At 51.0% G+C, this 72,089-nt stretch overlaps 1 long non-coding RNA gene across 1 annotated transcript; it reads left to right on the forward strand.

Moving 5' to 3' along the window:
• The first annotated feature begins 8,242 nt into the window (after positions 1-8,242).
• LOC140186169 (uncharacterized) lies at positions 8,243-57,209 on the forward strand. The gene is made up of 3 exons (XR_011882799.1): positions 8,243-8,353; positions 9,215-9,521; positions 56,570-57,209. It is a non-coding gene; the product is annotated as an uncharacterized lncRNA (long non-coding RNA).
• The last annotated feature ends 14,880 nt before the right edge of the window (positions 57,210-72,089 follow it).

The raw sequence follows: 72,089 nt of genomic DNA on the forward strand, positions 1-72,089 counted from the left end.
GTGGAACAGGGTGCTCCAGGTTGGGCTGATCGGCGGAAACACACCATCTGTCAGCTTAGATTGGCACCTGACTCTGGATCCGGGTGGCATCCAATTTGTGGCCAGTCCGACCAGTACCTGCCCCGGACAGGGCGGGTCACCCTGAGACCAGTTACCGGGGCAACGCAGTAACCCCCAGAACTCGTCAGTGCTGAAGTACCAGCGCCCAGATTAATCACTGGTGTAAATATGTTTATCCCCGCAGTCCCCCACGAATTAGCGTTTGTGTTTTAATTGCTCAAACCCCAGAGCCTCTGCTTTTCTTGGATTTCATCCCGCTCCTCCTTAGATGTTACACAAACAAAGAGAAGATCTGCAGAGCTGGAAACCCAAGCAATACACACACACACACACACAATTCTGGAGGGACACAGCAGGCCAGGTAGCAGCATCTATGGAAAAGTGTAAACGATGGACGTTTCGCTCCTGATGAAGGGTCTCGGCCCGAGACATCGACTGTGTACTCGTTTCCATAGATGCAGCCGCCTGCTGTGTTCCTCCTTGGGTGTTGATCTGTTACTGGAATCACAGCCTCCCTCGGCATGCCTGCCACGACTTACTTTTGCTTCAGCTCCTTTAACCCATGAGAGCCCTTTGTGTGTGGGGTGGGGGGGAACCCTCCCTTCCCTCATCCCCTTCCCCTCCTCCTCCTCATCACATCCCCCTCCCCTCCCTATCAATCCCCCTCTCCTCTCCATCGCCTCTCCCCTCTTCCCCGACCCTGGAATCATCCCCTTAGTGCCTCTGCTGACCATCACCCCCCCACACACGCACACAAACCCCGCTCTTCATTCGAATAGCTCCGACCAGCAGCTTTCTGAACTTCACTGTGTTGCCAGGAGACGCCTCAGCAAACAGCAGAACTCCTCAGCGCTTCCAAAGCGAGTGGCGAGACCGACAACCACGTGGACCACGCCCCGAAACTGCGGTCCTGGGCCGGCAGGGGCTGGGGAGGCTGTGGTGACGGCGTGGGGGGTGAGGAGCGACGCTGACCGGGCAGGGCGTGGCCGTGGACAGTCACGGTGGGGGTCCAGCTCAGCCACGCCGACGGCTGCCGTAACTTTCACGGTATCTTCTCGGCTGTGTCATTCAAATCTAAACTGCGCGTCTGTCAGCGTCGTGCGGTCTTTATTTCTACGGCTCAAGGGGGGCGCAGTCGCAGAGAGACGCGGCTCGGATACAGGCTGTTCGGCCCATCCAGTCCCTGCCGACCATCAATCACCCATTTGCACTAATCCCATATTAACCCAACTTTATTTTACCTAAATTCTCTTCTACTCCCCAGACTCCCTCACCTGCCCACGCAATTTACAGCGGCACACCCACCAAGCGCACGTGGGAGGAAACTGAAGCACCGGGGGGCACCCAGATAGTCACAGGGGGAATGTACTTATCTCTTTGTTGGCTAGTCCCAATAAATCCAATCTCCTTATTTCACTGTTGTTACCTCAAATATTAACACCCGCACCCAATTTCATTTGTAAAGCTCCCTCCACACTTCCAGGTGCTGTCTGGACACAGAGTGAAGCTCCGTCTATACTGTCCCATCACACACTCCTAGGGTACGAGTTGGACGCAGAGTGAAGCTTCCTCTATATTATCCTGTCACACAGTCGCAGGGTAGCGGGCAGAGCTTTAAACACTTTCCACGTATCAGATGTGCTCCCAATCAACTCTGCCTACTTCCTGCCTAACACGCTGAGAACTTACCATGCTCCAATTTGATACTCAAGGTCCATACTTACCCCTATCTACAGCTATCTTAAAACTTATAGAATTGTGATCACTGTACCCTCGCTGTTTTCCCACCGAGAGTTCAGTCACTGGGCCAGGCTCATTGCTCAACACCAGGTCGAGTATGACCCCTTCTCTTTTTGGACTGCCAACACGTTGATTTTAGAAATCATCCTGGATGCAGCTAACAAATTCTACCCCATCTAAACCCTGCACTAAGGAGGTCTCAATATTCATTCGGGAAATTCAGGACAACCCTGTTGTTTTTATAACTTCCCTAATCTGCTTGCATGCCTGTTCCTCAATGTCTCAGTGACTATCCGAGTGTCTGTAGTAGAATTCCGACAGTGTGATTGCACCTTCCTTATTTTTGAGTTGCCCCTATGCAGACAAGGTAGATAAGCCTTTGTCATAGTCCGGTCCATCAAGTCCATATTCCAGTTCACTGTCCGGTCCATCGACCCTTGCTCCAGGTTTTCCTATCTACCCTGTTTTTGTCTTGTTGAGCTCTAATTGAGGCAGCTGATGCTCGTTGGGGCTGGCTGCATAAATACCTCCAGAGACCAGGGCGTGGCCGCTGGATTGTTCTTGTCCTTACTCCTTGGATCCCTTCCTCTGCCTTCTGTTTCCTCACCTGAAGCCCTGCCTTGTCTTGCTGGCAACTCCAGCCTCGCCTCCCCTCGCCTCTCCTTAAGTCTCCAGCCTCCAGCCTCTCCTCACCTCAAGTCTCCAGCCTCCAGCCTCCAGCCTCACCTTGTCTCAAGCCTCCATCCTCCAGCCTCGCCTCTAGTCTCAGGTCTCCAGCCTCCTGCCAAGCCTCGCCTCGTCTCTTGCCTAGCCTCGAGCCTGTAGACTCCAGCCTCTAGGCTCTAGCCTCTTGCCAAGCCAAGTCAAGTCTCTAGCCTCTAGCCTCTTGCCAAGCCCAGCCAAGTCTCTAGTCTCTAGCCTCTTGCCAAGCCAAGTCAAGTCTCTAGACTCTAGCCTCTTGCCAAGCCAAGCCAAGCCAAGCCAAGCCAAGTCTCTAGCCTCTAGCCTCAAGCTTCAAGCCTGTAGATTTCTGCCTCGTCCTGCCTGCCTGCCAAGCCTCGTCGTTGCCTAAGTTCTGGGGTCCGTGCCAGAGGCAAGACCCAGGTACTGGGTCCTTGTCCAGTCTCTGGCTCAGAGTCCAAGCCCGGGCTCCTAGCTCTTTTGTCCAGTCCTGTTCTAGGTTCCTGGTTTTCCTGTCCATATCCTTGCCATCGCCCTGTATCCTAGTCCTGTCCCTAGTACTTCAGTGTCTGTGTCTTGCACTTGGGTCCGCTCACAGCCACTGCCCTTATGACAGCCTTCCATTGTGTCCTCTCTGAAGGCAGCTGTAATATCGTCCCTGATTAATAGCATAACTCCTGCCCCTCCTCTCAATCTTTTCTAAAACTAAGTCTACTTGTTGGCATGGCTAAAGTAGCCATTCATGGGTCCAGGCTGTGGACAGTTGAGGATTCTAACCCGGCTGACTACCAGCCTCTCTTCCAGGGTTACATCAATACCTGTGTGTACCTGGAGAGGGAGCCCTTGGTGTCCACGGGTACATTGAGGTCTCTCTGGGACTGATGGGGGCCATGAGGGCTAGAGTGTGTTCCCTGGATAGAAATGATCGTGTTATAATTTGAAACTGAAGTTAGTGTGAATCTTGGAATATGGTAAAGTTGCAATAATGTGATGCTGTTATCATTGATCTCTCCTGGAACCTGCACATACATTATTACAAAGAAGGCATGACAGTATCTCTAATTTCTTAGAAGTTTGTGTAGATTCCACATGTCACCAAAAACTTCGACAAACTTGTATTGATGTACAGTGGGGCATATCCCAACTGGTTGCATCGCTACCTGGCACAGAAAAGGCAATACCGGGAATGACAAAGTCTACAGACAGTGGGTAGAAGACCAAGGAGATCATTGTGGACTTCAGGCATGCCAGGAGTCACACTCACGTCCCCATCTACATCAACGGAACTGTAGTGGAGCGTGTTTCAAGCCTCAAATTCCTTGGTGTCCACATTTCTGAGGATCTCACCTGGTCTCTGAACTCCTCCATCCTGATCGAAAAGGCGCAACAGCACCTTTATTTCCTGCGGAGCATGAAGAAAGCTCACCTCTGCCCCAGGATACTGATGGACTTTTACCGCTGTACCATTGAGAGCATACTCACCAACTGCACCTCAGCGTGGTATGGCAATTGTCCCGTATCGGACCACAAAGCACTCCAGCATGTGGTGAAAACTGCCCAGCAGGTTATCGGCACCCAATTGCCCACCATTGAGAACATCTACCATAAATGCTGCCCGACCAGGGCGAAAAGCATGATCAGGCATGCATCTCATCCTAATCATGGACTTTTTACTCTTCTCCTATCCGGTAGGCATTACAGGAGCCTCTGCTCCCGCATCAGCAGACACAGGAAGAGCTTCTTCCCTGAGGCTGTGACCCTGCTGAACCTCACATCACAGCGCCAAGCAGTATTGCATCCATATTATACTGTCTCAGTACTTTTATATTTGTGTGCTGTAGCACTTTTTTTTATTCGCAGTTATTTTGTAAATAACACTATTCTTTGCATTTCTGGTCAGATGCTAAATGCATTTCATTGGCTTTGTATCTGTACTCGGCACAATGACAATAAAGTTGAATCTAATCTAATCTAGATACAGTCCATTACAGGCAAAACCTCTCCCACCAGTATGTACAGTTACATGGAGTGCTGCCACAAGAAAGCAGCGTCCGTCATCAAAGAGCCCCATCACCTGGACCATACCCTCTTCCTGCTCCTACCATTGGGCAGGAGGTACTTAGGTGCCACACCACCAGGTTGAAGAACAGCTACCACCCTACAGCCAGCTGGCTTCCGAGCCAGCGCGGGTAACCTCACTCACCTCGACACTGAACTGATTCTACGACCTACAGACTCAATCTCATTGGCTCTTGTGTTCAGTATTTTTTAAATTTGCAGTTTGACTTCTTTTGAACATTGATTATTTGTCAGACTTTTTATGAATTTTTGTTTTGTAAATACTATTGCATTATTTATTTTTCCTGTAGATTCCTGCACAAGAAAATAAATCTCAAGGTAGTATATACTGTACATACTCTGATCATAAATTTACTTAACATTGAATAAACTTCTTTTGAAAAAGGCAACAAAGGGCAGGACAGAGAGCTAGACACAATCCGTCACTATGAACCACAAGATAAATATTATGAACAATCAAAGACATCTATAAAGTCAATAAAACCTTTACGGAAGTACAAACAAAGGGTCTATAATTTATACAAAGACACAGCTTTAAAGTAAAGACCACTGATTCCCAGACCTCTCTGGACATAAATGCTACAACTCAACTGGCTCTCTTTCTGACACGCAGGAGCTGCTGTTGGCAGATTTAAACATGAAGTCTGCAGTGGATGATCAGGCTGGAGGAACAAAGAGAACGTTAATGTTAATGTCTCTCTTTTCTTTCACACAACAACCCTCTCAGCAGCTTGTTTTCTTCAGCCTGCAGATACACTGGAGAATGCCGTCACCTGCCCTAGGACACCACACTTGCCTTCTACAAATTCAGAATTGAAGACCTTTTCTGACTGAAGCAGAATTTTAGAAATCAATTCAGGAAATTACAAATAATTAGTACAAATTAAAAATTAAAATAATAAGTTAACAAATTTCATGATGCATGTGGGTGATAATAAACCTGATTCTGATTCTGACATCTAGTTGTACGTTTTTGTATGGAGTTGAACAAGGGGGAGATTTCAATGTTATTTTTGATCAAAAGGTTAGAGGTGGTAAATCTTCATCTGTATTCTTCTGTCACATATTACTACAGCCAGGAAAGAATAATGCTCGTTCTGCACTGTCCCATCAAATTGACTGAGTGGGTTGAAGCAAAGAAACACAATAGAGTAAATCTTCTGTCTTGTCATAGCCTCCAGGGCAGGGGCAGTAGGATAGACACAGAGTGAAGATCTCTCTACACTCACATCACACAACGGGGCAGGGACAGTAGGATAGACACAGAGTGAAGATCTCTCTACACTCACATCACACAACGGGGCAGGGACAGTAGGATAGACACAGAGTGAAGATCTCTCTACACTGTCACATCACACACCACCTGGGCAGGACAGTAGGATAGACACAGAGTGAAGATCTCTCTACACTCACATCACACAACGGGGCAGGGACAGTAGGATAGACACAGAGTGAAGATCTCTCTACACTGTCACATCACACACCACCGGGGCAGGACAGTAGGATAGACACAGAGTGAAGATCTCTCTACACTCACATCACACAACGGGGCAGGGACAGTAGGATAGACACAGAGTGAAGATCTCTCTACACTGTCACATCACACACCACCGGGGCAGGACAGTAGGATAGACACAGAGTGAAGATCTCTCTACACTCACATCACACAACGGGGCAGGGACAGTAGGATAGACACAGAGTGAAGATCTCTCTACACTGTCACATCACACACCACCTGGGCAGGACAGTAGATAGACACAAAGTGAAGATCTCTCTACACTCACATCACACAACGGGGCAGGGACAGTAGGATAGACACAGAGTGAAGATCTCTCTACACTGTCACATCACACACCACCGGGGCAGGACAGTAGGATAGACACAGAGTGAAGATCTCTCTACACTCACATCACACAACGGGGCAGGGACAGTAGGATAGACACAGAGTGAAGATCTCTCTACACTGTCACATCACACACCACCGGGGCAGGACAGTAGGATAGACACAGAGTGAAGATCTCTCTACACTCACATCACACAACGGGGCAGGACAGTAGGATAGACACAGAGTGAAGATCTCTCTACACTCACATCACACAATGGGGCAGGGATAGTAGGATAGACACAGGGTGAAGATCTCTCTACACTCACATCACACAACGGGGCAGGGACAGTAGGATAGACACAGAGTGAAGATCTCTCTACACTGTCACATCACACACCACCTGGGCAGGACAGTAGGATAGACACAGAGTGAAGATCTCTCTACACTCACATCACACAACGGGGCAGGGACAGTAGGATAGACACAGAGTGAAGATCTCTCTACACTGTCACATCACACACCACCGGGGCAGGACAGTAGGATAGACACAGAGTGAAGATCTCTCTACACTCACATCACACAACGGGGCAGGGACAGTAGGATAGACACAGAGTGAAGATCTCTCTACACTGTCACATCACACACCACCGGGGCAGGACAGTAGGATAGACACAGAGTGAAGATCTCTCTACACTCACATCACACAACGGGGCAGGGACAGTAGGATAGACACAGAGTGAAGATCTCTCTACACTGTCACATCACACACCACCTGGGCAGGACAGTAGATAGACACAAAGTGAAGATCTCTCTACACTCACATCACACAACGGGGCAGGGACAGTAGGATAGACACAGAGTGAAGATCTCTCTACACTGTCACATCACACACCACCGGGGCAGGACAGTAGGATAGACACAGAGTGAAGATCTCTCTACACTCACATCACACAACGGGGCAGGGACAGTAGGATAGACACAGAGTGAAGATCTCTCTACACTGTCACATCACACACCACCGGGGCAGGACAGTAGGATAGACACAGAGTGAAGATCTCTCTACACTCACATCACACAACGGGGCAGGACAGTAGGATAGACACAGAGTGAAGATCTCTCTACACTCACATCACACAATGGGGCAGGGATAGTAGGATAGACACAGGGTGAAGATCTCTCTACACTGTCACATCACACACCACCGGGGCAGGACAGTAGGATAAACACAGAGTGAAGATCTCTCTACACTCACATCACACAACGGGGCAGGGACAGTAGGATAGACACAGAGGGAAGCTCTCTCTACACTGTCACATTACACACCCCGGCCCTTTGAGCAGCATCCCCCAATTTAATCCTAGCCTAATCACAGGACAATTTACAATGACCAATTGACCTACCAACCGGTCCATCTTTGGACTGTGGGAGGAAACCGGAGCACTCAGAGGAAACCCACACGGTCACAGGGGAGAACGTACAAACTCGTCACAGGGCAGCAGTGGTTCTCAAAGGATTCGGCAGGATCTATCAGATGGAGTTTAGACTGGACAAGCGTGAGCTGTTGCACTTCGGAAGATTAAATGTAAGGGGAAAGTATTTGGTAAATCCAGAACTCTCTAACAGCAGCAACACAAGTAGGTAGGGTAAAAAAAGACACGTGGCATGCTTGCCTCCGTCGGTCAGGGAATTGAATATAAAAGTCCCGGTGGTCATGTTGCAGCTGCATAGAACTTCGGTTAAGCGACAGTTGGAGAACTGTGTGCAATTCTGGGCACCACATTACAGGAAGGATGTACAGGGTCCAGAGAACGTGCAGAGCAGGATATTGACTGGATTAGGCAGCATTAGTTATAAGGAAAACAGAACACAGAAGCAGAAATCAAATCTGTAACAAGAGACATGTGGAAAGGGAGACCTACAGATCGCCAGCCCAGATTTAAGGGCCAAATGCCAGGCTCCTGTGTTGTAGTAAGTACACATGTAAGCAACATGCGCCTCTGCAGCAAACTTGTGATCAAAAGCTCTTCTTAAAAGGAGGAGCTTGACTGCAGCGTCAGAGTCTGAGGGGTGACAATTGTGAGAGGCATTGATGAGGTAGAAAAAAACTTCCTTTCCCCAGAATAGAAATGTCAAATACCAAAGTGAAACGGGGGCACCTCTTTTTCCCTTATTAGGGAGAGAGAGAGAGCCTGTGGTATGTCGAATACCGGGTGAATGAGCAGTCTTTGGGGTACTGCAAGTCTGTGTCTTTATTGATGCTTTGCTGCATGCTTGAGTGCTCGGTGGGGGATGCCGATGCTGTTTTGCTGGTGGGGGGGGCGGCTTGTTGCTTTGCTGCTGCTTGTGTGTGTGTGTGGGGGGGGGGAGATGGGGGCTTTGAGATTCTAACATTTAACTGTCATTCATTCTTTGGGGCACCCCTCTGTTTTTGTGGATGTTTGCGAAGAAAAAGAATTTCATGATGTATATTGTATACATTTCTCTGACATTAAATGTACCCATTGAAACTTATTGAAACATGGGTTTAAGGTTGAAAGGGGAAAGTTGAAAAGAGATCTACATTAAGGGAGGCAAGTACTTTTACACAGGAAGTGGTGGGTATCTAGAAAATGTTTTCTGGAAAGAGGTATGATAGAAGTGTTTAAGAGGGAGTTAGGCAGGCAGAGAATGATCATACACGGACAGATGGGATTAGTTTAAATTGGCCTCTCAACAGCGTTCTACTCTTCTCAGTAAATTCAATTCCTTTTCACCTATTCCTACCTCCCATCATAGTGTATTTGGTTTCGTTTTGACCTACATTCCCACCTCGTTTGTTTTTGTCCGCAGTGATGCACACCAACTTCCCCTTAGGCTCCCTTACGATGGCCTGTTCCATGCTTTGGAATAGGGGAGAAAAGATTTTGATCATGGATACGAGGGGAAACCTGAACCTATTTTGGTGGATGGCCTTAAACCAGCCCACCCAGATTTGGAGGATTCCGCTGCAATGCCCCTGGCGTCTCGATGTCACCATGAGTGTGTCAACGCGCCTCTGGACAAGCCTGAGGCATCTGTTGTTCCTCCACCCTTGGAACACAGGACCCGAGCTGGGCAGCTCTCCTGAGCTCTGGACAGGCTTGCAATGCTGGTTGTGGTGAGTTGTTGGGGATCCTGTGTAGGGTAACGTAATTGGTGGAAACGTACCGATTTCACAACCCCCGACATTGAGTTGGGGTTTCACTTTAGGAGACTGGTCTGATGTGATGACACAATTACGTAAAGGGTTTTCGGCGCGCTTTGAGTTCAGGCATTTTGGTGTCAATAAAAGATTTGCTATGGCTTTTTTTGTAACATAAAATGCCTCCGCCGTCTTATTTGCGAAAAACTACACCAGAAATAAGAAGTCTGTACGTTCTCCTGTGACTGTGTGGGTTTCCTCAGGGTGCTCTGGTTTCCTCCCTCAATCCAGAGGCGTACCGGTTGGTGGTTAATCGGTCATTGTAAATTTTCCTGTGACGAGGCTCGGGTTAAATCGGGGGTTGGTGGGGAGCGAAGCTCTGGGGGTTGGAAGGGGTGCTCCGTGCTGTACCTCAACAAACAACCAAACAGGGCAAGATTATAACGAGGTAAATTATTGTACTAGAGAGCAGTTCAAGTGTCTGATGACAGTGGGGCAGAAGCTGTTCTTGAGCCTAGGAGGTACGTCATTTCGAGTTTTTGTACTCTCTGCCTGATGGAAGAGGGGAGAAGAGAGAAGGGTGGGAAGGGTAGGTAGGGTCTTTGCTTACACAGGCTGTTTTACTGAGGCAACAGGACGTATAGATGAAGTTCATAGAGGTAAGTCTGGTTCCTGTGAACCAAACTTACTGGGAAGGGCGGAGCAGAGTCTTCTCTGTCTCACCAGGAGGGAGATGGTTTCTCCAAATCATGGATCCCAAATCTCTCTCTGCCACTGTTAGTAAACCCCCACAACACCTCCCACCATAACCTCCACTCTTCCAATGCCAGGACTTCCCAAACCCTAAACATGGCAGCTGCCACCACGCTCTGCTCCCGTCCAAGTTACCCATCAGCTGGTCCAATCCTTGCCTCCTCTCCTCCTCAATTCATCTATTGCTTCCACTCCTTCCCCTTCCCTCCCTCACTGGAGACCTCCCAGGGACAGGGAGATTCACACAGGGAGTGGGCACTCGAGGGAGGTTCACACAGAGAGTGGGCACTCGAGGGAGGTTCATACAGAGAGTGGGCACTCGAGGGAGGTTCATACAGGGAGAGTGGGCACTCGAGGGAGGTTCACACAGAGAGTGGGCACTCGAGGGAGGTTCATACAGAGAGTGGGCACTCGAGGGAGATTTACGCAGGGAGTGGGCACTGGAGGGAGATTCACACAGGGAGTGGGTACTCGAGGGAGGTTCACACAGAGAGTGGGCACTCGAGGGAGGTTCACGCAGAGACTGGGGCACTCGAGGGAGGTTCATACAGAGAGAGTGGGCACTCGAGAGAGGTTCACACAGAGAGTGGGCACTCGAGGGAGGTTCATACAGAGAGTGGGCACTCGAGGGAGGTTCATGCAGAGAGTGGGCACTCGAGGGAGGTTCACACAGAGAGTGGGCACTCGAGGGAGGTTCATACAGAGAGAGTGGGCACTCGAGGGAGGTTCATGCAGAGAGTGGGTACTCGAGGGAGGTTCATACAGAGAGTGGGCACTCGAGGGAGGTTCATACAGAGAGTGGGCACTCAAGGGAGATTCACACAGAGAGTGGGCACTCGAGGGAGGTTCATACAGAGAGTGGGCACTCGAGGGAGGTTCATACAGAGAGTGGGCACTCGAGGGAGGTTCACACAGAGAGTGGGTACTCGAGGGAGGTTCATGCAGAGAGTGGGTACTCGAGGGAGGTTCATACAGAGAGTGGGCACTCGAGGGAGGTTCACACAGAGAGTGGGCACTCAAGGGAGATTCACACAGAGAGTGGGCACTCGAGGGAGATTCACACAGAGAGAGGGCACTCGAGAGAGGTTCATACAGAGAGTGAGCACTCAAGGGAGATTCACACAGAGAGTGGGCACTCGAGGGAGGTTCATACAGAGAGTGGGCACTCGAGGGAGATTCACACAGGGAGGGGGCACTCGAGGGAGGTTCATACAGAGAGTGGGCACTCGAGGGAGGTTCACGCAGGGAGGGGGCACTCGAGGGAGGTTCACGCAGAGACTGGGGCACTCGAGGGAGGTTCATGCAGAGAGTGGGCACTCGAGGGAGGTTCACACAGAGAGTGGGCACTCGAGGGAGGTTCACACAGAGAGTGGGAACTCGAGGGAGGTTCACGCAGAGACTGGGGCACTCGAGGGAGGTTCATACAGAGAGAGTGGGCACTCGAGGGAGGTTCACACAGAGAGTGGGCACTCGAGGGAGGTTCATACAGAGAGTGGGCACTCGAGGGAGGTTCATGCAGAGAGTGGGCACTCGAGGGAGGTTCACACAGAGAGTGGGCACTCGAGGGAGGTTCATACAGAGAGAGTGGGCACTCGAGGGAGATTCACACAGAGAGTGGGCACTCGAGGGAGGTTCATACAGAGAGTGGGCACTCGAGGGAGGTTCACACAGAGAGTGGGTACTCGAGGGAGGTTCATGCAGAGAGTGGGTACTCGAGGGAGGTTCATACAGAGAGTGGGCACTCGAGGGAGGTTCACACAGAGAGTGGGCACTCAAGGGAGATTCACACAGAGAGTGGGCACTCGAGGGAGATTCACACAGAGAGAGGGCACTCGAGGGAGGTTCATACAGAGAGTGGGCACTCGAGGGAGATTCACACAGAGAGTGGGCACTCGAGGGAGGTTCATACAGAGAGTGGGTACTCGAGGGAGGTTCATACAGAGAGTGGGCACTCGAGGGAGGTTCACACAGAGAGTGGGCACTCAAGGGAGATTCACACAGAGAGTGGGCACTCGAGGGAGATTCACACAGAGAGAGGGCACTCGAGGGAGGTTCATACAGAGAGTGAGCACTCAAGGGAGATTCACACAGAGAGTGGGCACTCGAGGGAGGTTCATACAGAGAGTGGGCACTCGAGGGAGATTCACGCAGGGAGGGGGCACTCGAGGGAGGTTCATACAGAGAGTGGGCACTCGAGGGAGGTTCACGCAGAGACTGGGGCACTCGAGGGAGGTTCATGCAGAGAGTGGGCACTCGAGGGAGGTTCACACAGAGAGTGGGCACTCGAGGGAGGTTCATACAGAGAGTGGGCACTCGAGGGAGGTTCACACAGAGAGTGGGCACTCGAGGGAGGTTCACACAGAGAGTGGGTACTCGAGGGAGGTTCACGCAGAGAGTGGGTACTCGAGGGAGGTTCATACAGAGAGTGGGCACTCGAGGGAGGTTCACACAGAGAGTGGGCACTCAAGGGAGATTCACACAGAGAGTGGGCACTCGAGGGAGATTCACACAGAGAGTGGGCACTCGAGGGAGGTTCATACAGAGAGTGAGCACTCAAGGGAGATTCACACAGAGACTGGGCACTCGAGGGAGGTTCATACAGAGAGTGGGCACTCGAGGGAGATTCACGCAGGGAGGGGGCACTCGAGGGAGGTTCATACAGAGAGTGGGCACTCGAGGGAGGTTCACGCAGGGAGGGGGCACTCGAGGGAAGTTCACGCAGAGACTGGGGCACTCGAGGGAGGTTCATGCAGAGAGTGGGCACTCGAGGGAGGTTCACACAGAGAGTGGGCACTCGAGGGAGGTTCATACAGAGAGAGTGGGCACTCGAGGGAGGTTCATGCAGAGAGTGGGTACTCGAGGGAGGTTCATACAGAGAGTGGGCACTCAAGGGAGGTTCATACAGAGAGTGGGCACTCAAGGGAGATTCACACAGAGAGTGGGCACTCGAGGGAGGTTCATACAGAGAGTGGGCACTCGAGGGAGGTTCATACAGAGAGTGGGCACTCGAGGGAGGTTCACACAGAGAGTGGGTACTCGACGGAGGTTCATGCAGAGAGTGGGTACTTGAGGGAGGTTCATACAGAGAGTGGGCACTCGAGGGAGGTTCACACAGAGAGTGGGCACTCAAGGGAGATTCACACAGAGAGTGGGCACTCGAGGGAGATTCACACAGAGAGAGGGCTCTCGAGGGAGGTTCATACAGAGAGTGGGCACTCGAGGGAGATTCACACAGAGAGTGGGCACTCGAGGGAGGTTCATACAGAGAGTGGGTACTCGAGGGAGGTTCATACAGAGAGTGGGCACTCGAGGGAGATTCACACAGAGAGTGGGCACTCAAGGGAGATTCACACAGAGAGTGGGCACTCGAGAGAGGTTCATACAGAGAGTGAGCACTCAAGGGAGATTCACACAGAGAGTGGGCACTCGAGGGAGGTTCATACAGAGAGTGGGCACTCGAGGGAGGTTCATGCAGAGAGTGGGCACTCGAGGGAGGTTCACACAGAGAGTGGGCACTCGAGGGAGGTTCATACAGAGAGAGTGGGCACTCGAGGGAGGTTCATGCAGAGAGTGGGTACTCGAGGGAGGTTCATACAGAGAGTGGGCACTCGAGGGAGGTTCATACAGAGAGTGGGCACTCAAGGGAGATTCACACAGAGAGTGGGCACTCGAGGGAGGTTCATACAGAGAGTGGGCACTCGAGGGAGGTTCATACAGAGAGTGGGCACTCGAGGGAGGTTCACACAGAGAGTGGGTACTCTAGGGAGGTTCATGCAGAGAGTGGGTACTCGAGGGAGGTTCATACAGAGAGTGGGCACTCGAGGGAGGTTCACACAGAGAGTGGGCACTCAAGGGAGATTCACACAGAGAGTGGGCACTCGAGGGAGATTCACACAGAGAGAGGGCACTCGAGGGAGGTTCATACAGAGAGTGAGCACTCAAAGGAGATTCACACAGAGAGTGGGCACTCGAGGGAGGTTCATACAGAGAGTGGGCACTCGAGGGAGATTCACGCAGGGAGGGGGCACTCGAGGGAGGTTCATACAGAGAGTGGGCACTCGAGGGAGGTTCACGCAGGGAGGGGGCACTCGAGGGAGGTTCACGCAGAGACTGGGGCACTCGAGGGAGGTTCATGCAGAGAGTGGGCACTCGAGGGAGGTTCACACAGAGATTGGGCACTCGAGGGAGGTTCACACAGAGAGTGGGCACTCGAGGGAGGTTCACGCAGAGACTGGGGCACTCGAGGGAGGTTCATACAGAGAGAGTGGGCACTCGAGGGAGGTTCACACAGAGAGTGGGCACTCGAGGGAGGTTCATACAGAGAGTGGGCACTCGAGGGAGGTTCATGCAGAGAGTAGGCACTCGAGGGAGGTTCACACAGAGAGTGGGCACTGGAGGGAGGTTCATACAGAGAGAGTGGGCACTCGAGGGAGGTTCACACAGAGAGTGGGCACTCGAGGGAGGTTCATACAGAGAGTGGGCACTCGAGGGAGGTTCACACAGAGAGTGGGTACTCGAGGGAGGTTCATGCAGAGAGTGGGTACTCGAGGGAGGTTCATACAGAGAGTGGGCACTCGAGGGAGGTTCACACAGAGAGTGGGCACTCAGGGGAGATTCACACAGAGAGTGGGCACTCGAGGGAGGTTCACACAGAGAGAGGGCACTCGAGGGAGGTTCATACAGAGAGTGGGCACTCGAGGGAGATTCACACAGAGAGTGGGCACTCGAGGGAGGTTCATACAGAGAGTGGGTACTCGAGGGAGGTTCATACAGAGAGTGGGCACTCGAGGGAGGTTCACACAGTGAGTGGGCACTCAAGGGAGATTCACACAGAGAGTGGGCACTCGAGGGAGATTCACACAGAGAGAGGGCACTCGAGGGAGGTTCATACAGAGAGTGAGCACTCAAGGGAGATTCACACAGAGAGTGGGCACTCGAGGGAGGTTCATACAGAGAGTGGGTACTCGAGGGAGGTTCATACAGAGAGTGGGCACTCGAGGGAGGTTCACACAGAGAGTGGGCACTCAAGGGAGATTCACACAGAGAGTGGGCACTCGACGGAGGTTCATACAGAGAGAGTGGGCACTCGAGGGAGGTTCATGCAGAGAGTGGGTACTCGAGGGAGGTTCATACAGAGAGTGGGCACTCGAGGGAGGTTCATACAGAGAGTGGGCACTCAAGGGAGATTCACACAGAGAGTGGGCACTCGAGGGAGGTTCATACAGAGAGTGGGCACTCGAGGGAGGTTCACACAGAGAGTGGGTACTCGAGGGAGGTTCATGCAGAGAGTGGGTACTCGAGGGAGGTTCATACAGAGAGTGGGCACTCGAGGGAGGTTCATACAGAGAGTGGGCACTCGAGGGAGGTTCATACAGAGAGTGGGCACTCAAGGGAGATTCACACAGAGAGTGGGCACTCGAGGGAGGTTCATACAGAGAGTGGGCACTCGAGGGAGGTTCACACAGAGAGTGGGTACTCGAGGGAGGTTCATGCAGAGAGTGGGTACTCGAGGGAGGTTCATACAGAGAGTGGGCACTCGAGGGAGGTTCACACAGAGAGTGGGCACTCAAGGGAGATTCACACAGAGAGTGGGCACTCGAGGGAGATTCACACAGAGAGAGGGCACTCGAGGGAGGTTCATACAGAGAGTGGGCACTCGAGGGAGATTCACACAGAGAGTGGGCACTCGAGGGAGGTTCATACAGAGAGTGGGTACTCGAGGGAGGTTCATACAGAGAGTGGGCACTCGAGGGAGGTTCACACAGAGAGTGGGCACTCAAGGGAGATTCACACAGAGAGTGGGCACTCGAGGGAGATTCACACAGAGAGAGGGCACTCGAGGGAGGTTCATACAGAGAGTGAGCACTCAAGGGAGATTCACACAGAGAGTGGGCACTCGAGGGAGGTTCATACAGAGAGTGGGCACTCGAGGGAGATTCACGCAGGGAGGGGGCACTCGAGGGAGGTTCATACAGAGAGTGGGCACTCGAGGGAGGTTCACGCAGAGACTGGGGCACTCGAGGGAGGTTCATGCAGAGAGTGGGCACTCGAGGGAGGTTCACACAGAGAGTGGGCACTCGAGGGAGGTTCATACAGAGAGTGGGCACTCGAGGGAGGTTCACACAGAGAGTGGGCACTCGAGGGAGGTTCACACAGAGAGTGGGTACTCGAGGGAGGTTCACGCAGAGAGTGGGTACTCGAGGGAGGTTCATACAGAGAGTGGGCACTCGAGGGAGGTTCACACAGAGAGTGGGCACTCAAGGGAGATTCACACAGAGAGTGGGCACTCGAGGGAGATTCACACAGAGAGTGGGCACTCGAGGGAGGTTCATACAGAGAGTGAGCACTCAAGGGAGATTCACACAGAGACTGGGCACTCGAGGGAGGTTCATACAGAGAGTGGGCACTCGAGGGAGATTCACGCAGGGAGGGGGCACTCGAGGGAGGTTCATACAGAGAGTGGGCACTCGAGGGAGGTTCACGCAGGGAGGGGGCACTCGAGGGAAGTTCACGCAGAGACTGGGGCACTCGAGGGAGGTTCATGCAGAGAGTGGGCACTCGAGGGAGGTTCACACAGAGAGTGGGCACTCGAGGGAGGTTCATACAGAGAGAGTGGGCACTCGAGGGAGGTTCATGCAGAGAGTGGGTACTCGAGGGAGGTTCATACAGAGAGTGGGCACTCAAGGGAGGTTCATACAGAGAGTGGGCACTCAAGGGAGATTCACACAGAGAGTGGGCACTCGAGGGAGGTTCATACAGAGAGTGGGCACTCGAGGGAGGTTCATACAGAGAGTGGGCACTCGAGGGAGGTTCACACAGAGAGTGGGTACTCGACGGAGGTTCATGCAGAGAGTGGGTACTTGAGGGAGGTTCATACAGAGAGTGGGCACTCGAGGGAGGTTCACACAGAGAGTGGGCACTCAAGGGAGATTCACACAGAGAGTGGGCACTCGAGGGAGATTCACACAGAGAGAGGGCACTCGAGGGAGGTTCATACAGAGAGTGGGCACTCGAGGGAGATTCACACAGAGAGTGGGCACTCGAGGGAGGTTCATACAGAGAGTGGGTACTCGAGGGAGGTTCATACAGAGAGTGGGCACTCGAGGGAGGTTCACACAGAGAGTGGGCACTCAAGGGAGATTCACACAGAGAGTGGGCACTCGAGAGAGGTTCATACAGAGAGTGAGCACTCAAGGGAGATTCACACAGAGAGTGGGCACTCGAGGGAGGTTCATACAGAGAGTGGGCACTCGAGGGAGGTTCATGCAGAGAGTGGGCACTCGAGGGAGGTTCACACAGAGAGTGGGCACTCGAGGGAGGTTCATACAGAGAGAGTGGGCATTCGAGGGAGGTTCATGCAGAGAGTGGGTACTCGAGGGAGGTTCATACAGAGAGTGGGCACTCGAGGGAGGTTCATACAGAGAGTGGGCACTCAAGGGAGATTCACACAGAGAGTGGGCACTCGAGGGAGGTTCATACAGAGAGTGGGCACTCGAGGGAGGTTCATACAGAGAGTGGGCACTCGAGGGAGGTTCACACAGAGAGTGGGTACTCTAGGGAGGTTCATGCAGAGAGTGGGTACTCGAGGGAGGTTCATACAGAGAGTGGGCACTCGAGGGAGGTTCACACAGAGAGTGGGCACTCAAGGGAGATTCACACAGAGAGTGGGCACTCGAGGGAGATTCACACAGAGAGAGGGCACTCGAGGGAGGTTCATACAGAGAGTGAGCACTCAAAGGAGATTCACACAGAGAGTGGGCACTCGAGGGAGGTTCATACAGAGAGTGGCCACTCGAGGGAGGTTCACGCAGGGAGGGGGCACTCGAGGGAGGTTCACGCAGAGACTGGGGCACTCGAGGGAGGTTCATGCAGAGAGTGGGCACTCGAGGGAGGTTCACACAGAGATTGGGCACTCGAGGGAGGTTCACACAGAGAGTGGGCACTCGAGGGAGGTTCACGCAGAGACTGGGGCACTCGAGGGAGGTTCATACAGAGAGAGTGGGCACTCGAGGGAGGTTCACACAGAGAGTGGGCACTCGAGGGAGGTTCATACAGAGAGTGGGCACTCGAGGGAGGTTCATGCAGAGAGTAGGCACTCGAGGGAGGTTCACACAGAGAGTGGGCACTGGAGGGAGGTTCATACAGAGAGAGTGGGCACTCGAGGGAGGTTCACACAGAGAGTGGGCACTCGAGGGAGGTTCATACAGAGAGTGGGCACTCGAGGGAGGTTCACACAGAGAGTGGGTACTCGAGGGAGGTTCATACAGAGAGTGGGTACTCGAGGGAGGTTCATACAGAGAGTGGGCACTCGAGGGAGGTTCACACAGAGAGTGGGCACTCAAGGGAGATTCACACAGAGAGTGGGCACTCGAGGGAGATTCACACAGAGAGAGGGCACTCGAGGGAGGTTCATACAGAGAGTGAGCACTCAAGGGAGATTCACACAGAGAGTGGGTACTCGAGGGAGGTTCATACAGAGAGTGGGCACTCGAGGGAGGTTCACACAGAGAGTGGGCACTCAAGGGAGATTCACACAGAGAGTGGGCACTCGAGGGAGGTTCATACAGAGAGAGTGGGCACTCGAGGGAGGTTCATGCAGAGAGTGGGTACTCGAGGGAGGTTCATACAGAGAGTGGGCACTCGAGGGAGGTTCATACAGAGAGTGGGCACTCAAGGGAGATTCACACAGAGAGTGGGCACTCGAGGGAGGTTCATACAGAGAGTGGGCACTCGAGGGAGGTTCATACAGAGAGTGGGCACTCGAGGGAGGTTCACACAGAGAGTGGGTACTCTAGGGAGGTTCATGCAGAGAGTGGGTACTCGAGGGAGGTTCATACAGAGAGTGGGCACTCGAGGGAGGTTCACACAGAGAGTGGGCACTCAAGGGAGATTCACACAGAGAGAGGGCACTCGAGGGAGGTTCATACAGAGAGTGAGCACTCAAGGGAGATTCACACAGAGAGTGGGCACTCGAGGGAGGTTCATACGGAGAGTGGGCACTCGAGGGAGATTCACGCAGGGAGGGGGCACTCGAGGGAGGTTCATACAGAGAGTGGGCACTCGAGGGAGGTTCACGCAGGGAGGGGGCACTCGAGGGAGGTTCACGCAGAGACTGGGGCACTCGAGGGAGGTTCATGCAGAGAGTGGGCACTCGAGGGAGGTTCACGCAGAGACTGGGGCACTCGAGGGAGGTTCATACAGAGAGTGGGCACTCGAGGGAGGTTCATGCAGAGAGAGTGGGCACTCGAGGGAGGTTCACACAGAGAGTGGGCACTCGAGGGAGGTTCATACAGAGAGTGGGCACTCGAGGGAGGTTCATGCAGAGAGTTGGCACTCGAGGGAGGTTCACACAGAGAGTGGGCACTCGAGGGAGGTTCATACAGAGAGAGTGGGCACTCGAGGGAGGTTCACACAGAGAGTGGGCACTCGAGGGAGGTTCATACAGAGAGTGGGCACTCGAGGGAAGTTCACACAGAGAGTGGGTACTCGAGGGAGGTTCATGCAGAGAGTGGGTACTCGAGGGAGGTTCATACAGAGAGTGGGCACTCGAGGGAGGTTCACACAGAGAGTGGGCACTCAAGGGAGATTCACACAGAGAGTGGGCACTCGAGGGAGGTTCACACAGAGAGAGGGCACTCGAGGGAGGTTCATACAGAGAGTGGGCACTCGAGGGAGATTCACACAGAGAGTGGGCACTCGAGGGAGGTTCATACAGAGAGTGGGTACTCGAGGGAGGTTCATACAGAGAGTGGGCACTCGAGGGAGGTTCATACAGAGAGTGGGCACTCGAGGGAGGTTCACACAGAGAGTGGGCACTCAAGGGAGATTCACACAGAGAGTGGGCACTCGAGGGAGATTCACACAGAGAGAGGGCACTCGAGGGAGGTTCATACAGAGAGTGAGCACTCAAGGGAGATTCACACAGAGAGTGGGCACTCGAGGGAGGTTCATACAGAGAGTGGGCACTCGAGGGAGATTCACGCAGGGAGGGGGCACTCGAGGGAGGTACATACAGAGAGTGGGCACTCGAGGGAGGTTCACGCAGGGAGGGGGCACTCGAGGGAGGTTCACGCAGAGACTGGGGCACTCGAGGGAGGTTCATGCAGAGAGTGGGCACTCGAGGGAGGTTCACACAGAGAGTGGGCACTCGAGGGAGGTTCACACAGAGAGTGGGCACTCGAGGGAGGTTCATACAGAGAGTGGGCACTCGAGGGAGGTTCATGCAGAGAGTGGGCACTCGAGGGAGGTTCACACAGAGAGTGGGCACTCGAGGGAGGTTCATACAGAGAGAGTGGGCACTCGAGGGAGGTTCACACAGAGAGTGGGCACTCGAGGGAGGTTCATACAGAGAGTGGGCACTCGAGGGAGGTTCATGCAGAGAGTGGGCACTCGAGGGAGGTTCACACAGAGAGTGGGCACTCGAGGGAGGTTCATACAGAGAGAGTGGGCACTCGAGGGAGGTTCACACAGAGAGTGGGCACTCGAGGGAGGTTCATACAGAGAGTGGGCACTCGAGGGAGGTTCACACAGAGAGTGGGTACTCGACGGAGGTTCATGCAGAGAGTGGGTACTCGAGGGAGGTTCATACAGAGAGTGGGCACTCGAGGGAGGTTCACTCAGAGAGTGGGCACTCAAGGGAGATTCACACAGAGAGTGGGCACTCGAGGAGATTCACACAGAGAGAGGGCACTCGAGGGAGGTTCATACAGAGAGTGGGCACTCGAGGGAGATTCACACAGAGAGTGGGCACTCGAGGGAGGTTCATACAGAGAGTGGGTACTCGAGGGAGGTTCATACAGAGAGTGGGCACTCGAGGGAGGTTCACACAGAGAGTGGGCACTCACGGGAGATTCACACAGAGAGTGGGCACTCGAGGGAGATTCACACAGAGAGAGGGCACTCGAGGGAGGTTCATACAGAGAGTGAGCACTCAAGGGAGATTCACACAGAGAGTGGGCACTCGAGGGAGGTTCATACAGAGAGTGGGCACTCGAGGGAGATTCACGCAGGGAGGGGGCACTCGAGGGAGGTTCATACAGAGAGTGGGCACTCGAGGGAGGTTCACGCAGGGAGGGGACACTCGAGGGAGGTTCACGCAGAGACTGGGGCACTCGAGGGAGGTTCACGCAGAGAGTGGGCACTCGAGGGAGGTTCACGCAGAGAGTGGGCACTCGAGGGAGGTTCACGCAGAGAGTGGGCACTCGAGGGAGGTTCACGCAGAGAGTGGACACTCGAGGGAGGTTCACGCAGAGAGTGGGCACTCGAGGGAGGTTCACGCCGAGAGTGGGCACTCGAGGGAGGTTCACGCAGAGAGTGGGCACTCGAGGGAGGTTCATGCAGAGAGGGGGCACTGGAGGGAGATTCACGCAGGGAGAGGGCACTTGAGGGAGGTTCATACAGAGAGTGGGCACTCGAGGGAGATTCACACAGAGAGTGGGCACTCGGGGGAGGTTCATACAGCGAGTGGGCACTCGAGGGAGGATCACACAGAGAGTGGGCACTCGAGGGAGGTTCACACAGAGAGTGGGCACTCGAGGGAGGTTCACGCAGAGACTGGGGCACTCGAGGGAGGTTCATACAGAGAGAGTGGGCACTCGAGGGAGGTTCACACAGAGAGTGGGCACTCGAGGGAGGTTCATACAGAGAGTGGGCACTCGAGGGAGGTTCATGCAGAGAGTGGGCACTCGAGGGAGGTTCACACAGAGAGTGGGCACTCGAGGGAGGTTCATACAGAGAGAGTGAGCACTCGAGGGAGGTTCACACAGAGAGTGGGTACTCGAGGGAGGTTCATGCAGAGAGTGGGTACTCGAGGGAGGTTCATACAGAGAGTGGGCACTCGAGGGAGGTTCACACAGAGAGTGGGCACTCAAGGGAGATTCACACAGAGAGTGGGCACTCGAGGGAGGTTCACACAGAGAGAGGGCACTCGAGGGAGGTTCATACAGAGAGTGGGCACTCGAGGGAGATTCACACAGAGAGTGGGCACTCGAGGGAGGTTCATACAGAGAGTGGGTACTCGAGGGAGGTTCATACAGAGAGTGGGCACTCGAGGGAGGTTCATACAGAGAGTGGGCACTCGAGGGAGGTTCACACAGAGAGTGGGCACTCAAGGGAGATTCACACAGAGAGTGGGCACTCGAGGGAGATTCACACAGAGAGAGGGCACTCGAGGGAGGTTCATACAGAGAGTGAGCACTCAAGGGAGATTCACACAGAGAGTGGGCACTCGAGGGAGGTTCATACAGAGAGTGGGCACTCGAGGGAGATTCACGCAGGGAGGGGGCACTCGAGGGAGGTACATACAGAGAGTGGGCACTCGAGGGAGGTTCACGCAGGGAGGGGGCACTCGAGGGAGGTTCACGCAGAGACTGGGGCACTCGAGGGAGGTTCATGCAGAGAGTGGGCACTCGAGGGAGGTTCACACAGAGAGTGGGCACTCGAGGGAGGTTCACACAGAGAGTGGGCACTCGAGGGAGGTTCACGCAGAGACTGGGGCACTCGAGGGAGGTTCATACAGAGAGAGTGGGCACTCGAGGGAGGTTCACACAGAGAGTGGGCACTCGAGGGAGGTTCATACAGAGAGTGGGCACTCGAGGGAGGTTCATGCAGAGAGTGGGCACTCGAGGGAGGTTCACACAGAGAGTGGGCACTCGAGGGAGGTTCATACAGAGAGAGTGGGCACTCGAGGGAGGTTCACACAGAGAGTGGGCACTCGAGGGAGGTTCATACAGAGAGTGGGCACTCGAGGGAGGTTCACACAGAGAGTGGGTACTCGACGGAGGTTCATGCAGAGAGTGGGTACTCGAGGGAGGTTCATACAGAGAGTGGGCACTCGAGGGAGGTTCACTCAGAGAGTGGGCACTCAAGGGAGATTCACACAGAGAGTGGGCACTCGAGGAGATTCACACAGAGAGAGGGCACTCGAGGGAGGTTCATACAGAGAGTGGGCACTCGAGGGAGATTCACACAGAGAGTGGGCACTCGAGGGAGGTTCATACAGAGAGTGGGCACTCGAGGGAGGTTCACACAGAGAGTGGGCACTCAAGGGAGATTCACACAGAGAGTGGGCACTCGAGGGAGATTCACACAGAGAGAGGGCACTCGAGGGAGGTTCATACAGAGAGTGAGCACTCAAGGGAGATTCACACAGAGAGTGGGCACTCGAGGGAGGTTCATACAGAGAGTGGGCACTCGAGGGAGGTTCACACAGAGAGTGGGCACTCAAGGGAGATTCACACAGAGAGTGGGCACTCGAGGGAGATTCACACAGAGAGAGGGCACTCGAGGGAGGTTCATACAGAGAGTGAGCACTCAAGGGAGATTCACACAGAGAGTGGGCACTCGAGGGAGGTTCATACAGAGAGTGGGCACTCGAGGGAGATTCACGCAGGGAGGGGGCACTCGAGGGAGGTACATACAGAGAGTGGGCACTCGAGGGAGGTTCACGCAGGGAGGGGGCACTCGAGGGAGGTTCACGCAGAGACTGGGGCACTCGAGGGAGGTTCATGCAGAGAGTGGGCACTCGAGGGAGGTTCACACAGAGAGTGGGCACTCGAGGGAGGTTCACACAGAGAGTGGGCACTCGAGGGAGGTTCACGCAGAGACTGGGGCACTCGAGGGAGGTTCATACAGAGAGAGTGGGCACTCGAGGGAGGTTCACACAGAGAGTGGGCACTCGAGGGAGGTTCATACAGAGAGTGGGCACTCGAGGGAGGTTCATGCAGAGAGTGGGCACTCGAGGGAGGTTCACACAGAGAGTGGGCACTCGAGGGAGGTTCATACAGAGAGAGTGGGCACTCGAGGGAGGTTCACACAGAGAGTGGGCACTCGAGGGAGGTTCATACAGAGAGTGGGCACTCGAGGAGGTTCACACAGAGAGTGGGTACTCGACGGAGGTTCATGCAGAGAGTGGGTACTCGAGGGAGGTTCATACAGAGAGTGGGCACTCGAGGGAGGTCACTCAGAGAGTGGGCACTCAAGGGAGATTCACACAGAGAGTGGGCACTCGAGGAGATTCACACAGAGAGAGGGCACTCGAGGGAGGTTCATACAGAGAGTGGGCACTCGAGGAGATTCACACAGAGAGTGGGCACTCGAGGGAGGTTCATACAGAGAGTGGGTACTCGAGGGAGGTTCATACAGAGAGTGGGCACTCGAGGGAGGTTCACACAGAGAGTGGGCACTCAAGGGAGATTCACACAGAGAGTGGGCACTCGAGGGAGATTCACACAGAGAGAGGGCACTCGAGGGAGGTTCATACAGAGAGTGAGCACTCAAGGGAGATTCACACAGAGAGTGGGCACTCGAGGGAGGTTCACGCCGAGAGTGGGCACTCGAGGGAGGTTCACGCAGAGAGTGGGCACTCGAGGGAGGTTCATGCAGAGAGGGGGCACTGGAGGGAGATTCACGCAGGGAGAGGGCACTTGAGGGAGGGTCATACAGAGAGTGGGCACTCGAGGGAGATTCACACAGAGAGTGGGCACTCGGGGGAGGTTCATACAGCGAGTGGGCACTCGAGGGAGGGATCACACAGAGAGTGGGCACTCGAGGGAGGTTCACGCAGAGACTGGGCACTCGAGGGAGGTTCATACAGAGAGAGTGGGCACTCGAGGGAGGTTCACACAGAGAGTGGGCACTCGAGGAGGGTTCATACAGAGAGTGGGCACTCGAGGGAGGTTCAGGCAGAGAGTGGGCACTCGAGGGAGGTTCACACAGAGAGTGGGCACTCGAGGGAGGTTCATACAGAGAGAGTGAGCACTCGAGGGAGGTTCACACAGAGAGTGGGCACTCGAGGGAGGTTCACACAGAGAGTGGGTACTCGAGGAGGTTCATGCAGAGAGTGGGTACTCGAGGGAGGTTCATACAGAGAGTGGGCACTCGAGGGAGGTTCACACAGAGAGTGGGCACTAAAGGGAGATTCAGACAGAGAGTGGGCACTCGAGGGAGATTCACACAGAGAGAGGGCACTCGAGGGAGGTTCACACAGAGAGTGGGCACTCGAGGGAGATTCACACAGAGAGTGGGCACTCGAGGGAGGTTCATACAGAGAGTGGGTACTCGAGGGAGGTTCATACAGAGAGTGGGCACTCGAGGGAGGTTCACACAGAGAGTGGGCTCTCGAGAGAGGTTCATACAGAGAGTGAGCACTCAAGGGAGATTCACACAGAGAGTGGGCACTCGAGGGAGGTTCATACAGAGAGTGGGCACTCGAGGGAGATTCACGCAGGGAGGGGGCACTCGAGGGAGGTTCATACAGAGAGTGGGCACTCGAGGGAGGTTCACGCAGGGAGGGGGCACTCGAGGGAGGTTCACGCAGAGACTGGGGCACTCGAGGGAGGTTCACGCAGAGAGTGGGCACTCGAGGGAGGTTCACAAAGAGAGTGGGCACTCGAGGGAGGTTCACGCAGAGAGTGGGCACTCGAGGGAGGTTCACGCAGAGAGTGGGCACTCGAGGGAGGTTCACGCAGAGAGTGGGCACTCGAGGGAGGTTCATACAGAGAGGGGGCACTGGACGGAGATTCACGCAGGGAGAGGGCACTTGAGGGAGGTTCACGCAGAGAGTGGGCACTCGAGGGAGGTTCATACAGAGAGTGGGCACTCGAGGGAAGTTCACACAGAGAGTGGGCACTGGAGGGAGATTCACACAGAGAGTGGGCACTCGAGGGAGGTTCATACAGAGAGTGGGCACTCGAGGGAGGTTCATACAGAGAGTGGGCACTCGAGGGAGGTTCATGCAGAGAGTGGGTACTCGAGGGAGGTTCATGCAGAGAGTGGGTACTCGAGGGAGGTTCATGCAGAGAGTGGGCACTCGAGGGAGGTTCACACAGAGAGTGGGCATTCAAGGGAGATTCACACAGAGAGTGGGCACTCGAGGGAGATTCACACAGAGAGAGGGCACTCGAGGGAGGTTCATACAGAGAGTGAGCACTCAAGGGAGATTCACACAGAGAGTGGGCACTCGAGGGAGGTTCATACAGAGAGTGGGCACTCGAGGGAGATTCACGCAGGGAGGGGGCACTCGAGGGAGGTTCATACAGAGAGTGGGCACTCGAGGGAGGTTCACGCAGGGAGGGGGCACTCGAGGGAGGTTCACGCAGAGACTGGGGCACTCGAGGGAGGTTCATGCAGAGAGTGGGCACTCGAGGGAGGTTCACGCAGAGAGTGGGCACTCGAGGGAGGTTCACACAGAGAGTGGGCACTTGAGGGAGGTTCACACAGAGAGTGGGCACTCGAGGGAGGTTCACGCAGAGACTGGGGCACTCGAGGGAGGTTCATACAGAGAGAGTGGGCACTCAAGGGAGGTTCACACAGAGAGTGGGCACTCGAGGGAGGTTCATACAGAGAGTGGGCACTCGAGGGAGGTTCATGCAGAGAGTGGGCACTCGAGGGAGGTTCACACAGAGAGTGGGCACTCGAGGGAGGTTCATGCAGAGAGTGGGTACTCGAGGGAGGTTCATGCAGAGAGTGGGCACTCGAGGGAGGTTCATACGGAGAGTGGGCATTCAAGGGAGATTCACACAGAGAGTGGGCACTCGAGGGAGGTTCATACAGAGAGTGGGCACTCGAGGGAGATTCACACAGAGAGTGGGCACTCGAGGGAGGTTCATACAGAGAGTGGGCACTCGAGGGAGGTTCATACAGAGAGTGGGCACTCGAGGGAGGTTCACACAGAGAGTGGGTACTCGAGGGAGGTTCATGCAGAGACTGGGTACTCGAGGGAGGTTCATACAGAGAGTGGGCACTCGAGGGAGGTTCACACAGAGAGTGGGCACTCGAGGGAGATTCACACAGGGAGTGGGCACTCGAGGGAGATTCACACAGAGAGAGGGCACTCGAGGGAGGTTCATACAGAGAGTGGGCACTCGAGGGAGATTCACACAGAGAGTGGGCACTCGAGGGAGGTTCATACAGAGAGTGGGTACTCGAGGGAGGTTCATACAGAGAGTGGGCACTCGAGGGAGGTTCACACAGAGAGTGGGCACTCGTGGGAGATTCACACAGAGAGTGGGCACTCGAGGGAGATTCACACAGAGAGAGGGCACTCGAGGGAGGTTCATACAGAGAGTGAGCACTCCAGGGAGATTCACACAGAGAGTGGGCACTCGAGGGAGGTTCATACAGAGAGTGGGCACTCAAGGGAGATTCACGCAGGGAGGGGGCACTCGAGGGAGGTTCATACAGAGAGTGGGCACTCGAGGGAGGTTCACGCAGGGAGGGGGCACTCGAGGGAGGTTCACGCAGAGACTGGGGCACTCGAGGGAGGTTCATGCAGAGAGTGGGCACTCGAGGGAGGTTCACGCAGAGAGTGGGCACTCGAGGGAGGTTCACACAGAGAGTGGGCACTCGAGGGAGGTTCACGCAGAGAGTGGGCACTCGAGGGAGGTTCACGCAGAGAGTGGGCACTCGAGGGAGGTTCACACAGAGAGTGGGCACTCGAGGGAGGTTCATACAGAGAGGGGGCACTGGAGGGAGATTCACGCAGGGAGAGGGCACTTGAGGGAGGTTCACGCAGAGAGTGGGCACTCGAGGGAGGTTCATACAGAGAGTGGGCACTCGAGGGAGGTTCACACAGAGAGAGGGCACTCGAGGGAGGTTCATGCAGAGAGTGGGCACTCGAGGGATGTTCATGCAGAGAGTGGGCACTCGAGGGAGGTTCACGCAGGGAGGGGGCACTCGAGGGAGGTTCACGCAGAGACTGGGGCACTCGCGGGAGGTTCATGCAGAGAGTGGGCACTCGAGGGAGGTTCATGCAGAGAGTAGGCACTCGAGGGAGGTTCACACAGAGAGAGGGTACTCGAGGGAGGTTCACACAGAGACTGGGGCACTCGAGGGAGATTCATGCAGAGAGTGAGCACTCAAAGGATTCACACAGAGAGTGGGTACTCGAGGGAGGTTCACACAGAGAGTGGGCACTCGAGGGAGGTTCACGCAGAGAGTGGGCACTCGAGGGAGGTTCACGCAGAGAGTGGGCACTCGAGGGAGGTTCACGCAGGGAGGGGGCACTCGAAGGAGGTTCACGCAGGGAGTGGGCACTCGAGGGAGGTTCACGCAGAGAGTGGGCACTCGAGGGAGGTTCACGCAGAGAGTGGGCACTCGAGGGAGGTTCACGCAGAGAGTGGGCACTCGAGGGAGGTTCATGCAGAGAGGGGGCACTCGAGGGAGGTTCACGCAGAGAGTGGGCACTCGAGGGAGCTTCACGCAGAGAGAGGGCACTCGAGGGAGGTTCACGCAGAGAGTGGGCACTCGAGGGAGGTTCACACAGAGACTGGGGCACTCGAGGGAGATTCACACAGAGAGTGGGCACTCGAGGGAGGTTCACGCAGGGAGGGGGCAGTCGAGGGAGGTTCACGCAGAGAGTGGGCACTCGAGGTAGGTTCATACAGAGAGTGGGCACTCGAGGGAGATTCACACAGAGAGTGGGCACTCGAGGGAGGTTCACACAGAGAGTGGGCACTCGAGGGAGATTCACACAGAGAGTGGGCACTCGAGGGAGGTTCACGCAGGGAGTGGGCACTCGAGGGAGGTTCATACAGAGAGTGGGCACTCGAGGGAGGTTCACACAGAGAGTGGGCACTCGAGGGAGGTTCACACAGAGACTGGGGCACTCGAGGGAGGTTCACACAGAGAGTGGGCACTCGAGGGAGGTTCATACAGAGAGAGTGGGCACTCGAGGGAGGTTCACGCAGAGAGTGGGCACTCGAGGGAGGTTCATGCAGAGAGTGGGCACTCGAGGGAGGTTCACACAGAGACTGGGGCACTCGAGGGAGATTCACACAGAGAGTGGGCACTCGAGGGAGGTTCACGCAGGGTGGGGGCACTCGAGGGAGGTTCACACAGAGAGTGGGCACTCGAGGTAGGTTCATACAGAGAGTGGGCACTCGAGGGAGATTCACACAGAGAGTGGGCACTCGAGGGAGGTTCACGCAGGGAGTGGGCACTCGAGGGAGGTTCATACAGAGAGTGGGCACTCGAGGGAGGTTCACACAGAGAGTGGGCACTCGAGGGAGGTTCACACAGAGACTGGGGCACTCGAGGGAGGTTCACACAGAGAGTGGGCACTCGAGGGAGGTTCATACAGAGAGAGTGGGCACTCGAGGGAGGTTCATGCAGAGAGTGGGCACTCGAGGGAGGTTCACACAGAGAGGGGGCACTCGAGGGAGGTTCACGCAGAGAGTGGGCACTCGAGGGAGGTTCACGCAGAGAGAGGGCACTCGAGGGAGGTTCATGCAGAGAGTGGGCACTCGAGGGAGGTTCACACAGAGAGTGGGCACTCGAGGGAGGTTCATGCAGAGAGTGGGCACTCGAGGGAGGTTCACACAGAGACTGGGGCACTCGAGGGAGATTCACACAGAGAGTGGGCACTCGAGGGAGATTCACACAGAGAGTGGGCACTCGAGGGAGGTTCACGCAGGGAGGGGGCACTCGAGGGAGGTTCACACAGAGAGTGGGCACTCGAGGTAGGTTCATACAGAGAGTGGGCACTCGAGGGAGATTCACACAGAGAGTGGGCACTCGAGGGAGGTTCACACAGAGAGTGGGCACTCGAGGGAGATTCACACAGAGAGTGGGCACTCGAGGGAGGTTCACGCAGGGAGTGGGCACTCGAGGGAGGTTCATACAGAGAGTGGGCACTCGAGGGAGGTTCACACAGAGAGTGGGCACTCGAGGGAGGTTCACACAGAGACTGGGGCACTCGAGGGAGGTTCACACAGAGAGTGGGCACTCGAGGGAGGTTCATACAGAGAGAGTGGGCACTCGAGGGAGGTTCACGCAGAGAGTGGGCACTCGAGGGAGGTTCATGCAGAGAGTGGGCACTCGAGGGAGGTTCACACAGAGACTGGGGCACTCGAGGGAGATTCACACAGAGAGTGGGCACTCGAGGGAGGTTCACGCAGGGTGGGGGCACTCGAGGGAGGTTCACACAGAGAGTGGGCACTCGAGGTAGGTTCATACAGAGAGTGGGCACTCGAGGGAGATTCACACAGAGAGTGGGCACTCGAGGGAGGTTCACGCAGGGAGTGGGCACTCGAGGGAGGTTCATACAGAGAGTGGGCACTCGAGGGAGGTTCACACAGAGAGTGGGCACTCGAGGGAGGTTCACACAGAGACTGGGGCACTCGAGGGAGGTTCACACAGAGAGTGGGCACTCGAGGGAGGTTCATACAGAGAGAGTGGGCACTCGAGGGAGGTTCATGCAGAGAGTGGGCACTCGAGGGAGGTTCACACAGAGAGGGGGCACTCGAGGGAGGTTCACGCAGAGAGTGGGCACTCGAGGGAGGTTCACGCAGAGAGAGGGCACTCGAGGGAGGTGCATGCAGAGAGTGGGCACTCGAGGGAGGTTCACACAGAGAGTGGGCACTCGAGGGAGGTTCATGCAGAGAGTGGGCACTCGAGGGAGGTTCACACAGAGACTGGGGCACTCGAGGGAGATTCACACAGAGAGTGGGCACTCGAGGGAGATTCACACAGAGAGTGGGCACTCGAGGGAGGTTCACGCAGGGAGGGGGCACTCGAGGGAGGTTCACACAGAGAGTGGGCACTCGAGGTAGGTTCATACAGAGAGTGGGCACTCGAGGGAGATTCACACAGAGAGTGGGCACTCGAGGGAGGTTCACACAGAGAGTGGGCACTCGAGGGAGATTCACACAGAGAGTGGGCACTCGAGGGAGGTTCACGCAGGGAGTGGGCACTCGAGGGAGGTTCATACAGAGAGTGGGCACTCGAGGGAGTTTCACACAGAGAGTGGGCACTCGAAGGAGGTTCACACAGAGACTGGGGCACTCGAGGGAGGTTCACACAGAGAGTGGGCACTCGAGGGAGGTTCATACAGAGAGAGTGGGCACTCGAGGGAGGTTCATGCAGAGAGTGGGCACTCGAGGGAGGTTCATACAGAGAGTGGACACTCGAGGGAGGTTCATGCAGAGAGTGGGCACTCGAGGGAGGTTCATACAGAGACTGGGGCACTCGAGGGAGGTTCACACAGAGAGTGGGCACTCGAGGGAGGTTCATACAGAGAGAGTGGGCACTCGAGGGAGGTTCATGCAGAGAGTGGGCACTCGAGGGAGGTTCATACAGAGAGTGGACACTCGAGGGAGGTTCATGCAGAGAGTGGGCACTCGAGGGAGGTTCATACAGAGAGTGGACACTCGAGGGAGGTTCATACAGAGAGTGGGTACTCGAGGGAGGTTCACGCAGAGAGTGGGCACTCGAGGGAGGTTCACACAGAGAGTGGGGCACTCGAGGGAGGTTCACACAGAGAGTGGGCACTCGAGGGAGGTTCACGCAGAGAGAGGGCACTCGAGGGAGGTTCATGCAGAGAGTGGGCACTCGAGGGAGGTTCATGCAGAGGTTGGGCACTCGAGGGAGGTTCACGCAGAGAGTGGGCACTCGAGGGAGGTTCATACAGAGAGAGTGGGCACTCGAGGGAGATTCACACAGAGAGTGGGCACTCGAGGGAGGTTCACACAGAGAGTGGGCACTCGAGGGAGGTTCACACAGAGAGTGGGCACTCGAGGGAGATTCACACAGAGAGTGGGCACTCGAGGGAAGTTCACGCAGAGAGTGGGCACTCGAGGCAGTGGAGTTGAATGGACAGGGTCGAGCAGCCTTTTGGAGATACGCACTATGCTCTTTCGCCCCGCGCCGCACCAAGATGGCTCCTGTACGAGCCGCTCCTGCACGCTTTTCGCTCCACTGCTGTCACCTGCCGTCCGGACGCACCATGGCAGTCTGTCTTCGCGTTAGGCAGTGAGGAAGGCTCCCAGTGGAAGTTCTATGCAAGGGTTTCCCCTCTACATTGGGGACCTGGGCTGGAGGGTGCTGCACAGGGCAGTACAGGACTGTGTAATAGGTTCCTGAGCAGGTTCAGTGTTACCTCGTCCACCCGTCCTTTCTGTAGACGGGAGGAGTCAGTGTACCATGTGTACATGGGGTGCGAGAGGTTGCAGCCCCTGTCTGAATACCTGAAGCGGCTGCTCCTCATGTTCTGGCTGAATTTCAGCCCCACGCTGCTGGTTTAGAGGCACCCAGTCGGTGGGGAGGGCAGGGGGTCACTCTGAGGATATCTTGGCAGGCTTCCTTTTCGGTCTGGCCAAGATGGCCATTCACAGGCCCAGGCAGCAGGTCGTCGAGGGCCCTTCCTGGGGTTGTTCCTCCTAGGGTGTTCTCAGTGAGGGGAGTGTGTGACTAATATGCGTACAGTGGGGGGTTTCTGTGAAAAGTGGCCCCCCCCGGGCAAATTAGTGCATTATAGATGCTAATAACCGTATTTTAATTGAATTCAGTAAATATATTGTAACCTCTAACCTTTGTATGTCTTTGCTATTTGAATAATGTTTGTTTAAAAAACCAGGCTGGTTCATGGTGTCCGCCATTACACTTTTGGATAGTGACTCTTCGGACTCAGCCTTGAGGAGCCGTTGTGTGTGGACAACACACACTGTGATCGCTGGCAGCACGAGGGGAGGGGAGGGTGGTGCTGGGTCTGTGGGATATGAGCCTGTCTGAGTGACTGCCGGCCTTGAACTCTGGCCTTTTATCCCCTCCCGGACTCTGCATTACTGATTCTTTACACAGGGGACTACGGCAGACTCTGAAACACAGGGAGCAGTGTGAGTGGGTACAAAGGCAGTCTGGTCAGACCCAGCCAGTTAGACCGAGATTATTGTGACATTCAACAGCTCCTTGCCACAGGCTGGTCAGTCAATGGACTATGTGAATCACAAGAACAAAGGGCTCGACAGTTTCCCAACTTGGGCCCTGGCCACAGTTACTGGCATCAGAGAGACCAGCCTTCTGCTGCTGGGAGCAGGGAGCTGGGCAGCGATCAGATAGTGATCTGTTAGTCTGCACCCCTCTTCTCACCGGATCTGTGTGCATGGCACAGGCTGAGTTCACCATCATCACCATAGCTGTCAGAGACAGGATGGGGCCCAGAAACCAGTGGTCACTGACCCCAGAGCCCCAGGTCAGGCACAGCACACCTCCACATCCCACACCAATACGGGGGCACTCCCACACCTATCACAGACACACCTCCGCTCACAACTCACACCTTCACCCCTCACACAGACACAGACACACTGAAATACCACCACACACTGCCACAGCATCTCCCACACAGACAAACCTCCACTTGTACACCCACACGTACCATCACCTCCACCGACACATCATCACTGCAACACACATCATCACCCACACCGACACGCCATCACCCACACTGACACATCATCATCCACACTGACACACCATCATCTACCCACACCAGCACACCATCATCCACACTGACACACTATCACCCACACTGACACATCATCACCCACACCGACATACCATCACCCACACAGAGACACCATCACCCACACTTAGGCACCATCACCCACACAGACACATCATTACTGACACTGACACACCATCACCTACACTGACACACCATCACCCGTACTTAGACACCATCACCCACACCGACACACCATCACCGACACTGACACACCATCACCCACACCAACACACCATCACCCACACTGACACACCATCACCAACATTGGCACACCATCACCCACAAAGACATAACATCACCAACACTGCACAACATCACCCACATTGGCACACCATCACCCACACTGACACATCATCACTGTCACTGACAAACCATCACCCACACAATGACACACCAAAACACCATCACCCACACTGACACCATCACCCATAACGACACACCATCACCCACACCAACACACCATCATCCAAACACATGCACCATCACCAACACCACTATACTCCCATCCACACACAGGGACATCCCGTTTACTAACAGACAGTCCAGAGCAGCCCAATGTACAGTAGGTAAGCCCTGATTTGGATGGACCACTTCTGCTTGGAGAAGTTCTGGACATTTTTCCATGCGTTTCCTCACCACTCCACTTCACAGGAAATGTGGGTGGGAGGAGAGCGTTGTCCAAAATGGGTGAACTAGGATTGGGATGCTGTCAGGCAGGTAGGGGGGCAGTGAGGCAAATGAGGGGAACACAGGGGGAGGAGGGCAAACTGAAGAGATGGGGAGTAAAAGCTGGAGATGTGGAAGAAGGAAATGGAAGGCAGAACAGTAAGGCAGGATGAGATAACAGGACAATGTTTATGATGAAGAATTTAGGCTCCAACTAAGATCGATAGTGTTCCCTGAAAGTTACTCAGTGAGCTAACAGCAGCGGCTGCACCTCCGCAGTCACAGAAACAGTTATAAAACTATTGAATACAATAGATGGACTCTTGACCTCACTATCTACTCATTATGATCTTGCACATTTTGTTCACCTGCCCCACACCTTCTCTGTAGCTGTTACACTCTCCCCTGTATTGTTATTGCTTTACCTTATGTCAGGTCAATGAATCGATGTATGCAAGACAAGTTCTTCACTGTGTCTCGGTACGCGTTACATTCCAAAACCAATTCCGATACCTGAAAAATACAGGATCTAAGAATTCTAGTTTCAGGAGCTCCAAATCTGGGAGCCAGAAACCCTACAGATCCAGATCCGGAGCACCAACATCCAAGAATCCCATCTCTCAGATCTGAGGGAATTCCATGTACAGCAACATAAGATCCAGAAGCTCTAATCTAGCACTCCTAGCTACAGGAATCTCTCACCAAATTCTTCACCAAAAATGTCCTGGATTCACCATTGAATCCAGGATATCCCGGATCCTATGAACTATTCCAGGTGATCCAGATCCGGCAATGGCAGATCGAGGATCTCCAGATCCAAATTCAGAGGTACAGGTCCAGGTCTCTTTGTTTGGGGAAATTCAGGCCCAAAAATTTCAGAGCTGAAAGCCTCCGCCTCAGGAGTGACACTCCCACTCCCTTCTGGAGCAGTACCAGCATCATTATCTCATGTTTTCCTGTTATTCCAGTTTCAAATCCAATTTCATCTCATTACTCTGCAGCCTTGTCACGATCTTCTTTCAATTCTTATTCTAATCACTTCTGATCTAACACAACTGCTCCTCTCTCTTTATAATCTATTTTGCTCTGTTCCCGCTCCCAATGCAACTCAGCTTCCACTGCCCTGCTCCTCATACCCACCATCAAAGCCAGATTAACTCCACAAAAGTTTGCTCCCTGCAATCCTGTTGGTTCTCCACTCTGCTCTGGACCAACTGGATACGTGGTACATATTTAGCGTCATCTCCAGTACACAAGTGTAAAGGAGAATGAAATAATCGTTACTCTGGATCTGATACAGCGGAAAAAAAAACACACAATTAGATAAAGGACACATTAAAAAATAAAAAGCTCTTAGCACTAAACCTTGCCACATCTTTCCTTTGCCATTTCCAGCCCCTGAGTCTCTGACAGATCTAATTGTTGCTATTTGTATCATAATGGCTTGTTAATGGAGTTCTATTGATCGGGAAATTTCAGAATAATTCTCTCTGCACAAAGGTTGAATTTATCATAGTCAATTTAAGAATGCAAAAAATACTCAGAGAATCTTTCCGCTGACATGTAAAAGGGATCAGAATATTGAGGGCATCAACGAACCTACCTAACTCAGACCCAACGCAGTGGAATGAAACCCTCAGGCCAGGAAAAGCAAACAACTTGATTGAAACCTTGGAGTGTTTGTGGGAAATGGAATTCTTTAACCAATAGGAACAGTGTGTGGGAGCTCCTGAGCCTACGATAGTGTACAGATACAAAAGCAGAATAGTTTTGGTACTGTAAGTGGGAATTTAAAGCAGTGACCACTGGAAGCATAAGAAGGAAGCTGAGAAGTAGGACGTCAAAGGTAGTAATCTCAGGATTACTGCCTGTGTCATGTGACAGTGAGTATAGGAATAGAATGAGGTGAAGGATAAATGCATGGCTGAGGGTTTGAGGCAGGGGGCAAGGATTCAGACTTCTGGATCGTTGGGACCTCTTTTGGGGCAGGTGTGACCTGTACAAAAAGGACAGGTTGCACTTGAATCTGAGGGGGACCAATATCCTGGCGGGGAGGTTTGCTAAGGCTGCTGGGAAGAATTTAAACTAGAATTGCTGGGGGGCAGGAACCAAACTGAAGTGATGGAGGAAGAGGCGATTGGCTCACAAATAGAGAAAGCTTGGAGACAGTGCGAGAGGGAAGATAGACAGGTGATAGAGAAGGGATGCATTCGGACCGATAGTTTGAGATGTGCCTATTTTAATACAAGGCATATTATGAACAAAGCTGATGAGTTTAGAGTGTGGATCAGTACTTGGAGCTATGATGTTGTGGCCATTACAGAGACTTGGATGGTTCAGGGGCAGGAATGGTTACTTACAGTGCCAGGCTTTAGGTGTGTCAAAAAGGACAGGGAGGGAGGCAAAAGAGGTGGGGGTGTGGCACTGTTGATCGGAGATAGCGTCATGGCTGCAGAATAGGAGGAAGTCATGGAGGGATTGTCTACGGAGTCTCTGTGGGTGGAAGTCAGGAACAGGAAGGGGTCAATAACTCTACTGAGTAGTTTTTATAGACCACCCAATAGTAACAGGGACAACGAGGAGCAGATAGGGAGATGGATTCTGGAAAGGTGTAATAATAACAGAGTTGTCATAGTGGGAGATTTTAATTTCCCAAATATTGATTGGCATCTCCCCAGAGCAAGAAGTTTAGATGGGGTGGGGTTTGTTAGGTGTGTTCAGGAAGGTTTCTTGACACAATATGTAGATAAGCCTGCAAGAAGAGAGGCTGTACTTGATCTGGTATTGGGAAATGAACCTGGTCAGGTGTCAGATCTCTCAGTGGGAGAGCATTTTTGAGGTAGTGATCACAATTCTATCTCCTTTACCATAGCATTGGAGAGGGACAGGAACAGACAAGTTAGGAAAGTGTTTAATTGGAGTAAGGGGAAATATGAGGCTATCAGGCAGGAACTTGGAAGCATAAATTGGGAAGCATAAATTAGGAATTCTCAGGGAAAGGTACGACAGAAATATGGCAAATGTTCAGAGAATATTTGTGTGAGTTCTGCATAGGTATGTTCCAACGAGACAGGGAAAGGATGGTAGGGTACAGGACCCATGGTGTACAAAGTCTGTTGTAAATCTAGTCAAGAAGAAAAGAAAAGCTTACGAAAGGTTCAATAAACTAGGTAATGACAGAGATCTAGGAAGGAGGAAGGAGCTTAAGCATCCAATTAGGAGAGCCAGAAAGGGCCATGAGAAGGCCTTGGCAGATGGGATTAAGGAAAACCCCAAGGCATTCTACAAGTATGTGAAGTGAAAGAGGATAAGACATGAGAGAATAGGACCTATCAAGTGTGACAGTGGGAAGTGTGTATGGAACCGGAGGAAATGGCAGAGGTACTTAATGAGTACTTTGCTTCAGTATTCACTACGGAAAAGGATCTTGGCAATTGTAGGGATAACTTGCAGCGGACTGAAAAGCTTGAGCATATAGATATTAAGATATGCTGAAGCTTTTGGAAAGCATCAAGTTGGATAAATCACCGGGAGTGGACGAGACATACCCCAAGCTACTGTGGGAGGTGAGGGAGGAGATTGCTAAGCCTCTGGCAATGATCTTTGCATCATCAATGAGGACAGGAGAGGTTCTGAAGGATTGGAGGGTTGCAAATCTTGCTCCCTTATTCAAGAAGAGGAATAGAGATAGCCCAAGAAGTTATAGACCACTGAGTCTTACTTCAGTGGATGGAAAAGATCCTGAGAGGCAAGATTTATGAACATTTGGAGAGGCATAATATGATTAGGAATAGTCAGCATGGCTTTATCAAAGGCAGGTCGTGCCTTACGTGCCTGATTGAATTTTTTGAGGATGTGACTAAACACATTGATGAAGGTAGAGCAGTAGATGTAGTGTATATGGATTTCAGCAAGGCATTTGATAAGGTACCCCACGCAAAGCTTATTGAGGAAGTAAGGAGTCATGGGATCCAAGAGGATACTGCTTTGTGGATTCAGAGTTAGCTTGCCCACAGAAGGCTAAGAGTGGTTGTGGACGGGTCATATTCTGCATGGAGGCCGGTGACCAGTGGTGTGCCTCAGGGATCTGTTCTGGGACCCCTTCTCTGCGTGAATCTTATAAATGACCTGGATGAAGAATTGGAGGGATGGGTTTGTAAATTTGCTGATGACATAAATGTTTGGGATGTTGTGGATAGTGTGGAGGGCTGTCAGAGGTTACAGCGGGACATTGATAGGATGCAAAACTGGGCTGAGGGCAGATGGAGTTCAACCCAGATAAATGTGAAGTGGTTCATTTTGGTAGGTCAAATAAAGTGTCAGAATTTAATATTAATGGTAAGACTCTTGGCAGTGTGGAGGATCAGAGGGATCTTGGGGTCTGACTCTGTGGTTAAGAAGGCATACGGTGCATTGGCCTTCATCATCTGTGGGATTGAGTTTAGGGACCGAGAGGTAATGTTGCGGTTCTGGTCACCTCACTACAGGAAGGACGTGGAAACCATAGAAAGGGTGCAAAGGAGATTTACAAGGATGTTGCCTGGATTGGGGAGCATGCCTTATGGGAATAGGTTGAGTGAACTCAGCCTTTTCTCCTTGAAGCAGCGGAGGATGAGAGGTGACCTGATAGAGGTGTACAAGATAATGACAGGCATTGATCATGTGGATAGTCAGAGGCTTCTTCCCATGGCTGAAATGGCAAACGTGAGAGGGGACAGTTTTAAGGTGCTTGGAAGTAGGTACAGAGGAGATAATAGGGATAATTTTTTTACGCAGAGAGTGGTGAGTGCATGGAATGGACTGATGGTGATGGTTGTGGAGGCGGATACAATAGGATCTTTTAAGGAACTCCTGGATAGGTACATGGAGCTTAGAAAAACAGGGGGCTCTGGGTAACCCTAGGTGATTTCTAAAGTAAGGACAGGCTTGGCACAGCATTGTGGGCCGAAGGGCCTGTATTGTGCTGTAGGTTTTCTATGTTTCTATGAAACACTTAACAGATGAGATAGCAGCTGTGGTGAGAAGCAGAGTAAGGTTTAGGAACAGGCTGACTGACCACTTACCACCGGGATACGCAATAGGCTGACTACTGATGAAATCAGCAGATGAGTTTTGGGTGGTGTCCATCTCTGAAGTCCTGGAATACAGGCCTGGGGTTCCACAACCCTCATCAGCACCTTGACCTGGTAGACACACTGTGGGCCAACTCAGTCTCTGACCCCGGATGTTATCTCAATGCTTCAAGAAACTGTCAACATTCAAATAAAGCATGTAAAAAATAGGCATTTCACAAATAGAAATCACCTACAAAAAATTGTAAGCAGCTGAAATAATAATAAGCAAGACAGTTAACAGAGATAGCTAAACAAAAGTCTTATTCTGACCATGCATTTGCACAGCTCTGTTACGCCCATTCAACAGTACAGCGGGTATAGCACCAGAGACCCAGTTCTGATCCTGACCTCGGCGAGGGGCCTGTGCAGAGTTTAGCACGTTCTCCCTGTGGCTATTTGGATCTCCCCAGGTGCCCCACTTTGCCCCCATGTCCCATGGGGGTGAGAGTTGGAAGGTCAACTGGCCGCTGTAAATTGCCCCGCCTATGTGGGCGAGAGGTAGGGTCTGGGGGAGGGGGAGATGGTAAGTATGGGGAGAGAATATGAAACGGTGTTAGTGTAAGATCCTAACAATTAGACATTGTTGTGGTTGTCGGCTCAGCTACGGGTGACGATGAGTCATTGCACAGGATGGAGCACATGATTGACAGAGGCCATGGTAACTACCTCATGCTCAACAAAACCGACAACCTCAGGAAAGGGAAGTCGGGCGACCACAAGCCAGTTCTCGCTGGTGGAGATAATCAGCAGCTTTAAGTTTTTGCGTGTTAATATCTTAGGTGACCTTGTCCTGGGTCCAGAACGTAGATGTAATCATGATGAGGGCACACTAGTGCCTTTACTTTCTTGGAATCTTAAAGACATTTCCCCCAAGAGGACCCACGGCCATATTGTAGTTTGGAGTCTTACATGTCTCAATGAACTGGAGAGCTATGTTTGTTGGAGTCAGGGCTTTAAGCTTTGGCTTTTGGTAGAGTCACCCGTGCCAAACAGGTCAAATTAAGAGTGGTCCACCAGTCCTTTGGGTTTGGACATCCCTGACTGGTAAAACAAAACTAGAAACAGCAATGAAGAGTCCTGCTACATCTAAGTGTGATTGTCTTCCTGAATCTCCTGCTGGGAACTGACGGTAGTGAAAACCAAGAGGAAAGAATTGACACAATGAAGGAAGCCCTGAACACCGCCAGAGATGGAGGAGCTTCATTGCTGCCCAAAATGCCAGTGGCGTGGCGGGCAGTTAGTAAGCAAGTTAAAGTCATTTGGAGTGTCACCATATACCCTAACAAACCTCAAGTGATACACCGTTAGAAGTATCCTCACTGGTCCCACCACGACCTCATACAACAATTCCAATACAGAGGAATGCGAGAGCCGCCAGACAATCATGGACGAAGCCCGACCCATCACGGGCACTGCCTTCCCCACCAGTGGGAGGCGCTCTGGCTGGAGGTACCGAAGCCGGAAGTCTGACAGTACCAGGTTCGGGCACAGTTACTTTCTTACAGCTATTAGGTTCTTGAACCAAGCTGAGCTGCCGTAGTCCTGCTTCAGCAATGGGACACTGCAGCCCTCCTCTTGCACTGCCATGCCTCTGATTGTGTTTCATTTTTCCACTAATCTCTTCGGTCTCTACACTGTCTTGTCTAACTTCTGTGTAAATTGTGTTCTGTATTCTGCTCTCTGAATCCGCTTGCCCCTGATGCTGCTGCAATCAATCTTTTCATTGAACCCGCACCTCGCCGTACGTGGGCAGATACGGGTCACCTTGACTTGACTTGACCTGTTTTGTGTAAATGGGTGATAGATGGTCACCATGGAGATGCTGGGCAGAACGGCCTGTACTTCTACAACTCTAAGTGGACGGGCCTAACCTGGCACTGGGTCCATGGGTCTCTGACTGAAACGATGAGGATCTCCCGATCATTGGTTCTGGTGTCAGCATGTTCACATCAGGTATTCAAGGCAACTGCTAGTGCCCAGTGGGTAAACGTAAGCACTTTTCTGTCTCCGTGCATGCTGATGGATTTCAGGAGGGAGGAGATTCATCGGCGGTGGGAGAAGTTAGAAACTATCGTATAAGTCAGCGGAGGAGGTGCAGCAATTGACGGAAGGCATGAGAGACAAAATAATGGTGTAAACCAAGGGAGAAGTTGTGAAGGCAGAGATGGGCTTAGCAGGTGTGAAAACGGAAGAAGCAGAATCCTCTGCTGAGACTGTTGAACCCAGAGCTGGGTTCGTAATGAGATTGTGCAGAGTTGGGGTTTTGTTCCTCGAACCTTGCCGGTACGGTGCATGAGGATGTGAAAATAGAAGCAGATGTAGACCGCCTGGCCCCTTGCATCCACTTCATGCTTTGGTTGGTTTGTGGCTGATCTTTTACCTCTGCATCCCTTTCCTGTTCTAACCCCGCCTTCCTTCATTCTCATCCTAACCCAGAAACATCCTGGACACACTCAGTGACCAAGCCCTCGCTTCCCTCTTGGAAGAGGGTATTCCAAACGTTCACTATACTCCAAGTGAAGAAATCTCCTTTCTGTCCTGAATGGTCGAACCCCATAGCCTAAGACAATGATACCTTGTTACAGCCAGACAAATATCTACCCCCTCCGGCATCAAAAGTCTTGTACATTTCATTCTTCTAAACTCTGGACAGTGGAGGCTAATTTGCTTAGTCTCTTCCTTTCTATGGATCTCCTACCATTAGTCTGGAGAACCTTTGTGACAGCAGGGAGTCCAGGTCTGTATCTCGTGTTCAAGAGACAGGCTGGTACATGGAGCTTATTAAAATAGAGGGCTATGGGTAACCCTAGGTAATTTTCAAAGTAAGTACATGTTCGGCACAGCATTGTGGGCCGAAGGGCCTGTATTGTGCTGTAGGTTTTCTATGTTTCTAAGAGCCAGTCACACCAGGGCCCAGTATAACTGGGGCAGGATGTCTCTACTCCTGTACTCAAGTTCTCTTAGTATGTGCCAACGTGTCATTAGCCTTCTTAAATGCACGCTCTACTAGCAAGTAAAATCTTGGTGATTCATCTATAATGTCTTGCTGGTCTCCAGAACACGCACTGTCCCTATTCTATCTGCCACGTGCCCTACCCATTCCTAGCAGGAGGGCACAGAGAGATCAGCATAGATGAATGAGCTGCTAGGCAACAAAGAGCTCTGAAATGAATGGAGGTGTTTTCCAAAGCATTTCGAATTGACTTTATTACTTACATTTTTCATATACATGAGGAGTAAAAATTGTTATGTCTCCATCTAAATATGCAATGTGCAATTTATGGCACAGTAATTTATAATAAATAGTATGTACAACAGGACAGTCAGTATAACATGGAAATACAGTTGTATCAGCAGGAGTTAATCAGTCTGATGGCCTGGTGGAAGAAGCTGTCCCGGAGCCTGTTGGTCCTGGCTTTTATGCTGTGGTACCATTTTCCGGATGGCAGCAGCTAGAACAGTTTGTGGTTGGGGTGACTCAGGTCCCCAGTGATCCTTCAGGCCCTTTTTACACACCTATCTCTGTAAATGTCTTGAATAGTGGGAAGTTCATATCTGCAGATGTGCTGGGCTGTCCGCACCACTCTCTGCAGAGTCCTGCGATTGAGGGAGGTACAGTTCCCATACCAGGCAGTGATGCAGCCAGTCAGGATGCTCTCAATTGTGTTCCTGTAGAAAGTTCTTAGGATTTGGGGGCCCATACCAAACTTCCTCAACCATCTGAGGTGAAAAAGGTGCTGTTGTGCTTTTTTCACGCACAGCCGGTAAGTACAGACCACCTGAGATCCTCAGTGATGTGTATGCCAAGGAACTTAAAGCTGTTCACCCTCTCAGCCCCAGATCCATCAATGTCAATAGGAGTTAGCCTGTCTCCATTCCCCCTGTAGTCCACAACCAGCTCCTTTGTTCTTGCGACACTGAGGGAGAGGATGTTTTCTTGACACCACTGTGTCAGGGTGATGACTTCTTCTCTGTAGGCTGCCTCATTATTACCGTATTTGAGATTAGGCCAATCAATGTATTATCATCAGAAAGTTTAATTAGCAGATTGGAGCTGTGTGTGTTTGGTTTCTCCAGTGTAGGGGAGATTGTACACTGAGCACTGTTCGCAGTGCACACGGTGTAGGTAGGAGGGATTACTGTTTGGGTGTTTTTGGTTTGGCACAACATTGTGGGCCGAATGGCCTGCTTCTAAGTGCAGGTGATTCGCTGCTTCAGCTGGAGGAGGGAGGGTGGGTGGGTCCTGGCGGAGATGGAAGAGGAAGCTGGGAGTCGCTCCCCTTGGAATGCTGAAGGTAGAGGGAGCTGATGTTGCATTAGACGTGGCATCACACTGATAAGGGCAGGCTCCATCAGAATGAAGATCAAACGTGCTGGGACGGAAGCTGAGGACCAGGGAGCTTCACCTTGTCCTGCGACGGAGAGGAAGGGGTGAGGGCAGGGCTGTGGGAAATGGAACAGTCCCAGCGGAGGATCTTACAGAGGAGGAGCCCATGGTTGAGGATCAAGGCTCACTGGAAGAGCTGGAGTGACGAAAGTACAATGAAGCTGGGGAATGGGGGTGAGGGAATGTGTAGGCAGGATGCCTGTGGGTTACTGGGCTTGTAGCAGGTCCGAGTCGTAACTGAGTCTAGCAGTAATGAGGTTGAGAGAGAGAAGGGTGGAGGCAAACATCGACTGTGAGAATGAGACCTGGTGTAAACTCGCAGGACGGTGATGAATCATTGTGGTGTATAAGAGAAGGAAGCAACAAAAACCGTCAACGTTTCTGGTTAAAAATTATTAGTTGGAACCTGAAACATTAACCATTCCTCTTCCCACAGAGACTATTCACCTACAGAGGCCTTCCTGCAATGCCTGCTTTATTTTAAGCCGTTTTTTCAGAGCAGCTTGATGTCAAAGGGCAATGGCTCTTGACGTATGAGCTGCGGTCACTGGGAACTGTACAGAGGACGGACTGGACTTTGAAGCCCGTCCTCTGTAAGGAGCTGGTGAAGCGATCCACGAAAGGGCCAGGGCTGCCCCTCTCGCCCTCATGGGGACCAGAAGCAACCTGAGCTGGCGCATTGACCTGAAGCAGGCAGAGGAGGGGAACGGAGACTGGCACGTGAGAGGGTTGTGGGAAATGCTAAAGCAGAGATACCCAGAGGGTGGACGATGTCCACTCTCCCTGTCCAAGCTGAGTCAGCAGCAGATGGAGAGGGCGGTAGGATGGACAGACAGTGCGCGTGTGGGTGTGTTTTATCTCTGTATACGGCACCCTACTCTAGAGCGGGCAAGGCCAAATGGGGAAGGAAGACTGGTTACCAAGGAAAGTTACCTGGTTCTTACATCGTTTAGTTAATGCGTGAGATGATGGGGCTATCGGGACTTTGAGACTTTTTTTTTACTGTGCCCATGTCTGCTCTTTATCAAATTACGGTATTGCTTTGCACTGTTGTAACTGTATGTTATAATTATGTGGTTTTTGTCAGTGCTAGTCTTGGTCTGTCTTGTGTTTCTGTGATATCATACTGGAGGAACATTGTATCATTTTTTAATGCATGCATTGCTAAATGACAATAAACGAGGACTGAGTGTCCTCATAATCTAAATGATGGTACCCTTACTTCTGGGGCGGCATCTATAAAGGTGTCTCATGTGAGCAGCTCTGATAGTGACCATCAAGTACTCCTGTTTCAGTCTGCTACAGCCGACAACCACAACTACCTCTAAGGTCTGTACAGTTAGCAGTGACGGTTTGATGCAACGAAACAATCAATCGCTACTCAAAATCGACGGAAATAGATCGGACTCTGGTCGCCAGCGTGTTCTCCTTTAAGGTGCGGCAGAAGAGAGGCTATCATGCTGGACTGAAGGTGTGTTTAAGAAATTATGGCTTTCGACTCCCCGTACTGAACACCTTGCTGGCAAATGTACTGCCTCTGGTCAATAAAATTGAAGATCTCAGAGCTAGGGTGTTGTATCAGAGGGATATTAGGACCACTGGTGTATCTTTTATTTCACGTAACCTTGGTTAACCCCTTCTATCCCGGGTGCAGTGATTCAGATTGACAGGTGGACAACATACAGCCAAGGTAGGACGGCCGTGTCTCTCAAAGACAGGGGAGGAGGAGTATGCTTTATGACCATCTCCTTGTGGTGTACAAACATGGTGGTGTTGTTCCAGTGCTGCTCACCAGACCTGGAACACCTCACAATCAAATGCCGTCCGTTTTACATGCTGCAGGAGATTTCAGCGATTACTTTGGTAGCTGTGTAGATTCCACTGCAGGCCACTGTCAAACAGGCTCTAGACAAAACCGTGCAATGTGACCAACAAGCATGAAACAAGACGTCCTGATGCCTTCCCTGTTATTTTGGGGGATTTTAACAAGGTCAGTTTGAAAAACTCTGAATAATTATTACCAACAAATTACTTGTTGTACCAGAGGAACCAACACACTGGACCACAATTATACACCATCAAGAGCGCTTACTTACCGTGCCATCCCACACCCACACTTCGGAAAGTCAGATCACCTGGCTGTACTGAGTATAGGCAGAGGCTGAAGACTGCAGCACCTGTAGTGAGGACCAAAAAGGTTTGGACAAGGGAAGCACAAGAGTGCTTACAGGACTGCTTTGAGTTGGTGGACTGGACTGTATTCAAGGATTCATCTTTGGGTCTGAATGAGTACGCCACATCTGTCACTGACTTCATTAAAAGCCACGTGGATGAGTGTGTGCCTTCGAGAACTTACCATACATACCCAAATCAAAAGCCATGGATGAACCTGGAGGTTTGCAGTCTGTTGAGGGCTAGATCTTTATCAATCAAGTCTGGCGACCCAGGTCTGTACAAGAAAACCAGGTATGACTTGCGGAGGCCATTTCAAGAGCGAAGAAATGATTCTGAGTGATGTTGGAGGTGATATCAGTTGCTCATCGGCTCTGACAGGGTTTGCAGGCTATTCCAATAAAGCAAAACCCAACATCATGAATGGCAGTGATCTTTCACTCCCAGTCAGGCTCCGCACCTTTTAAGCAACACACATCAAAGTTGCTGGTGAACGCAGCAGGACAGGCAGCATCTGTAGGAAGAGGTACAGTCGACGTTTCAGGCCGAGACCCTTCGTCAGGACTAACTGAAGGAAGAGCTAGTAAGGGATTTGAAAGTGGGAGGGGGAGGGGGAGATCCAAAATGATAGGAGAAGACATGAGGGGGAGGGATGGAGCCAAGAGCTGGACAGGTGATAGGCAAAAGGGATATGAGAGGATCATGGGACAGGAGGTCCGGGAAGAAAGACAAGGAGGGGGGGACCCAGAGGATGGGCAAGGGGTATATTCAGAGGGACAGAGGGAGAAAAAGGAGAGTGAGAGAAAGAATGTGTGCATAAAAATAAGTAACAGATGGGGTACGAGGGAGGAAGATCTAGCCCTCAACAGACTACAAACCTCCAGGTTCATCCATGGCTTTTGATTTGGGTATGTATGGTAAGTTCTCGTGGCTTTTAATGAAGTCAGTGACACCTTTTATGCTCGCTTTGAAAGGGGGAATAAAACTGCAGCCCTGGGGATCCCTGCAGCACCCGATAACTCTGTGATCTCTGTCTCGGAGGCCGATGTCAGGCTGTCTTTCAAAAGGGTGAACCTTCGCAAGGCAACGGGCCCTGATAGAGTACCTGGTAAGGCTCTGAAAACCTGTGCAAACCAACTGGTGGCGGTTCAAAGATATTTTCAACGTCTCATTGCTACAGTCAGAAGATGAAATCATCTTCGCCTCACTGACAATCAAACCGGTGCACAGCAGGGATGTGTGCTTAGCCTACTGCTTTACCCTCTCTACACTCATGGCTGAGGCTAGGCACAGCTCAAATACCATCTATAAATCTGCTGTTGATACAACCATTGTTAACAGAATCTCAGATGGCGACGAGAGGACGTTCAGGAGTGAGATAGCTGAGTGGTGTGGCAGCAACAATCTTGCACTCAACATCAGTAAGACCAAAGAACTGACTGTGGACTTCAGAAAATGTAGGACGAGGGAACCTATAGCATTCATCATAGAGGAATCAGAAGTGGAGAGAGTGAGCAATTTCAAGCTCCTGGGTGTTAATATCTCTTGAAGACCTAACCTGGACCCAACATATTGATGCAGCTATAAAGAAAACAAGACAGTGGCTATATTTAATTACAAGTTTGAGGAGATTTGGTTTGTCTTCTAAAACACTTGAAAATTTCTACAGATGTACTCTGGAGAGCATTCTAACTGGCTGCATTACCATCCGGTATAAGAGGGCTACGGCACGGGATTGAAGTAAGCTGCAGAGAGCTGTAAAATTAGCAAGCCCCATCTTGGGGCTCTGTAGTATCCAGGTCATCTTCTGGGAATGGTGCCTCATAAAGGCAGCGTCCAACATTAAAGACCTCCACCAGCCAGGACATGCCCTCTTCTCATTGTTACCATCAGGAAGGAGATACAGAAGCCTGAAGACACACACTCAGTGATTCAGGAACAGCTTCTTCCCCTCTGCCATCTGATTCCTGAATGCACGTTGAACATATGAACACTGCCTCACTACTTTTCTTTATTTCCTATTTTTACACTAATTTACATATACATATACTTATTGTAATTCATAGTTTTTTTCCCTCTATATTATCATGTACTGCATTGTACTGCTGCCGCAATGTTAGCAAATTTCACAACATATGCTGGTGTATTAATCTTGATCCTGAAACCTGAAGTAAACGTCAACAAAGACAAGCCCTGGGTCTATAGTGTAGCATGATGCAGAAGGAAAAATTATCTCCTGCTTGGAGACCTGGTATGAGGAGCTGGACCTGTATTTCTCCCCGAACAGGAATTACTAACACAGGAATGAGCAGATAAGGTTCCAAGGAAAAGCCACTTCAGAGGGTTCCACTGCTCTAACTTGGCTAGGAATCCAGGCTTGTTAATTGGTAGTTGAATAGGTTTACTAATGTCACACATACCAAGATACAGTGAAAAGCTTTTGTTTATGTGCCAGTCTTGTATTTCCGTTGAGGGAGTAAAAAGGAAAGCACAAGTTCAGTGCTCCATTTGATATCAGAGAATGTATACAATATACGACCTGAAATTCTTACTCTTCACAGACATCCCCAAAACAGAGGAGACGCCTCAAAGAATGAATGACAGAAAAATGTTAGAACCTCAGAACCCCCTCCCCCCCCCACAGAAACAGCAGTAAAGCGTCAACCCTCCGGTAGAAAGCATCACCCCCACCCCTCACCACCCAGCATACAAGCAAAGCAAACCCCTCAGAAACCACCAGAAACCACTCCTCATTCTAACAGTTCGAAATCCCACAGGCTCTCTCTCTCTCTCTCACGAGGGAGAGAGAGGCATCACTCCCTCCACGGCAAGAGGGGAGGCCAACAGCTTGCTGCTTCGATGATAGTACAGTGCTACAGTTACAGAGCACATACGGGTAGACAAAGTAAAGTTCAAGGGTCACGATAAGGTAAACTGAGAGATCGAAAGTTCACCTTCATCCATTCAGGGCTCATGGTAGGATAGAAGTTGCCCTTGAGCCTGGAGCTTTTGGATCTTCTGTGCAATGGAAGGGGGAGAAGGGAGAATGACCAGAGTGGGTGGGATCTTTGATCACGTTGGCTGGTTTCCTGAGGCGGCGGGAAGTGTTAGCAGAGCTCAGGGAAGGTGGGCTGGTTCTTGTGATAGGCTGAGCTGTGTTCACAGCTCTTTACGGTTTCTTGTGATCTTGGGCAGATCAGTTGCCTCACCCAGCTGTGAAGCATCAGCATAGGATTCTTTCTTTGATTAGGGATAGTCAGCATGGTCATGCCTGTTTGAATTCTTCAAGAATATGACAAGGCGCATTGATAAGGGAGAGCAGTGGATGTGATGTATATAGACTTCAGCAAGGCATTTAAAAGGTTCCTCATGGTAGGCTCATTCAGAAAGTCAGGGGCACGGTATCCAGGGAAACATAGCAGTGTGGATTCAGAATTGGCTTGGCCCATAGAAGGCCGAAGGTGCCTGTAGATGGAGTGTACTCTGCCTGGAGGGCAGTGACCGGGGGTGATCCGCAGGGATCTGTTCTGGGACACCTGCCCTTTGTCACTTTTACTTATGACTTGGATGAGGAAGTGAAAGAATGGGTTCGTAAGTTTACAGGTGACACAAATGTTGGTGGAGTTTTGGGTATTGCGGAGGCTTTTTATTTACTTAGAGAATTGGCACGGCGTAGGCTCTCATGGCCCTTCAAGATGCGCCACCCCAGTAACACCCAGTTCAACCCTGGCTTACTCACGGGACGGTTTGCAATGACCAACTAACCCACCAAGCCTGTGGCGGGAAGCCGGAGAAAACTCCAGCACTCCACAGGGTTGGCACACAGGCTTCGGAATTGAACTCTGAACTCCGACATCCCAAGCTGCGACAGCACCAGGCTAACTGCTACGTTACCGCGGTGCCCGTTGTAGGCTCCAATAGGACATTAACGGGACGTAGAGCTGGGCTGAGAAATGGCAGATGGGGTTCAACCCAGAAAAGTGTGAAGTGATTCACTTTGGAAGGTTAAATTTGAAGGCAGCATATGGGGTTAATGGCAGGATTCTTGGCAATGTGGAGGAACAGAGGGATCTTGGTGTCCACATCCACAGATCCCTCAGAGATGCCGTGCAAGTTGATAGGGCTGTTAAGAAGGTACTGTATATGGTGTGCTGCCCTTCATTAGTTGGGGATTGAGTTCAAGAGATGCAAGGTAGTTGCAGCTCTATAAAACTCCAGTTAGACCACACTTGGAGTATTGTGTTCAGTTCTGGTCACCTTGATATAGGAATGGTGAGGAAGCTTTAGAAAGGGTGCAAAGGAGATTTATCAGGATGCTGTCTGGTTTAGGGAGCATTTCTTAGGAAGATAGGGCTTTTCTCTTTGGAGAAAGGAGGGATGAGAGGTGACTTGATGGAGGTGTACAAGACAATAAGAGGCATAGATTGAGTGGATAGTCAGAGGCATTTTTCCACAGTGGAATGGCTTATAAGAGGGAGTATAATGTTAAGATAATTAGAGGAAAGTATATGGGGGAGATGTCAGAGGTGGGTGTGTGGAACACCCTGACAGAGGTGATTGTAAAAGTAGGTACATTAGGGACAGTTAAGAAACTCTTAGATAAGTACATGGACAATAGAAAAATGGAGAGCTTTGTAGGAGTGAAGGGTTAGATTGAGCTTAGAGAGGTTAAGGGGTTAGCACAACATAGTGGGCTGAAAGGCCTGAACTATGCTGGAATGTTCTATGTTCTACGTAAGGATCAGCTGTGCAGTGACAGTGTTGCAGCTTTGTCTGAAGCTAAGCTCTCTGGAGGGAAAGGAGCAGCTTCACGCAACCTCTCCCAGACCAGATCATGCTGAGGGAACCAGCCTTCCAGTAAGTTTGGCTTATTATTGTTTTGCATGGCATTCACACCTATCAGATCAGTCCATCAAGGTAGTGAGTGCAAGGCAAAAGCATTAACTGCATGCAGATTAAAGGGTTACAGTTATACAGGAAATGCAGACACCACAACGAGATGGACTGTGAGTCAAGACTCCATCTTATCATGTCTGATAACTGTGGGGTAGAAGTTGTCGTTGAGCCTGGTAGCATGTGCATGCAAGCTTCTGCAACCCTGCCCAATGGGACAGGGAAGAACAGAATGTCCAGCTGAACATAGAGCATAGAATAGTACAGCACAGTACAGGCCCTTCGGCCCACAAAGTTGTGCCAACCCTCAAACCCTGCCTCCCATATAAGCCCCCACCTTAAATTCCTCCATATACCTGTCTAGTAGTCTCTTAAACTTCACTGGTGTATCTGCCTCCACCACTGACTCTGGCAGTGTATTCCACGCACCAAACACTCTCTGAGTAAAAAACCTTCCTCTAATATCCCCCTTGAACTTCCCACCCCTTACCTTAAAGCCATGTCCTCTTGTATTGAGCAGTGGTGCCCTGGGGAAGAGGCGCTGGCTGTCCACTCTATCTATTCCTCTTATTATCTTGTACACCTCTATCATGTCTCCTCTCATCCTCCTTCTCTCCAAAGAGTAAAGCCCTAGCTCCCTTAATCTCTGATCATAATGCATACTCTCTAAACCAGGCAGCATCCTGGTAAATCTCCTCTGTACCCTTTCCAATGTTTCCACATCCTTCCTATAGTGAGGCGACCAGAACTGGACACAGTACTCCAAGTGTGGCCTAACCAGAGTTTTATAAAGCTGCATCATTACATCGCGACTCTTAAAATCTATCCCTCGACTTATGAAAGCTAACACCCCATAAGCTTTCTTAACTACTCTATCTACCTGTGAGGCAACTTTCAGGGATCTGTGGACAGGTACCCCGAGATCCCTCTGCTCCTCCACACTACCAAGTATCCTGCCATTTACTTTGTACTCTGCCTTGGAGTTTGTCCTTCCAAAGTGTACCACCTCACACTTCTCCAGGTTGAACTCCATCTGCCACTTCTCAGCCCACTTCTGCATCCTATCAATGCCTCTCTGCAATCTTTGACAATCCTCTACACTATCTACAACACCTCCAACCTCTGTGTCATCTGCAAGCTTGCCAACCCACCCTTCTACCCCCACATCCAGGTCGTTAATAAAAATCACGAAAAGTAGAGGTCCCAAAACAGATCCTTGTGGGACACCACTAGTCACAATCCTCCAATCTGAATGTACTCCCTCCACCATGACCCTCTGTCTTCTGCAGGCAAGCCAATTCTGAATCCACCTGGCCAAACTTCCCTGGATCCCATGCCTTCTGACTTTCTGAATAAGCCTACCACGTGGAACCTTGTCAAATACCTTACTGAAATCCATATAGATCACATCCACTGCACTACCCTCATCTCTATGCCTGGTCACCTCCTCAAAGAACTCTATCAGGCTCATTAGACACGATCTGCCCTTCACAAAGCCATGCTGACTGTCCCTGATCAGACCATGATTCTCTAAATGCCCAGAGATCCTATCTCTAAGAATCTTTTCCAACAGCTTTCCCACCACAGACGTAAGGCTCACTGGTCTATAATTACCCAGCCTATCCCTACTACCTTTATTGAACAAGGGGACAATATTCGCCTCCCTCCAATCCTCCAGTACCATTCCCGTGGACAATGAGGTCATAAAGATCCTAGTCAGAGGCTCAGCAATCTCTTCCCTCGCCTCGTGAAGCAGCCTGGGGAATATTCCATCAGGCCCCGGGGACTTATCCATCCTAATGTATTTTAACAACTCCAATACCTCCTCTCCCTTAATATCAACATGCTCCAGAACATCAACCTCACTCATATTGTCCTCACCATCAAGTTCCCTCTCATTGGTGAATACCGAAGAAAAGTATTCATTGAGGACCTTGCTCACTTCCACAGCCTCCAGTCATATCTTCCCACCTTTATCTCTAATCGGTCCTACCTTCACTCCTGTCATCCTTTTTTTCTTCACATAATTGAAGAATGCCTTAGGGTTTTCCTTTACCCTACTCGCCAAGGCCTTCTCATGCCCCCTTCTTGCTCTTCTCAGCCCCTTCTCAAGCTCCTTTCTTGCTTCCTTATATTCCTCAATAGACCCAGCTGATCTTTGCTTCCTAAATCTCATGTATGCTGCCTTCTTCCACCTGACTAGGTTTTCCACCTCACTTGTCACCCATGGTTCCTTCACCCTACCATTCTTTATCTTCCTCACCGGGACAAATTTATCCCTAACATCCTGCAAGAGATCTCTAAACATCGACCACATGTCCATAGTACATTTCCCTGCAAAAACATCATCCCAATTCACACCCGCAAGTTCTAGCCTTATGGCCTCATAATTTGCCTTTCCCCAATTAAAAATTTTCCTGTCCTCTCTGATTCTATCCTTTTCCATGATAATGCTAAAAGGCCAGGGAGCAGTGGTCACTGTCCCCCGGATGCTCACCCACTGAGAGATCTGTGACCTGACCCGGTTCATTACCGAGTACTGGATCTAATATGGCATTCCCCCTAGTCGGCCTGTCCACATATTGTGACAGGAATCCATCCTGGACACACTTAACAAACTCTGCCCCATCTCAACCCTTGGAACTAATCAGGTGCCAATCAATATTAGGGAAGTTAAAGTCACCCATGATAACAACCCTGTTATTTTGGCACCTTTCCAAAATCTGCCTCCCAATCTGCTCCTCAGTATCTCTGCTGCTACCGTGGGGCCTATAGAAGACCCCCAGTAGAGTAACTGCTATTGGGAGTAGAGTAGCTGGGTGGGTTCTTCAATTATCTTACTTCTATATTTATTGCAGATTATGCTGACTCTTTATCAAGGTAGTAAGAGAAATGATGGAGTGTATAGAGGGAAGGTACAGTTTGTCGAACGAACAGGAGAGCCAGAGTGTAGTACTGCTAAAATAGGGAAGAGGAAGGAAGGTGTGACAGGGAGGGTGATGGGAGTGGGGAGGGCGCGGTGAGGAATTTTCCATCACTTGGGCTGCAGGTCTGTCCTGATCAGTAGTCTGTCTTCATGGAGCATCTCACTAAACTGTTGTTGTCGTCCAACAGAGCACTGGGGTCCCGTAAGTCGAAGGGATGGTCCTTGGCAATAAGGCAGGCCCCGACACCTCGCCTATGTCTGTAAACCCTCTATCCCCTACACCCCTCCACATCTCTGTCCCCTACCCGCCTCCTAACTCTGTAACCCTTCCTTATCTCTGTAACCCCTCTGTCCCCCACACCCCACCCTATCTCTATCCCCGACACCCCTCCCCATCTCTGTCCCCTAACCGCCTCCTAACTCTGTAACCCTTCCGTATCTCTGTAACCCCTCCGTCCCCTACACCCCTCCCTATCTCTGTAACCCTTCTGTCCCCTACACTCCTCCCTATCTCTGTAAACCCCCCTGTCCCCTACACCCCTCCCTATCTCTGTAAACCCCTCTGTCCCCTACACCCCTCCCTATCTCTATCCCCTACACCCCTCCCCATCTCTGTAAACCCCTCTGTCCCCCACACCCCTCCCTGTCTCTGTAACCCCTCTTTCCCCTACACCCCTCCCTGTCTCTGTAACCCCTCTGTCCCCTACACTCCTCCCTATCTCTGTAAACCCCTCTGTCCCCTACACCCCTCCCTATCTCTATCCCCTACACCCCTCCCTACCTCTGTAAACCCTCTGTCCCCTACACCCCTCACTATCTCTGTAAACCCCTCTTTACCCTACACCCCTCTTTGTCTCTGTAACCCCTCTGTCCCCTACACCCCTCCCTATCTCTGTCCCCTATACCCCTCCCCTATCTCTGTAACCCCTCTATTCCCTACACCCCTCCCTATCTCTGTAACCCCTCTGTCCCCTACACCCCTTCCTGTCTCTGTAACCCCTCTGTCCCCTACACCCCTCCCTATCTCTGTAACCCCTCTGTCCCCTACTCCCCTCCCTATCTCTGTAACCCCTCTTTCCCCTACACCCCTCCCTATCTCTGTAACCCCTCCACTCCATACACTTCTGAATTCCTCTGGACAAGGCCCTTTGGTTGAGCCCCCTCTCTCTCATTGATGTCTATGATATCTGCTTCTGAGCTCTGATTTTAGAGAACATCAAAAAAGCTGTAGATGCTGGTGATATGGTTGCTATGCGCGAGATAAAATCTGCTTAACCCAAAGCCAAGGAGTTTAACCTAATTTAACTGTCCCTATGTTGTCGTTATGTTGTCATGTGGTCTCTCCATGTCAGACATATTTCCTTTATTCCACCTTTTCTCTCACTCTGCCTCTCCCTCTCCCTCTTCCCCCCTCTCCCTGCTCTAAATTGAAATATTAACTGTTCCTCTTTCCACAGATACCCCTCACCTTATGTTATGGTGTCCTGGCACCTCTGTAGCACAGAACAAGGCAATGGAATCTATTGAGAGCATGCATACTCCACCATGAATATACCATTCTGATCCTGAAATGACCCCCCCTCCAGGGCCAGTCTAATTCTTTCTGAAAGCCCTAATTGATCTTGTATCAGAGTTTCAGATCATTACTGCAGTCCATAAAGAAATACATATTTCTATATCTTTATCTATCTATCTATCTATCTATATATGAGGGGTGATTGATAATCTTGTGGCCTAAGGTAGAAGGAGTGAGTTATTAACTTCAACATAAACTTTCTGCATAATCACTCGAAGAGTTGAACTGCACGTGCATGTAACAAGAGCTGTATAACTCATCTCCTTCTACCTTAGGCCACGAACGTATCAATCACCCCTGCTGTGGACCACTTTCTGGAGGTCCAAGATGCCGACTTCTACAAAAAAGGGATCCGTATGCTCCACGACCGCTGGACTAAGTGTGTAAATGTAGGAGGGGACTATGTTGAAAAATAAATGTGCTAGGTTTTCTAAAATTGACTCCTTCTACCTTAGGCCACAAACTTATCAATCACCCCTTGTATATTTTTTTTCGTCTTGCGTCCTCTGCACTTTAAATTCCCAGGAACAGCTCCTCTGCATTTCTGAACCTATGTTGCTCTTGTCCACTTCAGCCCCACCTTCCCTTGATCTGCTTTGCTCCACTAAGGACATCCAGAACTTCCCCATCTGACTTTAGTACTGAAATTCTTCATTGCTGGAATCCTTCTGGAACATCTCTTCACCTCCTCCAAGACTTCCCATCCTTCCCACATTATGATGACCAGATTGGGAAGCATAACTTCTGTTCTGGCCCAACCAGAGGTTTATAAAATTCACTCTAATCTCCCACCTTTTGTGCTCACTGTCTCTAACCAGGCTCCCAAGTGCTCCATCAAAGTGCCCTACCACTCTCGGACTCCATAGACACACAGATCTCAGCTCCCTCTGTTCCAAGACTCGATTCGGAAACATCGGATTCCAGATACCTTTGTCCCTCCAGACTATATGGGGAGATTGACAATGGAAAGCAGCAACAACTTTAAATTCCTAGGTACTAACATATAGGTCGACCTGCCCTTGGCCCAGCAATTATAAGGAAAGGACACCGACGCCTTTGCTTTCTCAGAAGGTTAAGGAGATTTGACATGTCACTGAACACTCCAACAAACTTCTCTCTAATGCACTGTTGAAATCATCTTGACTGCTTGCATCTCGGTCTGGTACGGCATTTCCAGTGCAAAGTTCAAAATTCAAAGTACGTTTATTATCTATGTCTGTATACATTACACAACCTTGAGATTGGTCTCTTTACAGGCAGACACAAAACAAAGAAACCCAAAGGAACCCATTCAAAGAAGAGGACTGTTGAACACCCAATGTGCGGAGAGGAAAAGGAAACACAGGTTGTGCAGGCGTTAAAAGCCAGCAAATAGCATTCAGAACGGAAGTCCATGGAAGAGAGCCCGTCTACAGACACGAAGCCACAGACCCTCAGAACTGAGTGAATTGTCACAGTGCAGCCAGCTGACTGGCCCGTTCCTTGCCTCACGCCCTGAGCTGCTTAAGTCAGTGCAAAGTGTTGTGGGCTCTGCTCAATACATCATGGGCACGTCCCTCACCACCACTCGTAGTATCTACACCAGGCACTTCCTCAAGAAGGCAACATCCCTCATCAAAGATCCCCATGCCATCTTCTTGCAGCTCTCATTGGACAGGAGGAACAGATGCCTGAAGACCTACACCACCAGGATGAAGAACAGTTGCTTCTCTTCAACCATTCGATTGTTGAATCAATCTCCCCAACATTAATCACTACAGTGGAATGACACTGTGACCAGCTTGCTCACTTTGCAGTGGAATGGACTTTCTCTTTGTCTCTATAGTGTCATTTCTTGGAAAATTGTGTACGGTTTATGCTTAATTAATGTTTTTCTTATGAATGGTGCTTAGCTAATAAACCATACTGCTGCAAGTAAGTTTTCATTAAACTATGCATACCGGTACTTGTGGAAATGACGAGAAGCTCAACTACAGCAGATAAGTTACAGAGCTTTCATTAGGAGTGGGAAAGTGGAAACAAACAAGTTAGTTTACTATTGTGGAGGGTGGTGGAGGGATGGATGGGTCGTTGAGAATGAGTTTGATAAGGGAAGGGTTGATTACAGGTCCCACTGTCGACGGTGTTGGTGGTTGATGGGTGAAGGGATGAAGTTAAAGAGCAATAAAATGAAGATCAGAGATTTCCCAAGACATGAAATCAAAAATGAATGTTGGAATTCCCCAGCAGGGAATTCCCCAGCAGATCAGGCAGTGTGTGCAGAGAGAAAAACAGTCTGGCAGTGCGTGCAGAGAGTGAGAGTTCGACATTGTGGGCAGAGAGAGACAGTGAGGCAGTGTGTGGAGAGAGACAGAGACACTCTGGAAGTGTGTACAGAGAGAGAGAGAGTGAGAGTCAGGCATTGTGTGCAAATGGAGATAGTGTGGAAGTGTGTACAGAGAGAGAGAGAGAGAGACGGACTGACTGCCTGTTCGTATAGAAAGCAAGTCAAGCAGAGTGTGCAGAGAGAGACAGTCTGGCATTTGGTAGTGTGTGCAGAGAGAGGCAGTCCAGCAGTGTGTGCAAAGGGAGAGTGTGGCACTGTGTGCATAGAGAGAGACAGACTGGCAGTGTTTGTGCAGAGAGACAGTCAGAGAGAGTGTGCAGAGAGACAATCAGGAAGTGAGTGCAGAGACTGCAGGGGAAGAGTCTGACAGTGTCTGTCTGTATGACTGTCATAGTCCGGTCCGTGTGATCTTTATTCCGGTTCATGATCTGGTTCGTGGACTCCGGACTCCAGGTCTTCCGGCTGTCCCTTGTTTCAGTTGGGCTTAATCATAGGCACCTGATGCTCGTCTTGGTGCTGGGAATATAAGTGGCCCTGGGTTCATGTGTGGTTGCTGGTTTGTCTTGGCAGTATACCCTTAGAGTAACCTGCTGGTGGAAGGCTAGAGCAGCCATTTGTGTACCCTAGGCCTGGTTGAAGGACCACCGCTTCATGGAGCCTTGTTGTCTCTAGTTGGAGCAGTCATTGTGTTATGGATTTGGCCATTTCTGGGGCCAGCTGAGTGGCCGTCTGCCACTCCAAGCTGGATATGGATTTGGCTGTTTCTGTAGCCAGCCAAGGTTGCTGGCTGCCTTGAGACTCGGAGCCACCCCGATTGAACTGCCATCGGGTTAGTCAGGCTGTCCTTGCTGTTACCCTGTGGTTTGATCTGTCCCGTCCTGTCCTTGCCTCTGTTAGGTAAGTCAGGCCATCTTTGCCGTTACCCTGAGGCTGGTCTGTTCCCTTCCCCTCTCCATCTGAAGCCCTGACAGTCTCCTTGGCGGTTTACCTTGGCAGTCACCCTGTTCCCGCATCCTAGTAAGCATCCCGGCCTGTCGTCCTAGAAAGAGTCCTGCCCAGGAGTGCCTTGTCCTGCCTTCGCCTAGTTCCAGAGCCTGAGTCAAGACCCAGGTCGAGTCCCAGCCAAAGTCCTAGCCCAAATCTGTGTTTCTGTCCCAGCTCCTAGTCTGTGTCCAGTCCCATCCCTGTCTCTAGTCCAGTCCAGTTCCCAGTACTTCAGTGTCTGTGTCTTGCATTTGGGTCTTCTCCCAGTGCCCACCGTATGACACTGTCAGTGTGTGCGGAAAGATAAATTCTGACATGTCTGCAGAGACAGACAGTCAGTAAGTGTGTGCAGAGAGAGTCAGACAGTGTGTGCAGAAAGAGACAGTCAGGCAGCTTGTTCAGAGACTGATAGTCTGGTGGTGTGTTTGAGAGACACACTCTGGCACTGTGTGCAGACAGAGTCAGGCAGTGTGTGCAGAGGAAGGCAGTGTGGTAGTATGTACAGAGAGAAACAGTCAAGAAATGTGTGCAGGGGAGACAGTCAGACATGGTGTGCAGAGAGAGACAGACAGGCAGTTTGTGCAGAGAGACACAGTCCGGCAGTGTGCAGGGAGAGAATCTGGCATTGTGTGCAGAGGGAAACAGTTCGACAGTGTTTCCAGAGAGACAGTCCCACAGTTTGTGCCGAGGGAGACATTCAGACACGAGGGGGGGAGGGGGGGAGAGAAGCTGGCAGACTGCACAGACAGAGATGGTTGGAAATGTGTTTGGGAGAGGGAGAGAGACCGGCAGTGTGTGCAAAGGGAGATAGTGTGCCACTGTGTGCATAGAGGGAGACAGTCTGGCAGTATGAGCAGAGAGATACAGTCTGGCACTGGGTGCAGAGAGAGAGACAATCATGCAGTGTGTTCTGACAGAGACTGTCTAGTAGTGCGTGCAGAGAGAGAGAGAGACAGTCATTCAACAAACAAGAGAAAATCTGCAGATGCTGGAAATCCAAGCAACACACACAAAATGCTGGAGGAACTCAGCAGGCCAGGCAGCATCTATGGGAAAAAGGACAGTTGATGTTTCGGTGAAACCCCTTCAGCAAGACTGGAGAAACAACGGTGAGGAGTAGATTTGAAAGGTGGGTTGGGGGAAGAGAGAAATGCCAGGCAATGGGTGAAACTTGGAGGGGGAGGGGTGAAGTAAAGAGCTGGGAAGTTGATTGGTAAGATGAGGTGAGAGAGGGAAAAGGAGATGGGAAATGGTGAAGTGGGGTGGGGGGCATTACTGGAAGTTTGAGAAATCGATGTTCATGCCATCAGGTTGGAAGCTACCCAAACGGAATATAAGGTGTTGTTCCTCCAACCTGAGTGTGGCCTTATCCCGACAGTGGAGGAGGCCACGGATGGACATATCGGAATGGGAAGTGGAATTAAAATGGGTGGCCAATGGGAGATCCCACTTGTTCTGGCGGTTGGAGTATAGATGCTCGGTGAAGTGGTCTTCCAATCTGTGTTGGGTCTCACTGATATACAGGAGCCCACACCGGGAGCACTGTCTACAGTATATGACCCCAACAGACTCACAGGGAAGTGTCGCCTCACCTGGAAGGACTGTTTGTGGCCCTGAATGGTAGTGAGGGAGGAGGTGTAGGGACAGGTGTAGCACTTGTTCCACTTGCAAGAATAAGTGTCAGAAGGGAAATCAGTGGGGAAGGACGAATGGACAAGGGAGTCACGTAGAGAGTGATCCCTGTGGAAAGCAGAAAGTGGGGTGGGGTGGGATGGAAAGATGTGCTTGGTGGTGGGATGCTGTTGGTGATGGCAGACGTGTCGAGAATTATGTGCTGGACGTGCAGGCTGATGGAGTGGTAGGTGAGGACAAGAGGAACCCTATCTCTGGTAAGGTGGCGGGAGGATGGGGTAAGTGCAGAGACGTGTGAAATGGAAGAGATGCGGTTGAGGGCAATGTTGATGGTGAAGGAAGGGAAGATGCTTTCTTTGAAAAAGGAGGACATCTCCTTCATTCTAGAATGAAATGCCTCATCCTGAGAGCAGATGCGATGGGGACAGAAGAATTGAGAGAAGGGGATGGCTTTCTTACAAGTAGTCGAGTGGGACGAGGTGTAATCTAGGAAGCTGTAAAAGTCCGTAGGTTTGTAATAGACATCAGTGGATAAACTGTCTCCGGAGATAGGCACAGTGAGATTGAGAAAAGCAAGGGAGGTGTTGGAAATGGGCCAGGTGAAGTTAAGGGCTGGCAGGAAGTTGGAGGCAAAGTGGATGAAATCGATGAGTTCAGCACGGGTGAATGCAGTGCAGTCGATGTAGCATAGGAGAAGTGTGGGATGGTCACCAGTGTAAGCTTGCAACATAGACTGTTCCACATAGCCGATAAACAGGCAGGCATAGTTGGGGCCCATGTGAGTGCCCATGGTTGCCCCTTTTGTCTGAAGGATGTGGGAGGACCCAAAGGAGAAATTATTTAGCGTGAGGACAAGTTCCGCCGGACAGAGGAGAGGGGTGATGGACGGGAACTGGTTGGGTCTGGTGTCCAGAAAGAAAGAGCTTTGAGGTCTTCCTGGTGGGGGATGGAGGTGTATAGGGACTGGACATCCATAGTAAAATAGGATGATGGGGGCCAGGGAACCTGAAATATTGAAAAGATCCAGACTGTGTGAAGTGTCACAGACGTAAGTAGGAAGGGACTGAACTAGGGCAGATGAAAGATAAGGGAGTCGAGGTATGCAGATATGAGTTCAGTGGGGCAGGAACAAGGGGGAGAGGGAAAAGACAGAAAGACTCAGGATGGTACGACACTCACTCATCCATGTCAGCTTCCAATGTTTAGGACCTCGAACACCTAAGGATAGATATCTGATGCAGCCTCCTTAAAGGGTCAGGACAGTCCTGCTAATTGGGAATCATGTTTTGGGCTCCTGAGGTTTGATGCTCTGCAGGCTGATGGTGAGGAGGCATGGTAGCAGGAAGTGACTTGGAGCTTAGTTCAGGCTGGCTGAGCACTGGCCGTCCTGTTGTTGGCTGACCGGCTGTCCTCAGGGAAAATGGCAGTTGTACAGCCTATTCTAAAACCTGGGAAATCCCCATTGGATCCTTCCAGTTATAGACCAATATCATTAACACACCATTTGTGTAAACTTATGGAATGTATGGTGACAGAGTGGTTGAATTATATTTTGGAAAAGAGAGGTGATATAGCAATTTATCAGAGCGGTTTTTGGAAGGGTAAAATGACACTGGATTCAGTTTTATGTTTAGAAGATGATATTAGAAAAGCACAGGTAAATAATGAAGTTGTAATAGCAGTATTGTTTGATATTGAAAGAGCATATAATATGTTATGGAAGGAAGGTACTTTGATTAAATTATGGAAATTAGGAGTGAGAGGATGCCTACATAATTATTTTGAGTTTTTTTTATTTGGATGGCCTATGCAGGTAAGGGTAGGAAAGGTATACTCAGGCTTCTATGAGATAGAGAATGGGACCCACAAGGCAGTATTTGTAGCCATTTATTGGTTAATATTATGATTAATGCTATTTTCTCTCAGCTAAGTACTGGGGTGGGTAAATCACTTTTTGCAGATGATAGAGCTTTATGGATCGGAGACAAAATCTTTAATTTAACTATATGTAGGATGCAATTAGCCACCAGTAAGTTCAAACAATAGGCAAGTAGATGAGGGTTTCAGCTTCCAGTAACTAAAACAGAAGTTATGTAATTTAGAAAGAGGTTCAATAGATTTGCACTTGATTTGAAAGCAGATGGTCAAATTCTTGAAGGTGTGTCAATGGTGAGATTTCTTGGCATGTGGCTGATAATCTGACATGGAAGCACCATATCAGAAAAATTTACAAGTGTAAAGGCGCTTTAAATATGCTCATGTGTCTATGTGGGTATTCTTGGGGTGCTAGACGAAAATCTGTTGACCATTTAAATTTGCTTAATTACATCAGTACTTGATTATGGTTGTGTGGCTTATGGATCAGCATCATCTTCAAATTTAACATGTTAGGATGTGATACAAGCACAGGCTTGAAGACTGTGTTGTGATGCAGTAAGGTCGTCTCCAGTTTCATCTTTACTGGTTGAAATGGGACAATTACCCTTGCAGATGCAGAGGCTGAAGTTGATAGTGAGTTAATTTGAGGGGGCAAAAAATGATCACATTTTAAAAGTGTGTGGGAAGACTGTTGGGAACATCACAAGGAGAGTGTTTTTAGGTTTGGGTTTGCTGGATTATGCAATATGTCCCACTGTTGCTTTCTCGGTAACCCACTTTGTTTTTCCCCAAGGACTTTAGTTCATTTTAGGTTGCAAGATTTAATGAAGTCCAAGGATCCTGATATGCCTGAGGATCACCAATATGTTAAGGATAATTATTATGATATGTTAACCATTTTTACTGATGGATCAAAAGATAATTTAATTGGGAATGTTGGTGTGGCTGTTTCTGTGCCTGAATTACAGGTAACAATAAAGAAATGGCTTATTAACCATTTATCAGTATATACAGCAGAACTGGCTGCCATCATTTTGGGCTTACAGTGGGTGGAGGATATCTGTCCTTGCAAAGTTGTCATTTGTTCAGATTCTTTTTCGGTTTTGATTAGTCTTTAATCAGGTCACTCTAGCAGTAGGTCTGATTTACTGCTAGAAGCTCTTCAAACTTTATTTTGTACTCAAGGTATTGGTCTACATGTCTCTCCTTATGGGCCCTTGCACAGAGAGGTGCTGAGGGGAACGAGCGGGTTGATTGTTTGACCAAAACAGCTGTTAAAAGTTCAGCTGGGGATATAGACCTTCCACTTAGCAAATCAGAAACTAAGGGGTTGGTGGGGCCAAGAATTAGGGGATTGTGGCAAGACCTGTGGGATAATGGGCATGAGAGGAGACCCCTTTACAGAATACACAAAACTGTTGGATTGATGGGAGAAGGGCGTAAAACAAGAAGGGGAGGAATTATATTGACTCGACTTAGAATTGGGCATACTATGCTTCATTATTCCTTATATCGTGTTGGAAAACATCACTCTGGGGTGTGTAGGTTTTGTCATCATTATGAAACAGTTAGACACATTCTATTACAATGTGAAGATACAAGGTTGAAAGAAAGCAAATGCAGTCTGCAGTACTGGCTTTGGGGGTTGATAGTTTACATTTAAAATCTTTACTAAGTTATGGAAGTGACTTTAATTTTGATTCACAATATTGTCTTTCATTATTTACAATCTACAGGGCTTTTTAGCTGGCTGGTGGCGTAGTGGCATCAGCGCCGGACTTCGGACGAAGGCTCCCGAGTTCGAGTCCAGCTGGCTCCCTTGCACGCCTTCCATCTGTGCTGGGTTGAGTGAGCGTAAAAAAGAAATTGCCCGCTACAGAAACATCAACAGCAAAGAGCTGATGGCCTATGCTCCCTCGTGAGTTTAAAGGCAATTTCTCTTTTCTCTTGTAGGGCTTTTTGGGGTAATTTAGTTTTCATTTAATATAGAACTGGAAGGGTTTTATTTCCCAATTCTCTATACCACACTCCTGAGCAGTTGGTGGTGGTAACGCACCTTTAAGTTGGACTGCCAACCGCCATTAAAAGTCAGAAGGAGGTTTGGTGCTCAATCGTAAGCCTTCTCATGATTTAATCTAGTGTTTGTTTTGTGCTCAGATTCTCGATCCAGTTTGAAACCGGGTCTTGATCCTTTCCTCAGATACTCCAGTATTTGGGTCCAAGCCATCCTCGTCAAGGACTCTCGTCATGGTATGATTGAGCCAGCATGGACCCAGCAGGGTATGGGAGTGTTTCGCCCACCGTGAAGGTATTTCCTGACAGAGCCTGGAGATGCACAACCCCCAGGTAGCCATGGGTCAACATCTACAAGCAGGAAGCCTGAGCCCCCTGGGAGAACCAGTTGTTCCCGCTCCGGAGCCGTACATCTCGAACCCCGGAGAGATTCGTTGGTGACGCGGGTTCTTGCCGAGCTTCCTCGTCCACTGCTCATTAGTGTTTGAGCTCCAGCCACCCGGGTTCCCTTCAGAACATGGAAAGGTGGCCTTCAGTATCTCTCTCCTGACTGGGAGAGCCCTGGCCTGGGCCACCGTGCATTGGGAACACAGGTTGGAGATTTGCTCGGACTCAGGGGGATTCATGGCTGCCATGGGGAAGTGTTTCACCACCCTGCTGGAGCCTGCCGAGCCTCCGACCGCCTGATGAAGGTTTGACGGGGGTGGATAGTCAGTGGCTGACTACGCTATTGAATTTTATGGTGGTTAGAAGTCCAACTTGGACCAGGAGAGCGATTGGAATGGGGAAACCTTGCCCATGCTATACAGCCACAGACAATGAGATAAACTGGGGGGTGCTCTTGCCTTGGGAGAACCAGCAGAGAACTTAGAGGTTCTCATCGACCAGTCCATCTGATTTGATAATCGTCTGGCAGGGTATAAGTGGGACTCCATCACGAGGTCAAGGAGGGCTAGCCCGAGCCCGGAGTTAACACACTGTTGTCTACTCCCCAACCTCAGACTGTGACCAGCCCGTCTCCTGCTTGAGGTCCAGCTGAGCCCATGCAGATTGGTTGTACTAGACTCCCCGCCAATGAAAGATCCCAGTGCCGGAGTCAAGATCGCTGATTTTGCTGCAGGGAAAGGCCAAATGTCTGAAGCTGCAGCCACCTGGGGAACTGCTAAGACCATCCAGTGTTGGGAGGACTGTGACAGTAGCAGCCATTATGTCCAGCCCCATGGTCTCTGGTTTCATGCTGAAGGCAGAGTTTACCTACGTAAGAACCTGAGGCAGGTAAAGGGGCTTTTGTGGACTCGGGGGCAGCGGGTAATTTTCTGGATTTAGAAACTGCCCATCTGCCGTGATAGTTGAGTCAGTTTTTAGCTGTAACTGTCTTGGACAGCCGCCCGCTAAGTCCTGGGCAGATCCAGCAACAGACTGTGGTGTTGCAAATGAGGATAGGGGATCATGTAGAAGGCATTAATTTCTACATCACTGACTCTCCACTCCACCCTGATTCTCGGGTACCCTTGTCTGTCTCAGCATAACCCATCGGTGGGCTGGAGGCAGGGGAGAATCACTGCTTGGTCCAGCCTTTGTATGAGGGTTTGTTTTCAGCTTGGTGTTCCAACCCCCAGACTCTCCTGAAACCAGGAGCCAATGAAGGGACAGACCTGCTCAGGGTAACCTGGAGCATTCAGAAACTGAATCCTACCTTCAAGGGAAGACAAGCTGGCTCCAGCCAGTAGGGTCATGCGAGTCCTGATCCAGTCCAGTTAGGGGTGTGCTGGAACGAGATCCCCAGTTCAGGGACAAACCAAGGAGGTGCCCAAGCGGTATGGAACTCCAGCAGCTGAGCCAAGGGGCTCCAGTTGCTTTGTCCCATCTAAGGGGACATGGAGGTCCTTAGAACCTAGTTCCAGGAGTACAAGGACCATTTGCTGTGCCTTGCTGCTGATGTCTGAGGAGACAGACGAGGACTTGGACTGTGATTTGGTTTCTGTTTTCATTGAAGAATCTTGTGAACCTATGGGGGAGACTTTGGGGACTACTGAAGGACCCCCACTACTGACAGTCTCAGAAACCCTCAGATGAGGGAGCTTCTGGTGTAATTGCAGAATCCAAGATGGTAGAAATCCCTTTGGTCTACAAGGAAGAGGTCCTCATCAAGGGAAAGGCCCCGGCTCTTCCACCACATGGACCCTTTGACCATGCAATAGTCCACTGCCAGGTATGTGTCCTCTGCGGGGTCGATTATACGCACTCTTGGGCCCAGAGGGAAGTGCTATTGAGGACTATGGACAGTCTGACAGTGTGTGCACAGAGGGACAGGCAGCCAGGTGGTCTATATTGAGAGAGACAGTCAGACAACGTGTGCAGAGAAAGACAGTTTGATGTGTGCAAAGAGAGAGACAGAATGACAGAGCATACAGAGACACAGGTTGGCAAATTGTGCAGAGAGAGAGAGACAGACAGACAGTCTGGCAGTGTGTGCAGAGAGAGGTTTCATATTATGCACAGACACAGGCAGTCTGTACAGAGAGCTAACGCAGAAAGACAATCGGAAATGTGACCGGAGAGACAGTCAAGAAGAATGTGCAGAGAGTCTCCGTCTAATAGGTATTGCAGAGACTGCAGAGAGGCAGACCGTCAGAGACCACGGGGAGAAAGAGAGAGACAGACTGTCAGAGATCACAGAGAGACTGTCTAATGGACTGCAGGTAGAGGCAGATGGACAGAAATTGCTGAGAGAGGTAGTCTGACTGTGTTCAGAGAGAAGACGGACTGGCAGTGTGCACAGAGAGAGCCAATCTGACAGTGTGTAGACAGAGGGAGCCAGGCAGGTGTATAGACAGAGAAATACAGACAGTGCAGAGATTCAGATGGAGAGAGATAGCAGACAGACAGAGAGAGAGAGAGAGAGCCTGCCAGTTATTGCACAGAGAGAGAGTGACAGATTGCAGGGAGAGAGAGACAGACTGTCAGAGATCGGAGACAGAGATGGACGGAGATCACACAGAGAGACAGACGACGGTGATAGATGGACAAAATTCACAAAGACATGCTCAGAGATTGCAGGGGGACACAGACTAACAGATTGCAGAGAGAGACAGACTGACAGGTTGCAGAGTCAGACCGACAGATTGCAGAGAGAGACACTGACAGAGATTGCTGACAGACTGACAGATCGCAGAGAGAGAGAGAGACTAACAGAGATCACAGAGACAGGGAGGGACTAACAGAGCTCGCAGAGAGAGGCAGAGAGAGACGGAGAGACTAACAGATCGCAGAGAGAGAGAGGCAGGGAGAGACTAACAAAGATCGCAGAGAGAGGGACAGAGATTAATAGATCGCAGAGAGAGAGAGACGGAGAGACTAACAGATCGCAGAGAGAGACGGAGAGACTAACAGATCGCAGAGAGAGAGAGACGGAGGGACTAACAGAGATTGCAGAGAGAGAAAGACGGAGAGACTAACAGATCGCAGAGAGAGAGACAGGGAGAGATTAACAGATCGCAGAGAGAGAGAGAGACGGAGACTAACCGAGATCGCAGAGAGAGAGACAGAGAGACTAACAGAGATCGCAGACAGAGAGAGAGAGAGAGAGAGAGAGAGAGAGACAGAGACTAACAGATCGCAGAGACAGAGAGACGGAGAGACTAAGAGATTGTAGAGAGACGGAGAGACTAAGAGATTGTAGAGAGACGGAGAGACTAAGAGATTGTAGAGAGACGGAGAGACTAAGAGATTGTAGAGAGACGGAGAGACTAAGAGATTGTAGAGAGACGGAGAGACTAAGAGATTGTAGAGAGACGGAGAGACTAAGAGATTGTAGAGAGACGGAGAGACTAAGAGATTGTAGAGAGACGGAGAGACTAAGAGATTGTAGAGAGACGGAGAGACTAAGAGATTGTAGAGAGACGGAGAGACTAAGAGATTGTAGAGAGACGGAGAGACTAAGAGATTGTAGAGAGACGGAGAGACTAAGAGATTGTAGAGAGACGGAGAGACTAAGAGATTGTAGAGAGACGGAGAGACTAAGAGATTGTAGAGAGACGGAGAGACTAAGAGATTGTAGAGAGACGGAGAGACTAAGAGATTGTAGAGAGACGGAGAGACTAAGAGATTGTAGAGAGACGGAGAGACTAAGAGATTGTAGAGAGACGGAGAGACTAAGAGATTGTAGAGAGACGGAGAGACTAAGAGATTGTAGAGAGACGGAGAGACTAAGAGATTGTAGAGAGACGGAGAGACTAAGAGATTGTAGAGAGACGGAGAGACTAAGAGATTGTAGAGAGACGGAGAGACTAAGAGATTGTAGAGAGACGGAGAGACTAAGAGATCGTAGAGAGACGGAGAGACTAAGAGATCGTAGAGAGACGGAGAGACTAAGAGATCGTAGAGAGACGGAGAGACTAAGAGATCGTAGAGAGACGGAGAGACTAAGAGATCGTAGAGAGACGGAGAGACTAAGAGATCGTAGAGAGACGGAGAGACTAAGAGATCGTAGAGAGACGGAGAGACTAAGAGATCGTAGAGAGACGGAGAGACTAAGAGATCGTAGAGAGACGGAGAGACTAAGAGATCGCAGAGAGAGACGGAGAGACTAAGAGATCGCAGTGAGAAACGGAGAGAGAAAAAGATCGCGGAGAGAGAGAGACGGAGAGACTAACAGATCGCAGAGAGGGAGAATCTAACAGATCGCAGAGAGAGAGACGGAGAGACTAACAGAGATCGCAGAGAGAGAGACGGAGAGAATAACAGATCGCAGAGACAGACAGGAAGGGACTAAAAGAGATCGCAGAGAGAGACGGAGTGACTAACAGAGATCGCAGAGAGAGACGGAGTGACTAACAGAGATCGCAGAGAGACGGAGAGACTAACAGAGATCGCAGCGTGAGAGACGGAGAGACTAACAGATCGCAGAGAGAGAGACTAACAGATCGCAGAGAGAGACAGGGAGAGACTAACAGACCGCAGAGAGAGACTGAGAGACTAACAGAGATCGCAGAGAGACGGAGAGACTAATAGAGATCGCAGAGAGAGACGGAGAGAGTAACAGATCGCAGAGGGAGAGAGAGACTAACAGATCGCATAGAGAGAGGAGAGACTAACAGATCGCAGAGAGAGACGGAGAGACTAACAGATCGCAGAGAGAGAGACGGAGAGACTAACAGAGATCGCAGAGAGAGAGACGGAGAGACTAAGAGATCGCAGAGAGAGACGGAGAGACTAACAGATCGCAGAGAGAGAGACGGAGGGACAAACAGATCGCAGAGAGAGAGACGGAGGGACAAACAGATCGCAGAGAGAGACGGAGAGACTAACAGATCGCAGAGAGAGACGGAGAGAGAAAAAGATCGCAGAGAGAGAGACGGAGAGAGTAACAGAGATCGCAGAGAGAGAGACGGAGAGACTAACAGAGATCGCAGAGAGAGAGACGGAGAGACTAACAGAGATCGCAGAGAGAGAGAGACGGAGAGACTAACAGAGATCGCAGAGAGAGAGAGACGGAGGGACTAACAGAGATTGCAGAGAGAGAAAGACGGAGAGACTAACAGATCGCAGAGAGAGAGACAGGGAGAGATTAACAGATCGCAGAGAGAGAGAGAGACGGAGACTAACCGAGATCGCAGAGAGAGAGACAGAGAGACTAACAGAGATCGCAGACAGAGAGAGAGAGAGAGAGAGAGAGAGAGAGAGACAGAGACTAACAGATCGCAGAGACAGAGAGACGGAGAGACTAAGAGATTGTAGAGAGACGGAGAGACTAAGAGATTGTAGAGAGACGGAGAGACTAAGAGATTGTAGAGAGACGGAGAGACTAAGAGATTGTAGAGAGACGGAGAGACTAAGAGATTGTAGAGAGACGGAGAGACTAAGAGATTGTAGAGAGACGGAGAGACTAAGAGATTGTAGAGAGACGGAGAGACTAAGAGATTGTAGAGAGACGGAGAGACTAAGAGATTGTAGAGAGACGGAGAGACTAAGAGATTGTAGAGAGACGGAGAGACTAAGAGATTGTAGAGAGACGGAGAGACTAAGAGATTGTAGAGAGACGGAGAGACTAAGAGATTGTAGAGAGACGGAGAGACTAAGAGATTGTAGAGAGACGGAGAGACTAAGAGATTGTAGAGAGACGGAGAGACTAAGAGATTGTAGAGAGACGGAGAGACTAAGAGATTGTAGAGAGACGGAGAGACTAAGAGATTGTAGAGAGACGGAGAGACTAAGAGATTGTAGAGAGACGGAGAGACTAAGAGATTGTAGAGAGACGGAGAGACTAAGAGATTGTAGAGAGACGGAGAGACTAAGAGATTGTAGAGAGACGGAGAGACTAAGAGATTGTAGAGAGACGGAGAGACTAAGAGATTGTAGAGAGACGGAGAGACTAAGAGATTGTAGAGAGACGGAGAGACTAAGAGATTGTAGAGAGACGGAGAGACTAAGAGATTGTAGAGAGACGGAGAGACTAAGAGATTGTAGAGAGACGGAGAGACTAAGAGATTGTAGAGAGACGGAGAGACTAAGAGATTGTAGAGAGACGGAGAGACTAAGAGATTGTAGAGAGACGGAGAGACTAAGAGATTGTAGAGAGACGGAGAGACTAAGAGATTGTAGAGAGACGGAGAGACTAAGAGATTGTAGAGAGACGGAGAGACTAAGAGATTGTAGAGAGACGGAGAGACTAAGAGATTGTAGAGAGACGGAGAGACTAAGAGATTGTAGAGAGACGGAGAGACTAAGAGATCGTAGAGAGACGGAGAGACTAAGAGATCGTAGAGAGACGGAGAGACTAAGAGATCGTAGAGAGACGGAGAGACTAAGAGATCGTAGAGAGACGGAGAGACTAAGAGATCGTAGAGAGACGGAGAGACTAAGAGATCGTAGAGAGACGGAGAGACTAAGAGATCGCAGAGAGAGACGGAGAGACTAAGAGATCGCAGTGAGAGACGGAGAGAGAAACAGATCGCGGAGAGAGAGAGACGGAGAGACTAACAGATCGCAGAGAGGGAGAATCTAACAGATCGCAGAGAGAGAGACGGAGAGACTAACAGAGATCGCAGAGAGAGAGACGGAGAGAATAACAGATCGCAGAGACAGACAGGAAGGGACTAAAAGAGATCGCAGAGAGAGACGGAGTGACTAACAGAGATCGCAGAGAGAGACGGAGAGACTAACAGAGATCGCAGCGTGAGAGACGGAGAGACTAACAGATCGCAGAGAGAGAGACTAACAGATCGCAGAGAGAGACAGGGAGAGACTAACAGACCGCAGAGAGAGACTGAGAGACTAACAGAGATCGCAGAGAGACGGAGAGACTAATAGAGATCGCAGAGAGAGACGGAGAGAGTAACAGATCGCAGAGGGAGAGAGAGACTAACAGATCGCATAGAGAGAGGAGAGACTAACAGATCGCAGAGAGAGACGGAGAGACTAACAGATCGCAGAGAGAGAGACGGAGAGACTAACAGAGATCGCAGAGAGAGAGACGGAGAGACTAAGAGATCGCAGAGAGAGACGGAGAGACTAACAGATCGCAGAGAGAGAGACGGAGGGACAAACAGATCGCAGAGAGAGAGACGGAGGGACAAACAGATCGCAGAGAGAGACGGAGAGACTAACAGATCGCAGAGAGAGACGGAGAGAGAAAAAGATCGCAGAGAGAGAGACGGAGAGAGTAACAGAGATCGCAGAGAGAGAGACGGAGAGACTAACAGAGATCGCAGAGAGAGAGACGGAGAGACTAACAGAGATCGCAGAGAGAGAGAGACGGAGAGACTAACAGAGATCGCAGAGAGAGAGAGACGGAGAGACTAACAGAGATCGCAGAGAGAGAGAGAGACGGAGAGACTAACAGAGATCGCAGAGAGAGAGAGACGGAGAGACTAACAGAGATCGCAGAGAGAGAGAGACGGAGAGACTAACAGAGATCGCAGAGAGAGAGAGACGGAGAGACT

This window comes from Mobula birostris, chromosome 22 (genome assembly GCF_030028105.1).
Source record: "Mobula birostris isolate sMobBir1 chromosome 22, sMobBir1.hap1, whole genome shotgun sequence".
Lineage (NCBI taxonomy): Eukaryota > Metazoa > Chordata > Chondrichthyes > Myliobatiformes > Myliobatidae > Mobula > Mobula birostris.